Here is a 60,948-nt window from a genome sequence, read left to right on the forward strand (position 1 = left end):
CATTGTCTTGGCTGTGTGCTTGGGGTCATTGCCCTGTTGGAAGGTGAACCTTCACCTCAGTCTGAGGTCCCGAGTGCTCTGGAGCAGATTTTCATCAATGATCTCTCTGTACTTTGCTCCATTCATCTTTCCCTCGATCCTGACTAGTCTTCCAGTCCCTGCTGCTGAAAAACATCCCTAAAGCATGATGCTGCAACCACCATGCTTCACCGTAGGGATAGTATTGGCCGGGTGAGGTCTGAGAGTCCCTTAGGTGCCTTTTGTCAAACTTCAAGTAGGCTGTCATGTGCCTTTTACTGAGGAGTGGCTTCCGTCTGGCCACTCTCCTGTAAAGGTCTGATTGGTGAAGTCCTGCAGAGATGGTTGTCCTTCTAGACGAACTCTGGAGCTCTAACAGAGTGACCACTGGGATCTTGGTCACCTCCCTAACCAAGGTCCTTCTCCCCCGATTGCTCAGTTTGGTCGGGCGACCAGCTCAAGGAAGAGTCTTGGTGGTTCCACACTTCTTCCATTTAAGAATGATGGAGGCCACTGTGTTCTTGGGGACCTTCAATGCTGCAGACATTTTTGGTACCCTCCCCCAGCTCTGTGCCTCAACACAATCACGTCTCGGAGCTCTATGGACAACTCCTTCAACCTCTTGGCTTAGTATTTGCTCTGACATGCAATGTCAACTGTGGGACCTTATATAGACAGGTGTGTGCCTTTCCAAATCATGCCCAATCAATTGAATTTAGCACAGGTGGACTCCAATCAAGTTGTAGAAACATCTCAAGGATGATCAATGGGCTTCCGAGTGGCACAGCTGTCTAAGGCACTGCATCTCAGTGCTAGAGACGTCACTACAGACCCTGGTTTGATTCCAGGCTGTATCACAACCGGCCGTGATTGGAGGCCCATAGGGCAGCGCACCATTGGCCCAGTGTCGTTAGGGTTTGGCCGGGGTAGGCCTACATTGTAAATAAGAATTTGTTCTTAACTGACTTGCCTAATTTAAAGGTTTAAGGTTTAAAATAAAATGGAAATAGGATGCACCTGAGCTCAATTCTCATAACAAAGGGTCGGAATACTGTTTTTCAATTTTAATACATTTGAAAACATTTCTAAAAACCTGTTTTCACTTCATCATTATGGGGTATTGTGTGTAGATTGATGAGGGTAAAAAAGAATTGTATCCATTTTAGAATAAAGCTGTAACGTAACAAAAAGTGAACTGGTCTGAATACTTTCCGAATGCATTGTAAATGATAGAGCCAAAAGAAGGAAGCTTGTACAGAATCCAAATATTCCAAAACATGCAACCTGTTTGCAACAAGGCACTTAAGTAATCCTGCAAAAAAATGTGACAAAGAAATTAACTTTGTCCTGAATACAAAGCATTATGTTTGGGTCAAATCCAACACAACACATCGCTGAGTACCACTCTTTATATTTTCAAGCATGGTGGTGGCTGCATCATGTTATGGGTATGCTTGTCATTGGCAATGACTAGGGAGTTCTTTTTAGGATGAAAAGAGACGTAATACAGCTATAAGCACAGGCAAAATCCTAGAGGAAAACCTGGTTCAGTCTGCTTTCCAACAAACACTGGGAGATTAATTCACCTTTCAGCAGGACAATAACCTAAACACAAGGCCAAATGTACACTGGAGTCGCTTACCAAGATGAGATTCAATGTTGCTGAGTGGCATAGTTACAGTTTTGACTTAAATCGGCTTGACAATCTATGGCAAGACTTGATAATGCCTGTCTAGCAATGATCAACAATCAACTTGACAGAGCTTGAAGAATTTAAAAAATGATAATGAGAAAATATTGTACAATCCAGGTGTGCAAATCCCAAAAAGACTTACCCAAAAAGACACAGCTTTATTCGCTGCCATAGGTGTTTCGACAAGGTATTGACTCAGGGGTGTGAATTATTATGTAAATGAGATAGTTTTGTATTTCATTTTCATTAAATGTGAAAACATTTTCACTTTGTCATTATGGGGTATTGTGTGTAGATGTTTAAACCATTTTGAACTCATGCTGTAAGACAACAAAAAAATGGAAGAAGTCATGGTATGAATATTTTCTGAAGGCACTGAATCATGTTACAAATCAGACACAATTTTAAAATGACTGCTTAACCAGAAATGACAGTCTTGCTACAATAATGAATTCCCCCAAGTCAAATAAGTAAACATGTAAAGTATGGGTGCTACCTACAATGCAAACCACTATAGGCATTGGTTGAATAAAAACTGTGGGGAATAGTTTGTTTCAAACAAGGTTTCTTTTAAAGCAGTTGAATCAGTGGTACAAATGCTGTTCATACCTGGAGCATACTCCACATACCTGGTTCACACTGGGATGAGATGATCAAGATCTACCATCTACGGCTGTGTCAGGAGCCCAGATGGAATTTCCACTGATAGAGATTTACAGTTATCTAGGATCTATGGGACAGGTGAAGAACATGGGGGTTTTTCCTCCTCTATGTTGGATCCACTTTTTGTCTTGCTCCTGTGTTGTTGTTGTTCTTGCAAGAACAAGGCTGCATTGTTGGTGCCACTTTATTTATATTACCATATCCACCACACAATTGTTGTTCATAGGAAGAAGAACATTTGCAACAGTTACTTGACAATTGTAAAATTCACAAAAGAAGTAATCAACTAAAAAGTACATGTAATCAGGGATGTAGTGGAGGGTACACGCACGTAAACGCAGTTTATGCATCTTTTCGTATCGCATCGGCAGGACTCCAGCAGTGTAGCTGATTATGCAGTGGATTTCCGCACATTGGCAATGGAGAGTGCTTGGAATCAAGAGGCACTGTTTGATATGTTCCTGCACGGTGTATTGAAGGAGGTCAAGGATGAGCTTTCAGCCCAGGAGCTACCTACTGAGATCGATTCCCTCATTGCTTTGACCATCCATATTGATGGGCGTTTACGGGAACAACGGAGGGAGAGGAAATTGGATTTCGCTCGCATGCCCAGGGATCCCAACTTACCTCCAAGTTATCCCGGAAGCTACCGACGGTCTCATTGCCCTCATTGAACTTTTCTGCTTCCCTTGCTCGCACCCCATTTCATGCCATTTTGCTGTGGGGAGACCAGTCCAAATCTCTCTGGGTTCTCATTGACTCTGGGGCCCACGAGAGCTTTTTGGAAGCTACCCTGGCGCCTGAGCTGAAGATCCCCACTCAGCCCCTCTCCATTCCCATGGATGTTAGAGCACTGGATGGGTGCTCTATAGGCTGAGTCACCCACAACACCACTCCCATCAACCTACGTGTGTCAGCGAACCACAGCGAGGCTATCCAGTTCCTGCTCATCAAGACCGCTCAGATTCCCGTAGTATTGTGATTCTCCTGGCTCCAGCTACACAATCCCCTCATTAACTTTTCTACTGGTGCCATCATGGGCTGGAGCCCGTTCTGCCATGCCCATTGCCTGAAGTCAGCACAACCTGCCTGTGACATCTTTCTGGGGCTCGGATGGTGCCCCTGGCCTCTCCGTCATTCCAGCGGAGTACCAGGACCTCAGCAAGGCCCGGGAAACTTCGCTCCCACCGCACCAACCTTCTGAATGCGGGATTGACCTTCTCCCTAGCACGACTCCGCCCGGGGACGACTGTATTCTCTGTCGGGACCAGAGACCAAGGCGATGGAGACCTATATTGGGGACACCCTTGCTGCAGGATTCATCCGTTCTTCTTCTTCTCCCGCCAGGGCAGGGTTCTTCTTTGTGGAGAAGAAGGACATGACCCTGCGCCCGTGCATCGACTACCGGGGTCTCAACGACATAACAGAAGAACCGCTGTCACTCATCTCCTCTGCCTTCGAGCCGCTCCAGGGGGCCACTGTGTATTCCAAGCAGAATCTACGGAACGCCTACCACCTGGTGCGGATAAGGGAAGGGGACGAGTGGAAGACCGCTTTCAACATGGCCAGTGGTCACTACGAGTATCTGGTCATGCCATTTAGACTTACCAACGCCCCTGCTGTGTTCCAGGCTCTGGTCAATGATGTTCACCGTGACATGTTGAACCGGTTTGTCTCTATCTACCTAGATTACATCCTCATCTTCTCCTGTTCCACCCAAGAACATGTGCTACACATCTGACAGGTTGTCCAACGCCTCCTGGAGAACCAGCTGTTTGTAAAAGCAGAGAAGTGCGAGGTCCATCGTTCCACCATCCCTTTTCTGGGTTTCAACATCACCGCAGGGAGTGTGCAAATGGATCCCGGGAAGGTGGATTGGCCCCAGCCTACTTCTATGGTGCAGCTGCAACACTTCTTGGGGTTCGCCAACTTCTATTGACGCTTTATCCAGAGTTACAGCACCCTAGCTTCCCCCCTGTAGCTTGAGTCCCCAGTAGCTTGTAGCACCTCTTCCAAAATTTCGTTCAGATGGTCTCCAGCTGCTGACCGGGCGTTCCGGGACCTCAAACATCGCTTCACCGCAGCTCCCATCATCCTGACCCTTCCCGTCAGTTCGTGCTGGAGGCTGATGCTTCTGATGTCGGAGTGGGGGCGGTCGTGTCCCAGCGTTCTGACCTGGACCTCAAGCTCGTGTCCCAGCGTTCTCAACCCTGGACCTCGTATCCGGTGTGTGTCCACCCAACTTACAAATTTGGGGACAGGTCGAAAAGCATTTAACATTTATATCTATTTAGCTAGCTAGCTTGCTCTTGCTAGCTAATTTGTCTTGGGATATAAACATTGGGTTATTATTTCACCTGAAATGCACAAGGTCCTCTACTCCGACAATTAATCCACAGATAAAAGGATAAAAGTTTGTTTCTAGTAATCTCTCCTGCTTCAGGCTTCTTCTTCTTTGGACTTTATATGGCAGTTGGAAACCAACTTTAAGGTGCATTACCACTACCAACTGGACTGGAGTGTGGATCTCAGTTCATCTTTTAATTACCCACGTGGGTATATGCTCCTAAAAAACAATCTAACCCTAACTTCTATTCTGGCCCTAACCTAACCCTAACCCCTATTCTGACCCTAGCCCCTATTCTAATCCTAACCCTGGCCCCTATTCTAACTCTGACCCCTGACCCTAACCCTGCTAACTGGGGTTTAGCTAGCTATGCTAGCAGACATTTTCCTATGCTAAGTAGCTTGCCAGCATTTATTTCACCTCAGACTTTCAAGGACATTTATGTAAAAACACTGTATGAAAACAATATTTTATTGCAAACATTTTGAACAACAACCATTGTTAGACATTTAATTAATTTAAGCCAAAGTACGGTTCCAAAAGTAGCCAATGGGCAGAGCTCAATGAAGTAGGCCAGTGTTTTTGAGAGATGGGCCCAGATTGCATAGGGGTCATCCACATAAAAGGGCTCAGTGAGCAAAGTGAAACTGTATCATTTGTGGTATGTCCAACACAGGTGTGGAGGGTCACCTGCTTGCGAGAATCACCAAAGTGAACTGCCTGGATTTCACTGGTGTATTTACACAGGTAGTTCTCTGCAAAGTCAATATGCATGAGGATCTACTCTTTCCGCAGATTCTCTTTTAATTCCCTTAGTTTGGAGTATTGATATCGCATGTTGTACACGTGTTTCCCCAACTTCTCTTTTAATCCTTTGGAGAAGTCCTCCAGTAGAATGTGCAGTGTGACACATACCTTCTCTTTCAATCCTTTGGAGAAGTCCTCCAGTAGAATCTGCAGTGTGACACACACCTTTTCTTTTACTGTCAAATGAACAGTGAACTTCTCCATGTTTCCCTCTTTGTTTTTCCTTCTCTCTCTTCAGCTTTATTTTTCCACTCAAACCACCATGTCTGCTCATCAGCATCACAGTCAGATGTTTTAAGCTCTTTTGCTTGGCAAAAGGAGCACTCTGTGTACATGCACTCTTTATTCAGGTTCTCACAGCACAAATACGCAATAAGGTTCTCAATGTTTCTGCAGCTGATCAGTTTGTGATGCTGTAGTTTGTCCGCCATGAACTGGAGGTTGGCGTGGGTTTTGCAGAGGCATGTGTCCCTATCTTGGATTGATGGCTTGACAACCCAAAAATGACTTATTTTGCAGAATTCATAGTTGTACATTTTAATCTCAGATTTGTCACTCTTAAAATTCTGATAAAGGTCCTCAATTGTGCCATTCAATAAGCGCTTCTGCTTTTTCTTGTTCCTCGTTAGTGTGTCCTTTTTTCCTGCTGTTACTCTACTGTTGACATCACGTTCACAGAATCTAGTGATTTTATTTTCTGTGGCTGTGCTAATTATGTTACACTGCTTTTTCCTGGAGTGTTGAAAACTTGTTGGCCTGTTTTCATTTGCCCTCTGACCAGGCCATACTTTCTCAGGATGTTGCCTCTGAGCATTTTTGAAGCCAATTGTTTGTTCTTGGCCCTGCACAGTTTTTGATACTTTTGCTTTAACTCTGCAATGATGGCATTTTGAAACAAGAAATTCCTTCTTATGTTCTTAGGAGTTCCCTTCATTTGCTGTTTTGTCTTTGTCTTTGGGGAATCTTGTCTCTCCAATTTTATACTTTTTTTGGGGTATTTTTCAGCTTTCCGTAAAGTTTTATCAAGTTTGACATTTGCCATGCAACGATCTCTGTGTGTTTTTGAGCGACCTCTTCCAACCTTTTTCCTTCCATCAAGTATTTGATTTCTCATTCCTGTTGCAGATGATGAGGAAGGGGTATCAGGGCGTGCATCAGTGGCAGGTAAGTTAGGGGCAGGTATGTTGGCCTCATGTTCTGGCTGCAAGTCATCTGGTGACTGAGGTGGTGTGTTGCCTGATGGGTCAGTCTCCATTGCAACATTTCTCTTTAAAGTCTGTCTTCTACTCCGTTGATTGCATTTCCATTGCCATCTCTTGCTTATTTGTTCTTGCTTTGTAAGCTCAGAGATAGATTTCACTTCTTCCTTATATATTTTCTTCCAGTCTTCCTGTCTATTTGCAGATGTTCCTGGTATCGGATCTTTTTTTACATGTTGTTTCTATGTCTGTGACCTCTGTGCTGTTTTATGTGGCATCTTTTAAAAGAAAAGATAAATACTACTTAAGTTTTCAACTTGTGCACACCTTGGAGAATTTTCTAGATTAAATTAATTTAAAACATGATTAAATTTTAAAAAATGAAAAAAGTAATAACAATGGATTTTGCCATTTCCACCACATTCTGTCATTTCCACCAGTTAAGTTTGTGATGGAAATGACTGTCATGGAAATGACGCTTCTACAGTTTTTGGAGAAAAATGACAGACTGCTTAGCATGCTTTGGCTAGTATTACAGCTAGCATATAGTTTACACTAAATACATAAAAAGTAAAATTAATAATAATAATAATTCTACCACAAATTAAAGAAACTATAGCCTGTTAAGAAATGACCGACAATAAAAATATTCTCTACACAAGCAATATTTACCTAGATTTTTCTTCAACTTCTGGACATCACATCTGGAACAACTGCAGCCATGCGCTTCAGTGTCGCAATAAGTTTCCGTGGTAACTAAATTAACATTCTCCAAAACTTTATTAATGAGGAATTTGCCCTCAGTGGTGGAAATGACACCACTACCAAAGGACGGGTATATTTTGTGTAAATAACAATATAAAGGGCATACTCACAATTATTGATATCATTGTACTTAATTGACTCTCTCCATAGTAGATAACATGATATAATGTGTAATTATTAAAGTTTGCTCATAGAAAAACAGTAGGACCTCAAAAAAAGGGGACAAGGGCAAAACAGTGAAATTGAGGTATAAAATGCATCTGAAAAGTATCTCAAATTCTTGATAGAGAGGTGTTAAAAAATCTGGGGGATTGTAGTGTGAATTTAACACATAAAGAATAGAAACATATATTTTTTAAATAAAATCCCCAAAATGTACCCTGAAGACATAGAAGTGCCCGTAGTTGCAGAATCACCCATTAATAACTTGTTTTTCTTCAAATGGTTATAAAATACAACATGTTAGAGTCAACTAAGGGCCTTTTACACTGGTGCACTACTGAAAACTGAATTGTAGTTCAGCTCACATGAGATATTAAGAACATGAACGGGATTTAAAAGATAACACATTACAATTTAAACATCTCCACATGCTATTTTTTCTGGACTTTTCTATCTTTCAGTCCAAATGAAACCTTTTGGGAGGGATGACCTGATGTGCATTTTGTGTCATTTTTAACTACATAAAATTACATTAGCCTTCCCTATAGACCTGAATGAAAATCCATTGTAGATTCAGTGAACAGGTCATCTATTGGGCCAGGGCTGGGTCTCTCACAGGGGACTTTGCATGATAGCATCACTTACCGCTCAACTGTAACCCATTTAAAACTGTGCTTTTGAGATGATCCTGAAAATGTGTAATGGTAACTCCAAAAACATATTTTCAGGTAGTTTTTTCTGATGCCATTCAAAACAAAGCAAGTTGATTCAGTCAAGTCAACCTTTAATGGTAATAAACAGACGACTTAAAGCTTAAACCAAACTGCTGGTCAAACCCACTTCTCATACCGTGTTCATTGAAATATACCATATGAGAAGCAGTGAATACACTTACTTGGTAAAAAAAAGTTTTTGCATTTGGCTGCCCTCTGTTAGAGAGATGCAACATGCAGAAATCGCTTCTCCAATTCATAGTTGCTAAAATTCTAATAGTTTGCCTAGTTTCAGTTTGTGACAAAACAAGCACTCATAGTGTAGAGAATCATTATACCATCTAAACCGCTGTGAAATATATTTTCCATAACCCAAAAGATTGTGTTTGAAGGTGGTGTACAAAACTGAAAGTATAAGATGCAAAAAAACACATTTAAATCAAATCTATTTGTCACATACACCTGGTTAGCAGATGTTAATGCGAGTGTAGCGAAAAGTTGTGCTTCTAGTTCCGACAATGCAGTAATAACCAACGAGTAATCTAACTAACAATTCCAAAACTACTACCTTATACACACAAGTGTAAAGGGATAAAGAATATGTACATAAAGATATATGAATGAGTGATGGTACAGAACAGCATAGGCCAGATACAGTAGATGGTATTGAGTACAATATATACATATGAGATGAGTAATGTAGGGTATGTAAACAAAGTGGCATAGTTTAAAGTGGCTAGTGATACATGTATTACATAAAGATACAGTAGATGATATAGAGTACAGTATATACATATACATATGATATGAATAATGTAGGGTATGTAAACATTATATTAAGTAGTATTGTTTAAAGTGGCTAGTGATATATTTTACATCAATTTCCATCAATTCCCATTATTAAAGTGGCTGGAGTTGAGTCAGTGTGTTGGCAGCAGCCACTCAATGTTAGTGGTGGCTGTTTAACAGTCTGATGGCCTTGAGATAGAAGCTGTTTTTCAGTCTCTCGGTCCCAGCTTTGATTAACCTGTACTGACCTCGCCTTCTGGATGGTAGCGGGGTGAACAGGCAGTGGCTCGGGTGGTTGTTGTCCTTGATGATCTTTATGGCCTTCCTGTGACATAAGAATAGGAAGCATAGAAATAACTTACATTGAACAGGTCTATGTGAATTTGGTCGGGTCGCCCAAAAAGTTACATCTTGTATCTTTAGAGGTTGTGGAATTGGCAGGTTCATCATCATGTGTGACAGGATACAGACCATTTACAGTACGTTCTAAAATCACCTTTTTTGGAAAGTACTTGGCAGATTTATAGTAAAGAGAAAGAGTAACCAAAAAAGTGATCTGCATGTCACATGTTATATCTTTCCTCCCACTAAATTGCCCCAGGACAACTCTAAACGTCAGGATTACACAAGAATATGCAATGCCCTTGGCATTTCCCCCTGACTTTTTCATCTTCCCTGGCAAGAGCAAAGTGTTTTGAATGTGCCTATATAGACAGCTACAGAAATCAGAGCTATACGTGTGCATATTACAAATACACCAGTTAATGATGATGATAATAATCATTTGTTTGTTACTTTCTGTAATAAATATACCCTACTACATGTAGCAAGGATTTTAATTTATATGCACAGTTGGATTGAAATAATCTGGTTGAATAAATTCAATGTTTATATTTATATTTCCATAGAGCGTTAAATACATTCCAATATAGACAAAGGACAAACAAATGTATTTGTATCTATTCATCAAATTAGTATGAAGAGATACAGAACACCATTAAATATGATGCATAAAATGGACAGAGGGTAGTCACTGAATGTATCAACATTATAATCAAACTTACTGCAAAAGAGAAATCCAATGATTCCTTTGTGCATCAATACATTTTATAATAACCACTGTTCACAATATCTTACAAAAAAGGTAAAGATGATACAGAGCTATTGTTTTACGATAAAGCTGATCCATCACAATATCAGTCTTTCCCAAATTAGCGTTCATACGCCATACTATGGACAAAAACAGAAGAATTCTAAACCTGTGTGTTGAAGCTGCTTCTGCCTCAGCACCACAGAGAGCCAGCCATGGCAGGTCATCAAAAAGCAACTAGTTCCCACTCCACCTGTTCAAAACACTATTAATCTGCAGCCTTCCAATAGAAGGCTTGGCTTTGTCCCGGGAGCCAATAGAAATACGAAAGCTGCGGGACCGACCAATCCAAGGCCGCATTCTAATATGTTCTTTCTTTATCAAGGTGCCACTCCACTTCAAGATACTGCTTATTTATGACCCCCGAGGAGAGAGCAGGGAGGAGATATTTGTCTTAAGGAGCAACTGTGAACACTGTTTCTCAGGTTTCACAACACCTGATGTTGATTTTGGAACTGTCACCTTCAGTACTATGGTACAAAGCAGGTGAAGGAAGACAGTGAAGAGGTTTTATGCTGGCACCAGCCCTCTGCTGTCATAGCCAGCTAGAGAGACACCTCTGCAGATACCAGTGACCTGGTGTAATCTAGTCCTCAGATAGGGGACATTGGCATCAGCATCATTTGAACATCAACAGACTGGATTAAGAAATAAGAACACAATCAACAAACCCGTATTCATCCAGTCTTGGTGAGAGAGGTAAACGTGAACCTTTGTGGGCCGCACTGGGTCTTTTCATGACTGGACCTTGTTAGGTGAGTTGGTGAAATCTAAAAGTGGAGGCACTTCTCATGGATTCCAACATACCGGGGTCTTTTCTGTTCAACAACAGCCTGAACCAGTTCTCCTCGGACTTAAAGGCACCTGTGTGTCAGTACTCAGTGCCCAACTCCTACTACAAGCTAAACCCAGGCCTGAACAGCCAGCTGCAGGCAGCAGGCACACCCCACGGCATCAGTGACATCCTCAGCCGTTCCATGATGGGTGCTACAGGCACTACCACCCTGCTCTCTGGATACCCTACCATGGGGGGCTTTGGCACCGTGGCCACCCCGGGGGTCTACTACAACCGTGCAGACTACAACCCCTCACTGGGCGGCTTCACCAAGCCTGGCGCTGAGTGCCCCGTGAAGGGTCGCAGTGGCAGCTGCTGGGTAGAGAGTGAGTACGAGTGGAGAGGAGGGAGGCAGCAGTGCAATAACAGTGAGTAACTCCGCACTATAATCACCTAAACATCACACGACTCACACACCAACTGACTGAGGCATGGCTTATATCACCCATCCATAATACTCAGAGAACTGTATTATTAGCTAGATTCTTGTCATGTTTTTTCTCAAAGCTTAAACAAATGAATATATTTGGTGTAAATTACTTTGTAACTCCTGTTTAATTAAAAAACAAATATCTTAAAACATTTGAATAAATTAATTTCTCATAAGTTTTTAAATCAAGGTTCTATTAGTTAAAGGTGTAAATATATTTTTTTATAAAGTGTATGGCAGTCTATTGTAATCTATAATGTAATTTGATGTGTCATTGTTTAAATACTGGTTATCACTAACCATTCAGTCTTTCAGTAAAGATAGTGTACGTAGAATTTGGCTGACTCATTCACTTCACATACAAATATCTGGAATCTGATGACGTGATATACAAGGATAATTCTGCATAGGTCACAAACATTTTAAGATATGAAAAAAGTTTGTATTGAGAAATGTATCTAATATTACATCGGATCATCTCTGCAATACAAACACACCAAAAATACTATACAATTGGTTGTATATTAATTTTTATTCCTCCAATATGAGTATTTGACTAACTACTACTAATATTTTACAGATATGTAAAAATATCTATGTAATTGACCATCGTTATTTACCTCACTATTTGTATGCAGTCTCCAAGTGACGTAAATTGAAAATAAGTGTAATGCATACTTCATTTCCAGACATTGGGCATCTAGAGGATATTTCAGGCAGGAAGAAGCACACCAGACCTACATTCAGTGGACATCAGATATTTGCCCTCGAGAAAACCTTTGAGCGGACCAAGTACTTGGCCGGGCCAGAGAGAGCTAGACTGGCCTACTCCCTGGGCATGACAGAGTCACAAGTCAAGGTAAAGCAAAAGTCCCCATATAGACAGATCTAAATGCATCCACTGACTATACACTTCATCTGAATTAATTTAGTAAAAAGGATTACAGTATTGTATAACTGAATGTATGCTGGTTAAAATAAGAAATCCCACTAAGTAAAGAAATTATTTAAATCAGGTGTGGTTCCAGAACCGCCGCACCAAGTGGAGGAAGAAGAGTGCCTCAGAGCCCAGCTCCACCCAGGCGATGCGGGGTGAGCAGGGAGGGGAGGCCTCGGAGAACGAGGTGGAGGATGAGGAGTACAACAAGCCTCTGGATCCCGACTCGGACGACGAGAAGATACGACTGCTTCTGCGCAAACACCGCCGGGCTTTCTCTGTACTCCGCCTTGGACCACATCACGTCTGACACATAAACACAAAAGCTGCCACGCACACAGACACACAGACACACAGACACACACATCAGATGTGCATGTTGTAGCAAGGGGTAGCATTAAACACATTTTGTAGTACAGACACACAACTAAATATTCAAGCATGTTCAAAATAAGGCACATTTATAATGCAGTAAGTTTAAGGAGAAAAAAGGTAACGGTTCCCGTGAAGTGATGCCTTGACGTACCATATTTGTAACCATAATGGAAACAGAGGGAAGATGTTACCATTAAATGATGGGTGAAACAGTTTACATTGAAAATAGAATTCATCAATGACTTTCAATGAGGCAAATGGTTAACTGTTATGTAGGAAACCCATCATGACCTATAATCCTCAGCTGCACCATGATGGTTGCATCAAACGTGAAAAGAAATAGTTTCTCATGTGTACATACACATTATAGCAGACCAAAGCTAAATAGATATGTAAACCATGGATAATGCAGTTGACAGTACCTGTTTTATTTGAGTAGAATAAACACTTCAGGTCAAGGACTTTTTGTTTCAGTTCATCAAATTAATTTGCTCGTTGTACTCTTAATATTGAATGTCCATGTCAGTCAACTGCTGTACTATGAACACAGAATATTTCTATTATTAACTCTGATTCATTTAATTGGGAGCCTGACAATGCTGTTTTTGTTTTTTAACACTGGCGTTGAGGGTACACATATCAAGATAAGTCTTGACCTTTTATTTTGACTAATGTGTTAGCTAATGTCATGCAGACATGCAAGCTTTCATGACATTTGAGGGTTTCTGCGCATCCAAATTAAGTTGCATAAGGATAATGTAAATGAATGATGACATTTTTAATTGTACAATAAATTATTGTGAATTATTTATTGAATACAATGGTACAATGATTGTGTCATGCCTTGGTTTTTCAGTAATTGTTTTCATATAAAAGACAACAATCCCCAAACAAACAACTTATACTGTGCTGTATCTGACATCTAAACAGACATTGAAGTCTACATCAGCAATAGAGTAGTTAATACATTAAAAGTGACAGTTTAGACAGATGGTGGGTAGAAAGGCACAATCATTGAGCAGAAGTGAGGGGTCAAAGGCCAATCCCAAGGTGATCTATGTAGTTACCAGGGTGCTGGAATTGGACTGGCTGAACTGTTCTGTGTAGAAGACAAAGCCATCAGACCCATCCACGCCATCACAAAATCAATGCCACTATTCTATTTCATTCACTAATTGAATATCTCTCACCCCTGGCCCCTGCAGCTCAGTGCTGTTTGTCATTAGGACAGATGCTACGGAAGTGTGTGAGGGTGTGCCCAGCACCAGGGAAAATATGCATTGTGCTTGTTGTACTGTTGAAACAATTATGCAATTGTTGATAGTTAAACATCAACAAGATGCTAGTCTCCCTAGGCAGACGGGTTGTCTCCCACAATGTGAACAATGCTCCAGGTCTGGGATTTCTGAGACTAACAAGACGCTAACGTCAAGAGTTAGGTCGCTCTACAGTTCAGGATAGAGATATGTTAACAGCAACAGCATACAGACTACAAACTTAGAGAATATAACCATATGAATATGCTATACCAGATACCTTTCTACTACTAAAAGTTCTATACACAGGAGAGAAAAGGCAGGGAAACCCATCTCTGAGAAGAGCAACATTGATATCAGTCTTGGCATGGTTGGGAAATAAAGCCTGTGCTGTATCACTGAATCTAGGAAACTCCCAGAACACTTCAGTTCTTGTGCAGCTTCGTATGAAAGTGAAAAAAAAAAGATTTCAAAGAGCCCAGTTCTGTGAAACTGCAAAAGCTCTTCATAAATGAGACTTGCATATTCATGGAATCTGCTTTACTTAAATCTTTCAGCATCTAGGCCAGGGCAGGTAATTTCCATTGTTTTTGGTGCGCATTTTACATTTGCTGACTGCAGACTGTACTTTTTCTGCTGATTATTTTGCCTAGCACTTGATAAATCCAAGGCAACGTTATTGGATCAACATTTGTCCTCCAAAATGCAATAATTGTGAGGATCGGATTCAGACCAACTCACAATTTCAGTTGGCTTTTCCTTTCTGGAGTTTTAAAGGGTATTGATCGAAACAACTTGGCCAGTTCTGACCGTCCGAAACAGCCAGCCCATTCCACCTTGAGAGGGCACGTTTAATATCCCATCTACTTCACACAAAGTCCTATCAATACGCAGCTTCACTTTCTCTCTCCAACCAAAGAGGCAAGTCTCAGGCTGGGCTGGATTCTCAAACCATAGAATGGAAATAAATAACATGGCCATAATAAGTTCAAGTTGAGTGTGTAAGGTCCAGATGGACATTTAGCATGAGAATAATCAAATAAAAGTTGACCTATTTCAGCATGACCTCTCCAAAACACCTTGCAGTGATCTGTGTGTGTTCCTCCCTGACAGCAAGTATAACCCATTGTAACCCAGTTGATGGGAACTGTTTAAGGACACTTCACCACGAGCATGGGAAAGTCCAGGCATTCTCGTTTCATGCATTAGGCCTACATTAAAGGAGTGGTACGTCGTCAGTGGTATGTTACAAACCAGCTGCATCCAGTGTTGTCGATAAGCATTGGAGTGAAACCATACATAAGGAGCTGTATTCGAAATCACATGGCAATGCTTGTGTTATGCAGAGCCCTGGTGTGACTGAAAGAGAAAGCCCAATAGTGATCAGAGTTACCTGCCAAAAGGAAAATCCTTGCACAACTCGAAGATAAATTGGAAGTAGAATGCCAACTGAAAAGAAACAAGCTAGTAGCTCTAAAATTGATATTGATTTTGCAAAGGTAGAATCTCATGAAGGGAGAGTTATACAGTAATGTAATTGCAGTGGTCAACATTTATTTACAAAACTGGAAGCATTACAAGAATGTAGTGTTTGTTTGTGTTCGACCAGAAATGACAAACATTAGTCCACTCCATCTAACAATACTACTGGCCTCATGTTGAACTCCAAACCAAGAGCATTCCCCGGAGGGCATTATTAGAATATGTTGACCATACCATGAATCAACTACTACAAATATGTTATTGACAGGTGGGCCTTGCACTTTCCACGCAGACACATCAATCATTAATTGTAAACAAACGTAAGGAAATTTGAGAGGGTACAGATTAAAAGGATCTATACATTTGAACTAATGAATCCTGGTATTATCAGTCTACAATTACTTCACAGCAGATTGAGTGTAAATCAGTCAACACATACTAGAGGAAGATTGATTACAAATGATGCATTTTCCACCTCAAAATATAGGGAGTATAACAGTAATATAAATAAGTCATTAATATGCATTGTGCATTCTGAATAACACATACAACTATAAAATAATATGAAAACCATGATTATATATTAAAAGTCTTTGAATTAGTCTGTAATAAAACAAAATGATGCAAACCAGCCATCCACTTCATAGAAAATACAGAGGATGGACAATGAACAAAGAACTGCTGCAGCACAAATCAACATAGAACACGGAAAATAGATCAAATCAATAAAATTACTTCAACCAAAATAATATAGTGGTTTCAAGCTTAAAATGTTGTGAACTGTGCGTGTGTTTGTGTGAGCATGTGCCTGGGTGTGCATGTGCCTGGGTGTGCATGTGCCTGGGTGTGCATGTGCCTGGGTGTGCATGTGCCTGGGTGTGCATGTGCCTGGGTGTGCATGTGCCTGGGTGTGCATGTGCATACTTGCATGTGATTTTGTGTGTGGCTGTGATATCAGACATCCATTCCAGACACATTCACTTAAAATAATTGTATGGTAAACAAGTTATAGTGATTTGGCAGAAGTTAAACTGATCACAGTAACTGAAACAGTAAAACAATAGATGGGTCGTTCCACGAAATGAGTGCCTTTTGCATCCATTTGATATTTTTAGAATAGATGATGCACAAATATTTCATTTTAAAAGCCAGTTATATTCAATGAAGTGCCCTTTAATATAGACCACACAGATAATTCAATAAATCAGATGAGTAAAGACTCTAAACATCTCTCCATGTACCCTCTGTGACTTCTAGGAAGATTAACCCACTTAACCCCAACACTTCTCCAACTTTTCACCATCATTGTAAAGCCCTAGCTATTTTGTTGCTTTGACAGTCATTTCTGAAGATAATTTATTTAATGTGATTAGTAATTCATTTATGTCTGTTACTCATTTTAAGGCCAACCCTGTTACGTGAACTGAACTCTTCATTTAATATGGTTAAACTACTCATTTTTAAATATATTTTTTCCAAAAGAAAAATGAACATCTAATTTTCATATCAGTGTAAAAGCAGTTGAGCTGGTTCTACTTTTTGTCCATTTTCTGGTGTTTTGTGGTGGAGAACTGAGCCGGTCGAGAACAACACGCCAACTGTTACCCACATATAGACAGTCCACATTTTTTTTTATTACATTTTTTGGGTGAAGCTTGCATTCAATTTCCACTCTGTTGAACACAACAAGCTTATATTCCCCGTCACAAGGGGATTTGCGGCTGATTTACAGTGGCAAGAAAAAGTATGTGAACCTTCTGGAAATACCTGGATGTCTGCATAAATTGGTAATACAATTTGATCTGATCTTCATCTAGGTCACAACAATAGACAAACACAGTCTGCTTAAACAAATAACACACAAACAATGATATGTTTTCATGTCTTTATTGAACACACCGTGTAAACATTCACAGTGCAGGGTATGTGAATCCTCCACACATAGTGTTGTATGTTCCATCCAAACAACTCAACCGTAGTTTAATCTGTCCACAGAATATTTAGCCAGTAGCGCTGTGGAACATCCAGGTGCAGTTTTGGAAACATAAGACGCGCAGCAATGTTTTTTTTGGACAGCCGTGGCTTCTTCCATGGTGTCCTCCCATGAACACCATTCTTGTTTAGTGTTTTACGTGTCGTAGACTTGTCAACAGAGATGTTAGCATGTTCCAAAGATTTCTGTAAGTCTTTAGCTGACACTCTAAGATTCTTCTTAACCTCATTAATCATTCTGCACTGTGCTCTTGCAGTTATCTCTGCAGGACGGCCACTCCTAAGGAGAGTAGCAACAGCGCTGAACTTTCTCCATTTATAGACAATTTGTCTTACCGTGGACTGATGAACATCAAGGCTTTTAGAGATACTTTTGAAACCCTTTCCAGCTTTATGCATGTTAATAACTTGTAATCTTAGGTCTTCTGAGATCTCTTTTGTTCGAGGCATGGGGCAAAGGCAGCTCTAACCAACATTTCCGATCTCGTCTCATTGATTGGACTCCAGGTTAGCGGACTCCATTAGCCTAGGAGTTCACATACTTTTCCCAACCTACACTGTGAATGTTTAAATGATGTAGGCAATGATGTAGGCAACAACGACAACTAAAAGTTCTAATATAATACAGTTTCTCCCCAACCAGATTAATCTCCCTCTTCCTCCTTGACCTTTTTCTTCTTTTTCTTCTTTTTCTTTAAATGATACAGGCAAGGAAAATACATTAATTTGTGTGCTATTAGTTTAAGCACACTATGTTTGTCTATTGTTGTGACCTAGATGAAGATCAGATCAAATTTGATGACCAATTTATGCAGAAATCCAGGTAATTCCAAAGGGTTCACATACTTTTTCTTGCCACTGTAAGATTAAATTGTCAACCCTGTTACTTTATTTGGCACTTAATAGGCGCTTTCTATAGTAATTGTTTTATTAAACCTCTTGAGATGTTTGTGTTTTTTATTACGTTGATCATGTGCTCTTTATGACAGAATGTTAAAATTAGGTGAATGCATCATTAAAAACAAAATAACATTCAGCCAGTTCCCCTGAACAAGATACATCTCTATTAGCACACTCCTCAATTCTCTAAAAAGACTAACAAATATTTGAAACTTTGAGGAGCTACTTTAAAGGACTAGCCCATAGTTTGTGGAATAAAGCACTTGATGGTAATAACGTAGCTGCGTACCACAGGCAATACACATCAGAAATGAAAACAGACTACATAACTGCCAGCTATCATGGTGTCTTAATGTCCTGTAGAGTAGGGACTAACCTTACAGTTGAACCATAATAAGTTTGTCCATTACATGGGCCCACCCCATAATATGTCAATGTACAACCCACCAGAGAGCACACCCAGCAGAGTGGAGTAGCAGGCAGGCAAAGCCCAGTGATAATCAGTATTCAGCAGCATGTAGATGTTATACTTTAGAGTCTGTGGGAATCCAAGTTAGAGGTCCGATGGGGGAGGGAGGGCATTTCCGTTTTTCATACTGACCTGATGGGCTCCCAGCCTGAATCTGGTCCCACTGGTCTTTTACACGATCTTATTGATTTAAGCTGAGTTATAACCATAGTTATGGAAGGAGGTTAGGAAAAGAGACCTCAGCATGGCATTTAAAAAAAAAAGTAGATTGTTCGAGGGATGAGCTGGGATAGTATGTACAGTGCATTCAGAAAGTATTCACACCCCTTTACTTTTTCTACATTTTGTTGTCAGAGCCTGTATTAAAAATAGGTTACATTTAGATTTTGTGTCACTGATGCACACACAATACCCCATAATGTCAAAATAGATTTTTTTAAAGAATTCTTTTGAAATGAATAATAAATGTAAGGTTCAAATGCTTTTAGTCAAATATGTATTCAACCCCTTTGTTATGGCAAGCCTAAATAAAAAAATAAAAAGCAGGCGCTGTCAAATATCCCTTTGAGGATGGCAAAGTTATTAATTAGGCTTTTGATGATGTATTAATACACCCAGTCACTAAAAAGATAGAGGTATCCTTCCTAACTCAGTTGGAGGAGAGAAAGGAAACTACTCAGGATTTTTGTGATTTTGGTTGTGATATGAGAAAACTGACGATGGATCAACAACATTATACTCACTCCACAATACTAATCTTGTATCTATGGGGGTGCCACAGGGTTCAATTCTCGGGACGGCTCTTTTCTCTGTATACATCAATGATGTCCCTCTTGCTGCTGGTGATTCTCTGATCCACCTCTACGCAGACGACACCATTCTGTAACCTCCAAACAAGCTTCAATGCCATATAACACTCCTTCCGTGGCCTCCAACTGCTTTTAAATGCTAGTAAAACTAAATGCATGCTCTTCAACCGATTGCTGCCCGCACACGCCCGCCCGACTAGCATCACTACTCTGGACGGTTCTGACTTAGAATATGTGGACAACTACAAATACCTAGGTGTCTGGTTAGACTGTAAAGTCTCCTTCCAGACTCACATTAAGCATCTCCAATCCAAAATTAAACCTAGAATCGGATTACAATTTCGCAACAAAGCCTCCTTCACTCACGCTGTCAAACATACCCTCGTAAAACTGACTATCCTGCCGATCCTTGACTTCGGCGATGTCATTTACAAAATAGCCTCCAATACTCTACTCAGCAAACTGGATGTAGTCTATCACAGTGCCATCCGTTTTGTCACCAAAGCCCCATATACTACCCACCACTGCGACCTGTATGCTCTCGTTGGCTGGCCCTCGCTACATATTCGTCGCAAAACCCACTGGCTCCAGGTCATCTATAAGTCTTTGCTAGCACCATAGCTGGGTTGTGTTCCGGATGATGCACGACTCTCGTACGGGAGTTGCAGTGTTGAGACAAGACTAACTACCAACTGGATACCACGAAATTGGAGAGAAAAAAAGGGTTAAAAGGTATTTATTTTTTATAAAACACAAGGCCAAATCTACACTGGAGTTGCTTACCAAAATTACTTTGAATGTTCCTGAGTGGCCTAGTTACAGTTTTGACTTAAAACGGCTTGACAATCTATGGCAAGACTTAATAGCGCCTGTCTAGTAATGATCAACAATCAACTTGACAGAGCTTGAAGAATTTTAAGAGGTATAACGGGCAAATATTGTACAATCCAGGTGTGCAAAGCTCTTAGAGACTTACCCAAAAAGATTCACAGCTGTAATCGACCTTTACAAAGTATTGACTCAGGGGTCTGAATACTTACATAAATGAGATGTTTCTGTGTTTCATTTTCAATAAATTTGCTAAAATGTATAAAAGCATGTTTCACTTTGACATTATGGGGTATTGTGTGTAGATGGGTGAGATTTTTAAAAATTGAATCCATTTTTGGAATTAGGCTTTAACACAACAACGTGAAATAAGTCAAGGGGTATGAATACTTTCTGAAGGCACTGTATGTACTGGTGAAATGTATGTTTTTAACAAAAGACAACACAACATGAGAATGCACAGAGAAATGTATATTATGCTACTGCTCTATTCTGAAGAGGGACGCAACCTGGCCAAACATGCTGACGGTGCATTGAAATACTGTAGTAGCTTTTGTTTATTGTGTTTCTGAATATTTGTTTTAAGCATACTTATATTGATAGTAACCAGTTAAAAGTTAGAAAATAAATAGGTAAAATGAAAGACTACTAAAATACAACTGAAAAGCATGCATGCATATTCCATTCAGGGATGTCAGAAGGAATACTTAACCGTAGACCCTTGACACTTGAAAACCGTTTGATCAGCTGAAGTTAGGGTATTTACTTGGCAAGATGCCAGTGTGTGTGTCCTCACATGTCTCTTTAATCCCATTGGGACAGACCGGTGCCCTCCATGACAAGACCAGCAGTCCCATTGTCTTTTCGTTGGCCCTATTCCATCCAGCAAACTGCCACACATACTCTGGTTCCAATGGTCGGGCACTGAAGGTAGGACTCCAGAAAATACCCCCTGCATCTCTGTGTATTTTGGGGTCAGACGATTTAAGATATATGGCCGAGCACAGGACAGAGCAAATTGTCCGTCAAAAAAAATCCATAATGCTGATGATCAAATCTGTGGTGATGTCACCCAAGCCATGGCAATCAATAACTTGGAGTGAGAGGAGAAGAGAACATGAGGAACCTGGTTGGGTGGATACTGACTGACTGCATGTACATCAGAGAGAGGCTGGGTCCCGTGACTGGCTACGAGCTGTTCTGTTTATCCTCTGGTACAGATAGTGGAGTGGGAGTGTGATGGTGATGGCCAGTGGGACTTGTGTTGGATAGATACTGGCATACCTAAAGGGAGAAAAGTTAATACACTCTTTACCATCCACAAGGAAAACATAACATCTATAAATAATTTGTTATTTCAATGTGTAAATGAATTATATAAGATTGGTTAAAGGAGTTACAAAAAAATAAAACATAAAAGTCCAAATTGGGTGAAATCCTACTGGATTCATAGATGGAACCAGGAGAGGCATGGCAGACCAGATCATCACATATGATTTGGAATGCTGTCCATCTCATTGAAAAGCTAATTGACAGGCCTAAGTTCTTCCGATGCATAAAGCAAAGCCAGTTCAGAAAGGGAACCTGAGTGCATCTAATTAGATGCTAGTAACAATCCCGCTTACCTTATTTGGCGGTCCATTTAAACTGACAGGTTCTGTTCAAACATCCTACTGCCGCTTGCTGCTACTGCTAGTATGCGTTTGTTCCCACCACCAAACCAGCTTCCACCTGTTAGGTTCTGTTTTTCTGCTGGGGGATTGGTATAGCCATCCACGCTCACTGCTTGTAGGTCATTTTATATATTGATGCTTTGCTTGGGCTGTGAGCTACCCTGAAGGAGCAGAGCCTATATCGCCAAGACTTGCATTATTAATTCTTTAATAAATGGTTAAACATATTTTTATGTGGTGTTTCCTTTCTGAAATGGCTTTCATCACCTTTAGATCCTCCTGAAGAGGAATCCTCATAGAGGAGAAAACCATCCTATGAAAAAGCCATATAACAGGCAGCAAAACAAAATCACAGGCGTAAAAATGGCAATACACTGCTCTGCACGATGCATGTCTCTCTGGCCGGCGATCTGTCTGGTAATGAATGAACAGAGGTCCCACATTGGGCTTGGTGTAGCTACACACAGTGACAGAAGAGAACATTCTATAGACATAGATCAACAGAAGTGACATTAAACTACATTATGCACAAAGGAGACAGTTTGTCCACAGAGCCACTTCATCTTAGTTCATCCCCACAGCACTCCACTGGACCAGCCTGGCCTTTGGCTCTCTGGGGAATAAGGCCCAGGAACTGGAAATGATTTTGGCCTGTAATCGCTCTTTCAGAGTGACCCCTGGTTATGGTCCTGTATACCTACACAACATATACTACACACTCACTAGCACATATACTCTTACCATTGAGCGGGATCCTTGTCAATGGCCATTCGTCTTCAGTGCAAAGGACAAGAATACAGGCTAGGAAAAAAGGAGAAATACACAATGGTACATACGTTTCCTTCTGTTTATCAAGGGCCATTTTCAAGACCAGACATGTTACATTATATTTAAAAAAACAATACCTTGTGGTCTCCCATGCAGACATTAGGGCCCATTGTGTTGTAAACAACACTGCTCGCTCCATCATCTCTCTAAAATGAAGCACACAGCTGTTTAATAGGCCTGTAGAACATGGATCTATGGTAAATACATCAATTAATCCATGAAGTGTGGATGGCAGAGTGTTGCCAAGTGACTCACCCTGTGGATGATATCTTGGGCAGTGTGAGACATGAGAATGCGGTCACACCAGGAGGGGCAGCGAGTGTTCATGTACTGGGTGGGTTTAGTGTAGTCCTCACAGTATGGGTAACTGACAGACAGACACACAGCATGGCAGTGATAGTGTCAGCAGTAACACTCCTTAGGCATTGTAACAGGGATTGATCGTAATAGTACCAGGCCTGCCAGGGATGAGGCTTACCTGGGTGGAAACAGAATGTCTTCCTCTGTAATGACATCTTGAAAGGCTGAGATCTCCTTGTCATACTTCAGAATCTGAGGGATATAGAAGGATTAACAATTACTGGTGGTCTGAAAACATGGTATCTGCAAACCATAAAGATCTGCATAATGTGAATATTCAATTTCACCTAGAATTCACCATTACTTGAACAAAAATATTTAAAACGCAACATGCAACCATTTCAAATGTTTTACTGAGTTACAGTTCAGATAAGGAAATCAGTCAATTGATCTAAATTCATTAAACCCTAATCTATGGATTTCACATGACTGGGCAGGGGTGCAGCTATGGGTGGCCCTTGGAGGGCATATAGGCCCATCCACTTGGCAGCCAGGCCCACCCACTGGGGAGCCAGGCCCAGCCAATCAGAATGAGTTTTTACTCATAAAATGTTTTTTTTTACAGACAGAAATACTCCTCAGCATGAAGTCTACCATAACAGTTTTCATTAGGTTGAGTTCATTTCAATCCTGGCCACATGCCCACAGCTGGCAGCATCCAAGTGATTGGGTCGGGTGCAGCTGAACCCAACCCAATCATGCCCATGGTCAATTTAGTTTGACATTCGATATCCATATCAGGCTAGTTAGGGACCATCAGTACATTACACAATATACATGGGACAATATATTTTTTATGTCAATAGCTCCAAATTTCAACGGCTTAAAAACCTAAAACCAACTATAAATTGTCAAAGTTCATATACAAATATTGAAAGCATTTAATGAGACAACTAAAAGATGTGCAACATGAAAATATTGTCCCTTTTACATTGTGTAATTTATTGATTGTTCCCAACTAGCCCTAGAGATAGGCTACCGAATGTCAAACCAACTTTGCCACCGTTGCACACCAGCCGGCTGAAGCTAATTGGTGAAAGAAGTTGGCAAGCACTAGCTAGCCTAGGTGACTTCAAGACAAGACCTGGTTAGACTGTTTCAAGTTATCTAGAAGGGTGAGTGACTAACTGTGTACTGTTTTGACAGAGTGAATGTACACACTCTTGCCATGTGCAACCACACACACACATACACACGAGACACCCAAATTAAACCACCATCACAAGACGTGTGGCTTCAGTCATGGCTGCTGCATTTCTTAATGACAAGCCAAAAAATTAGGCCAAATCAGGAAGTTCAGCCCCCATTTAATGAAGTATTTTCTGTGGTTGTTTTGGGTTTAGAACTGGTAGGGACGGGAAAGGGAAATAGGCTCCCTAGTCAGTTGGATACAGAATGCATTCAACCGAAATGTGTCTTCCGCATTCAGCCCAACCCGTCCGAATCAGAGAAGTGGGTGGGTGGGGGTGGGGGGGTGCTGCCTTAAACGACATCCACGTCATTGGCGCCAAGGCATTAATGATTGCTGTCAAGGCAGCGAGTTGTAGCCCATGAGATTAATATGGGTGTGGTTGATGTGTACAGTAGATAATGTTCTCACCGCTCTGCCGTTGTCCTCTGTGAACACTGCCTGGTGCAGGTAGGCAAACATCTTGGTCTCAATATGGAGAAGAACCTTGAGATGGAGGACCAGGGGATAGAGTAAACCTCCGAATCTGAATAACAACAGGGAAACAGTAGGATGGAAGAAGTTGATGGGTGTGGAGACTCACCTTGTGGTCATTGTCCTTTTGCTCACAGATAATTTTTTCCACCTCATTACTGCTGTCCTTCTTCACTGTCTGCACCACTGCTGAAGTGGACAAGTTCTGGAACACACACACACTTCGGTCAACTAAAACTCAATAGTCATCTAACCATTAGTAAAGATTCTCGTGAAATTGTTAAGGAAGTGGGCCATGTAATAATACCTGGACCAGGCTAAGGGTGTCCAGGCGGAAGTTGAAATCCCCAAACAGGAAGAAGGGGAGTGGGGTGTAGCTGCTGTCTGATATCCTGGAAGGAAACGACAGTGGTATTAATCGAAGTGGGCTCAATGCAAAAGCCTTATATATCTCTCAAGTAGTTGCACTTGAGTTGTTCTCCAAAGCTGAGAATGGACAGGCCTACCTGTTGATGACATATCTCAGGGCCTTCTGGCGGTTGTCTGAGTAAATGGAGGGACTGGTGTTACAGGCAATGAGGTTGGAGGCATCGTGGAAGAGGTGTACGTTGACTAGGTCCAGACCCCTGCCGAGAGCACACACACACACACACACACACACACACACACACACACACACACACACACACACACACACACACACACACACACACACACACACACACACACACACACACACACACACACACACACACACACACACACACACACACACACACACACACACACACAAAGTGAGAAGTGGCAGGCAGATCTATGAAAAAACTAAATTATTGGGAAGATATTTGTTATTGCCTTCTATCAAATCTACACGTGTGTATGTGTGGGAACTGTTCAGTGGTAGTTATGAAGAGCTTACTTATTAGTGAGTGCACTCGACATCCATGCTAGTCCACAAAGAAACACATTTGTCTCCTGTGCCAAGCATTAACTCCTTTTCTGCTGCTGCCACCTGAACACAATTAATGTGCATACAACTGGCAGGCTGTGTTTACTTACAGGGTGACCTTGTAGCACTCTGCCCATGAACTCCTTTTGTCTAAGACCCGGTGGTAGTGACACAGGAGGGCAAATAGTAACTATTGTGCAGAGGAAACCAAGGGTGTTTGCTGAGCTTCAGCTTCAACCACTGCAGTAGCAGTGAGCAATGGGCTGACAGCAGGCTGTGACTGTTCGAGCAGCCTCTCTCTCTGTGGGTCCCTGTCTATTGATGAGCTGTGATAGTAGACAGTAGAGTAGAGTAATGTAGAGTAGAGTAGAGCACGTACTGGTTGTGAATGATCCACCGGGTCCTCATAAAGCCCTTCCTCGACCATTTGAACTGCAAAACACATCACACAACAGAAGCTATAACGATGAATGTTTTGTATGTGAAATGTTCAACAAATAGCACCATTTAACTAACTCATTGGAGGGCCATTCTGGTAATTATTGATTATTCAATACAATTTTTCTCATATCCCTGTCAGATTGGGCAGACTCCCCCTTCAGCCCCTATAGACCCATTTGTCCCAACACATCCCGGCCCACCCTGACCTCTCCCAGCCCACACACACACACTTACATCGGGCCAGAAATTCTTCAGGAATTTTTCTTTCTCCACTGTGGTTACTTCATCCAGGGAGCCTACATACTTGTTCTGTCCAGACACTGTTTTGAAATCCTTAACTGTGAGGGGGAGAGAGGCGTGGAAAGGTAAAATAGTGAGAAAACATGCAAACACTAATCAATAAAGTGACGTTCAGCTTATAACAGCACCGTATGTGATCAGAGAACCTATAATGAGGCCATTAGGCAGTGTTTGGTCACTGTGCACTGATCTGACTGGCGACACAGAACATGGCAGGCCTGGGATGTTAATGGCTCTTCCATAAGCCTTTTCTGAAGAGCTTTTTCCATGCCTAACGTGACTGGACTATGCAACAAGAAAATAATACATCCCACTTTCAATTCAGATTCACTGATATGTCTGGGCCAAAAGAGGTGTCCATCCCCCGGCGACATTCAAAAGATGATCAGACACATTGTATAAAAATACAGACAGGAATCTCCAGACTGACATACAAAATTGATCTTGCTTCCTCCTAAACTCTTTTGTGCCAAACTCTAATTATATTATAATCATGATATATTACAAAGGGCCAAGTTTGCACACCAGGACTGATGCAGATGTTCTGAAATTATCGCCATGTGCAGGGCCTGAATGGAAGTGATCCATCATAAGGTGATAACAAAATGTCATTAATCTTTTGTTATTCAAAGTCAATAATGATGTCATACAGATATGATTGTAATGTCCTTACCATTAAAATCATATTGGTAGATGTTTTTCAATGACTTATGGATGAAGTACATGCTTCCCAAGGCCTGTAAGGACAAATAATAAAATACAAGCTCATTTAAACAATCGCTGAGAATGGCAGTTTGCTGTATTGATGATAGTATAGTTTGATTTAAAGTTGCAATTTTATTATGTACATTAGCTAGTACAGTACAGGTTGACAGATTTTTTTCTTCCTGTTAGTGAATATAGAATGTCTGATTTTCCAATATTGCATCCTTCAAGAAATACCTTGTACAGTTCTCACTTATAGTTTGAATCCCTGCCAAATAGTTATTTCAAGTTTCAACGTTATCATTTCTTGCGAAACAGCTTCATTCACTTCGACATGCACAGGAGACATGCTAGACCATGTTGGTCTGACGCAGCACTCAGGCTTCAGTGGTAAAATACAGTCATAATGACTTAAAGAAACAACCCAATGTCTGAGTCATCCAACATGATCTGATTCTGATTCCATTATTATCATGAACCATCCCAATCTACAGTAGATCTAGTCTCCTGCCACACACACCCGGCCTTCAATCCTCCCCTTTTTTCAAGCAATTATATTATGCTCAACTCACTCTTCTCCACAGAAACATACAGTCTTACTGCAATAACATGTACGCAGTACACACTCAAACGGGCACACGCACATATACACACACGCAAGCACACAAACACACTTTAGCACCTAATCATCCCTGACATGGGCTGACAATTTTGATTGTACTAACTGCCTGCTTCAATGATCTGATTAATCAAACCCTGAGATCAATAAAGACAGAAAATTAAAACAATTTAAAAGGTATTAAGCAGTACGGCTGCTGACTGCCGCCTTGGCGGCTGCGACTCGGGGACGGAGAAGAATATGGCGGCACCCAGAGGGTCTCAGACCGCAAGAGAGATCTCTCCCTGAAGAGACCATTCATCTTCACTGCCAGAGCAATCCTCATTTAATGGGATGGAGCTGTCCCTACTCAACTAGCCCGGGTGACCAGCGATTAGGGATAGACCTGTCCATGTTATGTTGGGGGAGGAAGGGGGGTTAGCTGGGGGTTAGAGGAGAGAGAGGGGGTATGGACTAAACGGAGGGTCTCGAAAGTTCGATCTAACACCGACTAATTAAACTGAATCCCTTGGTTATAGCGGTTATTAAATTACATCACATTTTATTTTGCTTTGAGCATTAGATCAGTTTTGAAGAAAACATGGTGGCAGTTTTAAGAATGTTTACCGACCTAAGAAACATTGTATAATGTATTGTATATATAGTGAAGGTATCAGTAGCATTGGATGTTTTGGTTGTTGATATTCTTAAAACCATAAAACTGTTTTATGACTGTAAACGTCTGCTGTACCTTTTCTCAAAAACCTTAATGTCACACACACACACACACAGAAAGGTTCTCGTCCACATACTCTGCCAACCACCTATCTTCATCAATCAGGTTTGTGCACAGTTTAATAAAAAACTATCGACTTACAAGTGATTTTTTATCAAAACACCATTTGTACAGGGAATGCCTGCATGCCTGCCTCCCTCCTCACAGCCCCTTTGAACAGAGACCCCTCCCCCCTATCCCTCAGCCTCTCCTGGCCAGGGAGCTGATGATCCACAGCCAAAGAGAAACAAATTGAAAATCAATGTGGGTGGCACAGGAGAAATGAGAATGAGGCATTGGGGGCTGCAGCCCTCTTAGGGCAGGGGAGGAGGGGCGCAGACACCTCAGCACAGCGGAAACATAGTCCCAGCTGTCCGCCACTCCCCTCAGCCCTTATTTATTGTTTACAAATGGCCTGGGATCAATAGTTTTAATCTAGAGTTAAATTTATTGACTTTGGCCTGTCTCCCCACACCTGGCCATTGACTTTCCCCTCCACTTCACACACTCTTGAGTGTGGACAGATCCATTGACCCCCACTGTCAGGGCTCCAGTGTTAGGGTCTCACCTGGGTGGGGTTAGGGTTAATCACACTCTGCACGTGATAGGGATGGACCCTCCCAAGAATGGATTTATACAACAACTACTGTGTTGACCTGCCAGACCATTAGGAACCAGGCTCTACTATGACAGTTACAATGTGGCTCGGAATTAAAAAACGCTGGCAAACAGTCCTTATTTCAGGTACAGAGGCCATTGGAAAGGAGGCTGAAGATAGAGTTGGTCTGAGAGCTGGCAGTATGACAGGTGTGGAGATTGAGACAGCATCCATGACAGAGACAGCCTCCTACAGCTCTATAATGGCAGTTTAGTGCTGTACTGACGCACAGTCATATACTGTAGTTACATTTAGAGAGAGGTGGGGGTGCAGAGGATAGAGCCAAGACCAAGTGTATAAACCAGCCTTTAAACACATGGCCTCTGTGTGTACTCACACTTTGTAACTTTCAGAATATACAGTTCATCATACTATAACTTTGAGAAACATTCCCACCCACATACTGTCATGTTGCAATGAACTCTACAAAAGGATACAACAGTTAAGTGTGTTGGTTTTTCTATTCCTTTCACAGGTCAAATATACAAGCTCAGCATGTAACCCAAGGTCCTGCCTACACAAAGAGATCAAAACCAGACGGAGATCACAGACGGAGATCAAAACCAGACGGAGATCACAGACGGAGATCACACACAGAGATCAAAACCAGACGGAGATCACACACGGAGATCACACACGGAGATCAAAACCAGGGAAACATCCAACTGGGATTTAGGGAAAACCAGGGAATATATTGAAAGTTCCAGGAATTTTGCAACCCTAGGTCAAACTATACTGAACAGACACTGTATATAAAGGCAACAAGCAGCAATTTCAAAAATGTTACTGAGTTATAGATCATATAAGGACATTTAAATAAATTCATTAGACTCTAATCTATGGATTTCACATAACTGGGAATACTTACAGTGGGGCAAAAAAGTATTTAGTCAGCCACCAATTGTGTAAGTTCTCCCACTTACAAAGATGAGAGAGGCCTGTAATTTTCATCATAGGTACACTTCAACTATGACAGACAAAATTAGGGAAAAAAATCCAGAAAATCACATTGTAGGATTTTTAATGAATTTATTTGCAAATTATGGTGGAAAATAAGTATTTGGTCAATAACAAAACTTTATCTCAATACTTTGTTATATACCCTTTGTTGACAGAGGTCAAACGTTTTCTGTAAGTCTGAAAATCCTACAATGTGATTTTTGGGATTTTTTCCCCCTAATTTTTCTGGATTTTTTTTCTCATTTTGTCTGTCATAGTTGTGTACCTATGATGAAAATTACAGGACTCACTCATCTTTTTAAGTGGGAGAACTTGCACAATTGGTGGCTGACTAAATACTTTTTTGCCCCACTGTATATGCATCTGCTGGTCAAAGATAACTTGTAAAAAAAAGGCAGGGACGTGGATCTGAAAACCAGTCAGTATTTGGTGTGACCACCATTTGCCTCAAGCAGCGCGACACACATCCTTTGCATAGAGTTGATCAGGCTGTTGATTGTGGCCTGTGGAATGTTGTCCCACTCCTCTTCAATGGCTGTGCAAAGTAGGCCAAGTAGGCTACTGTGACTTTTTGGTCATAATGTAGGCCTACCAGAGCGGCCCATCATAAAAAACAATGGAGAAAATGCATCCCATAACATTTGAACATGGAACTAGCTGTTATATCATTCAGCATTCAGTAGTATCCAATTTGTGGTGAATGTAAGCCTACATTCCCATTACACTTTAAAAAAAAACATACAGGGCTTGATATTAAAGTGTTTATCCACTTGTCCTTCAGACAAGGAGATGACTGAAAATGTTATTGTGTTGTTTGATGCAAGAAACCACTTTACCAAATAAAATACCATTACTACAGAGAATCAGACAAATTATGCTGCCATCTGCCCATTGGCTACAACACTGCCCCTTTAAGACAAAAAAAAGCAATTTATCTGACTTTTCAAAGATGTCTAGAAATGTATACGTTTTGTGCTCTTGTAGAACACAATCACTCCCCTATTGCTGACTACAAATGATCTAGAACTGGGCTAATAACTCACTAACAAGCAAAGGATATGAAAAAAATGTGCACACGTGGCTACATGCAGCTCTCGCTTTAATCTCAAAACAAGCTCATCTACTCATGACCGCTCATGCTGAAAACAAAGTCCAGTTCAAAGTAAATGGCACAGATCCATATTTTGCAATGGTCTATTTGCATATAGGTCTACTGCAGCTCTGATTGTTTATGCCGCATTGTCTGTGTAGAGTATGAGCTGAGTAGTGCGTGTCAATGCAATAGAATCCAACTCTGATGTGTTCTGCCTACAACAAAATCTCTTGCAATGTTCATTTTGTTTTGGTATGTTGCATTGAAAGTGGCTAATATTGAGTTGATTCGATCACAATTGCCACAGTAAAGGGAAACGTTAACAGTGTTAACAGGAAAAACTCTAGAACAATGGTCACTAAACTTTCCTGAGTCAAGCTCCCTTGGAGTCAAAATTCAAGCCGAGATTGTAGTAGCCGGGCTGGCAAAACACTGGATCACTGCTACTCTAACATATGTGATGCATGCAAGGCCCTCTCCCGCCCTCTGTTCGGTAAATCCGACCATGACTACATTTTGCTTCTCCACTCCTATAGGCAGAAACTTAAACAGGATGTACCCGTGACGAGGACCATTCAACACTGGTCTGACCAATCGGAATCCACGCTTCAAAATTGTTTTGATCACGCGGACTGGGACATGTTCCGGGTAGCCTCAGAGAATAATATAGATTTATACGCCGATTCAGTGAGTAAGTTTATACGGAAATGCATAGGAGATGCTGTTCCCACTGTGACTATTAAAACATACCCTATCCAAAAACCGTGGATTGATGGCGAACAACCGTATTTAACCATGGAAAGATGACCGGGAATATGGCCGAATACAAACAGTGTAGTTATTCCCACCGCAAGGCAATCAAACAAGTGAAACGTCAGTATAAGGACAAAGTGGAGTCGCAATTCAACGGGTCAGACAAGAGACGTATGTGGCCGGGTCTACAGGCAATCACGGACACCAAAAAGAAAACCACCCACGTCACAGTCACCGACATCTTGCTTCCAGACAAACTGAACACTTTCTTTGCCTGCTATGAGGTTAATACAGTGCCACAGACGAGGCCCTCTAACAAGGACTGCCCCCCCCCCTCCGACGCGAGTAAGACATTTAAACGGCACAGACGGCATCCTTAGCTGTGTCCTTAGAGCATGCGCAAACCTGCTGGCTGGTGTGTTTACGGACATATTCAATCTCTCCCTATCCCAGTCTGCTGTCCCCAAATGCTTCCTGTACCCAAGAAGGCAAAGGTAACTGAACTGAATGACAGCACTGACATCTGTCATCATGAAGTGCTTTGAGAGACTAGCCAAGGATCATATCACAGCCACCTTACCTGTCACCCTAGACCCACTGCAATAAGCATACGGCCCCAATAGGTGCACAGATGATGCAATCGCCATCACACTGCACACTGCCCTATCCCATCTGGACAAGAGGAATACCTATGTAAGAATGCTGTTCATTGACTACAGCTCAGCATTCAACACCATAGTACCCTCCAAGCTCATCATTAAGCTTGATGCTCTGGGTCTCAACCCCGCCCTGTGCGATTGGGTCCTGGACATCCTGACAGGCCTCCCCCAGGTGGTGATGGTAGGAAACAACATCTCCACTTCGCTAATCCTCAACACTGGGGCCCCACAAGGGTGCGTGCTCAGCCCCCTCCTGTACTCTCTGTTCACCCATGACCGCGTGGCCATGCACGCCTCAAACTCGATCATCAGGTATGCAGACGACACAACAGTAATAAGCTTGAACACCAACAACGATGAGACAGCCTATAGGGAGGAAGTGAGGGCACTCAGAGTGTAGTGTCAGGAAAACAACCTCTCACTCAATGTCAACAAAACAAAGGAGATGATCATGGACTTCAGGAAACAGCAGAGGGAGCACCCCCCTATCCACATCAACGGGACAGCCGTGGAGAAGGTGGGAAGTTTCAAGTTCCTTGGCGTACACATCACGGACAAACTGAAATGGTCCACCCACACAGACAGTGTGGTGAAGAAGGCGCAACAGCACCTCTTCAAACTCAGGAGGCTGAAGAATTGTGGCTTGTCACCTAAAACCCTCACAAACTTCTACAGATGCACAATTGAGAGCATCCTGTCAGGCTGTATTACAGCAGGAAGGCCAAAAAGATCATCAAGGACAACAACCACCTGAGCCACTGTCTGTTCACCCCACTACCATCCAGAAGATGAGGTCAGTAGAGTTGCATCAAAGCTGGGAGAAAGAAGCTATTTTTCAGTTTCTATCTCAAGGGCACCAGACTGTTAAACAGCCATCACTAACACGCAGAGGCTGCTACCTACGGTTGAAGTCGGAAGTTTACATACACTTAGGATGGAGGCATTAAAACTCATTTTTCAACCACTCCACAAATTTCTTGTTAGTTAATGAACTATAGTTTTGGCAAGTCGGTTAGGACAAGTCGGTTACTTGCATGACAAGTAATTTTTCCAACAATTGTTTACAGAGATTATTTCACAAGTTGACATACACCTTCAATCTCAGTGCCTCTTTGCTTGACATCATGGGAAAATCATAAGAAATAAAATGTTAGACCTCCGCTAGTCTGGTTCATCCTTGGGAGCAATTACCAAACGCCTGAAGGTACCACGTTCATCTGTACAAACAATAGTACGCAAGTATAAACACCATGGGACCACGCAGCCGTCATACCGCTCAGGAAGGAGATGCGTTCTGTCTCCTAGAGATGAGCTTACTTTGATGCAAAAAGTGCCAATCAATCCCAGAACAACAGCAAAGGACCTTGTGAAGATGCTGGAGGAAACAGGTACAAAAGTATCTATATCCACAGTAAACGAGTCCTATATCAACAAAACCTGAAAGGCTCCAAAACCGCCATAAAAAAGCCAGGCTATGCTTTGCAACTGCACATGGGGACAAAGATCGTACTTTTTGGAGAAATGTCCTATGGTCTGATGAAACAAAAATAGAATTGTTTGGCCTAATGACCATCGTTATGTTTGGAGGAAAAAGGGGAAGGCTTGCAAGCCGAAGAACATCCCAACCGTGAAGCACGGGGTGGCAGCATCATGTTGTGGGGGTGCTTTGCTGCAGGAGGGACTGGTGCACTTCACAAAGGAAGGAAAATTATGAGGAAGGAAAATTATGTGGATATATGTAACATATATAATATATAATAATGTAATATACTAACTGTACTAACTATTACTCTTGTTACAAATATGAAATGGTATTACATTTGGTGAAGAGCACATTCATCACCTGCACATCTATGACTCCAGTATTTTATAATTACTTCGCCACCATGGCCTATTTATTGCCTTTACCTCCCTTATCTTACCTAATTTGCACACAATGTATATGACCTATTTTACTGTATTGCCTGTCTGTTTGTTTATTCCATGTGTAACTCTGTGTTGTTGTATGTGTCGAACTGTATGTGTCGAACTTTACTTTATCTTGGCCAGGTCGCAGTTGTAAATGCGAGCTTGTTCTCAACTAGCCTACCTGGTTAAATAAAGGTGAAAAAAAGAGGACATTATGACTTGTTTAGGACTTGAAACTCAAAGTTAAAGACTTGAGACTTGACGGTCTTGACTTGAGTGCTAAAGACTTGAGACTTACTTGTGACTTGTAAAACAATGACTTGGTCCCACCTCTGCTTTCTGCACATGTCACGGTCAGTGTGAATCGGAGTGACTTGATACAACGCTGGCCAAACAAGATGTAGCTACAAACAAAACGGAGTTAAATGATTCCAGTCTGCCGTGAAGCATTTATCCATGTATATGGGTACGAGTCTAGCTACATTTTCAGATAAAAGTTTCTAATTTTGTCAGTAATGCATTTTTATTGCAAGTTAAAGTGTACTGTTATTTAGCTACCGAATGTTAGCTTACTGGCTCGCGAGTTAACGTTACATGTATGATCTGTGTAGTAATATTATTGAAATCAGAAATCTATTTGCATTGCTAGTTATAGCCCAATGTTAGCTAGCTAACATTGAACCTAGTTTGTTAGCTTTAGCTACCTGCAGATTCATACTACACCTATTTTTCATTTTTATTTTTATTTTAGTTCACCTTTATTTAACCAGGTAGGCTAGTTGAGAACAAGTTCTCATTTGCAACTGCGATCTGGCCAAGATAAAGCATAGCAGTGTGAACAGACAACACAGAGTTACACATGGAGTAAACAATTAACAAGTCAATAACACAGTAGAAAAAAAGAGAGTCTATATACATTGTGTGCAAAAGGCATGAGGAGGTAGGCGCATAATTACAATTTTGCAGATTAACACTGGAGTGATAAATGATCAGATGGTCATGTACAGGTAGAGATATTGGTGTGCAAAAGAGCAGAAAAGTACATCAATAAAAACAGTATGGGGATGAGGTAGGTCAAATTGGGTGGGCTATTTATGACAATGTTTGTATTGGTAGTAGTACGAGTTGGGATTGTGCCGGTTCATTGTTTAGCTAGCTACATGTCTAAACTAAATACTCCACTTCGTCCGGATTATTACACTACCCATCAAATTAGCCAGGTGTGATTATGGCCATCTATTGCATTTTATGAACATGTATTCATGTCTAGACAATAGTGACCCATCCACTTAGCTAGATGTGGCTGGGGGGTGGTTATAGCATTTCCTTCACACGACCCATCAATTTAGACAAGTGTGTCGGGTAATAATCTAATAATTATAAAATATGTATCAAATATTTTGATCTGGACACTTTCTTATTTTGATATTGCTATTATGCAAGTAACCATCTCAGTGTACCGTTTACACCATCTGTATCCTGTGCAATGTGACAAATAAACTTACATTTTATTGACATAGTATGTGTTTACCAGATGGCCTCACATGTAAATCCTAAAGAGATGGGTGGGGCTAAGGCTTAAGAGGGTGTGAACGATGCGGAATGGGTGTAGACAAAGAAGAGCTCTCCTGTAGGTGTACCAAAACATTCAAGGGACATTTTCTAAAAAGTGGGGTTACAAGTTGATCAACTTCCAAAGCAGAATTACTTTCCCATTGTTTCTCAACTGCCGTGTATGGCATACCATTTTCTAGCTCGGCATCTCTACATTTATCCAATGTAAAATTTGAGAAATTAAGCTTTTTGTGCGTATGGAACATTTCCCGGGACCTTTTATTTTTGCTCATGAAACATGAGACCAACACTACATGTTGCATTTACATTTTTGTTTAGTCACCCTAGTTTCAATGGTCAAATAAACTGCGAGAGCCTAAGTCGATGATAAACCTGAGCTTTCCGGTGGGTTAGGGTCCACCACCATTGACTGCCTTCATGTTGTTGAAGCTTGGTCCTCAGATTATACTATTGAGAAAAGCAGATATTTATATATTTAATGACAAGCTTTTTGTAAAATAAATATGGCTACCCTGTCTATGTAATGAAACAACAATGTAAAGCCTCACCCTATGATCATGTTTAAAATACTCATATCATGTTCAACAAGGTGAGTATCAGGTGTGCTTGAAAAGAAATGTCAAATTATTTAAGACCTTTACAGAACGGATGTCCTGAAGATAGCATTTTGCTTTGGCAAGCATAGAATGCATATTGATATTCTAATATGCAATATTCCCTCTGTTTCTCAGTCTAAAAATAAACAACAGGGCATTTATAAAGGGCCTCTGGCCCTCAGTAGAGCAGTAGTATGGAGCAGGGCCCCACCTTGTGGTCACAGAGGTACACTGCTGTCTGAACAATAATTTGACTGTCTTAGGAGATACAAGCTCTTCTGAAGGCTGGCACACATTCCACTGAATATGGATCTAGCATTCATCTACTGATCGTTCACCGCACTGTGTTTTAGGGATCACCCGCTGTAGATGTCTGACAGCCTCATTTTCACACGATTATACATGTAAAACTCAGATCACAAATTATGTTCAGAGGTGCTAAGTAATCTCGGCCAGCAAATGCTATTAGTGTGTCTGAGACCTAAAGACAAAGACACCAATGGTAACTCGTGTAAGGATTTACACAACATGTCATTGCTTTACCTAGGCCTCATGTCCATCAAGCTCCACTGCATTACTATATCGATGTTCATGTCAAACAACTGAAATTGGTGTAACCCTAGACCAAGCATGGTGGTTACAATTCAACTTCAGTCGGTTGATCACTGTAGAACTTACAGTGAAGCTGTCCACGTTCTTGAAGTGGTTGTCCACATAGGTGCAGACCCTGTCAAAGTCCCTCATCTCCTCATTGGACTCAATGTTACTGAAGACCAGAGGAGAGAAGAATAGGCTGAACATATTGCTGCATACAATATCACAGTATCATTACTTTTTAGGGACTTGGTTGTCTGGTGGGAGGTGTGGACAGTAGATGTCTGAGGTTATGATAACATCATATAGTCTTTCACACAGATTTAATAAAAATGTTCACAGTTAAAATCCCTTCTGGCACATCACCTGCCAGATAAATTATGATTGTTATACTGCTGATCAGATAATATAGTCAGAAAACAATAATGAGTCTAGGCAGCATTTATGAATAATTTGGCACATGAACCATGGAGTTTGGCACAGTGATGTGAGTGATATCTTACCAAAAGAAGTTCTCTGCATGGCCCATGTTGACCATGTAGTCCTTCCCTCCAACCTCCTGGAAATGCAGGGCAATGAAGCGTGGTTTGTGACTCTGGACTGTCTGTGAAAAAACAGAGACATCAGACAGGTTGTCAATCTACCACAATCATGTGCCATAATCGTGGTAAGTGTGGGGCTAGCTACTGAATTCTGGTAAGTAAATATTATTTCTTAAGATTACTTTTACAACTTTGGACTTCTACGAGGCATAATGTGTTGGCTAAATAGTAGAAAGTGTCTTTTCCACCTCTTTGGGAATGGAGCCAGTATCTGATGACTGATATTGAAAAGCTTGAGTAGCAAGGACAGTTTATAATGCCCATATCTGGTCAAAGTCCACCATTCAGGAGTGCTCATGGTTTGGTCACAGAATGAGTGAGTGACTTAAGGTGTTTGCATTTGAACAGTAAAACAGCTGACCTACATAGTAACAATAAGGAAGAGTCACAGAGATATTTGTTTTACTTGAGGATCCATTCTATAGTGGACACCTGAGAGGGATCCAAACTCACCCCAAAGAATTCTCGCATCCAGTCACTCTCAATCTCACCCACCTGTTGGTTTAAAAACATACATTTTTTAAATTCACACATGGTTTCTACCACTTAGCCTACAGCCAAATATAATAACTGAACAGTTGAGAGATACAACACAAAGGGCATAAACATAATGGTTTAAATGAGATCCCGGAAGTTATCATGTCAACCCAGGTGTACCAATCAACCTGACCAGGCACCTTTCCTCTCCACTGACCATGTTTAATAATATATTAGCATTTGACAGTGGAGGATATAAAACATGCAGAAAGGTGGATAAACACAACACAGTCTTGTCAAACATTTTGGTGGGAAATACAGTAAGGTTTAGGCAGACACCCACCATGATTGACCAAACAGGTAAGATTACATGTTGAACACTTAACTGATGCAATACACAATGTTAATGCGAGATTAAACTAGCTATTTGTCCTTCCATTTTGTTTCACCTCTTAAATGTGAAGTCCCCATATTTGGTGACCCTATTAGATTTTTAAAAATTCAATTCAGTCTGGTATGAGAACAGTAGCCCCTATCTGCAAAAGCAGGGTTTATGCGGAAAGCTGAGTGTCTTGGTTATTGATATGTGCCTTAATCTTTGATATGATTTACTGCCATATATTGGCATATGAATGTATAAGGGCATGAAGAGCAGATTACCTCATTTCAAGATGGCTGCTACCTACATTCCGGTTAGCGTTGTGAAGCATGAACGAAATAAACAGGAAATAAGTTTATTCACACCGAAAGCCGGGACTCCACAGATCATGAGGATGTCTTATTTGTCTGCTTGTGACCTACTGTTATTGATCACAAGCCCCGAGAGTCTAAATGTTTATTTTACACAACGTTTATATCAAACAGCAAACATCTTACAAGGTAAGCTTCGATTTGGTCTGTGTTTGAGCTATAACTACATGGGGTTATGAAATTAATCCTTAGGTTGGTAGGAACAAATCTAACATATTTCCAATATTATCTGATGATGTATGACTTAATGGCAACATCGAATGTCCACCGAGTGATTATCTTAGTGCATGAAAAATATGTGTCCTGCTTAAGTGGCGTAGCCATCCATTACGCAGGGGATTGGCTACTATGGCACATTGACAGTCTTGTAGCCAATGAGATAAGATTTCCAGGGATATTGACCTGGGTGGGACAAAGCAAGGCCTAGAACCTTATGTGTAACGCTTCGATTACACCGACAGCATCCTTGCGCAAAATAGCACGCAGCATCATCTGGATATGTATGCAACAAAAGTAAAACATTCACCTTCTGCTATCATTCCTGTCAAGCCGTCACACATACAGTTTGACACATATGCACCACTCTACAACTGCAACGCAATGCCGCAAGGCAAACGCAGCATTTCATTGGAAATGAATGTAATTCTGATGTACCAAAATGCAATGATGCTGTCGGTGTGATCGAAGTGTAATGTGAACCATTGCTACCTGACTCAGGGACGAGACGCATCGGGCACGCTACATTACATTGTAAACAGATTTCATAGCTTTAATTTCATAATTTTAGCATAAAAGATGGTTTCTCAAGGGGGGAAAAAAAAGGTCAAAACTAAGAATATCGAACAGGAAGCTAAAAAGAGGCAGTTATGAAAATGTATACTGGAGTTGGACTCGGATCAGGGGAATGATTTGGACGAGGATTTCGACTCGGCCGACGAAGATTGTTTTCTAGAAGGATTGGATCAAAGTTATTTTCATAACTTTAAATAGCTAATTCATTATATTTATTTCATTTAAAAAAAATATGTTGTCTGATTTTTGTGCTTTAGATTTAGTTTATAGGCCTATGTAATAAGTCATTTCAATGTTATATAATTCCAAAGTAGTTACTGTCCATGTTTCATATTAGTTCACTGTTTTTAGTTAAATTATTTTATTTTTGGAGACCATTACACTCTCATGGCCATTGTTTATTTGTGGTTCTCACCTCTGCCTTTGTCGCCAAAGTGTTACTGTTTGCAATGTGTGCGTGTGTGTGCTTACCACCTTCTATGCGAGTAAAATCAGATCAAATTGTATATGTTACATGCGCTGAATACAAAAGGTACATTTTAAATGCTTACAAGCCCTTAACCAACAATAAAGATAAGAAAAACATGTTAAGAAATGATTTACTAAAATAAACTGAAGTAAAAAAAATAAGAAAAATAGAAAAATAACAATTAAGGGGCAACTATAAAATAACAGTAGCGAGGCTATAGACAGGGGGTACCAGTACAGAGCCAATGTTTGGGGGCACCGGTTAGGTGAGGTAATTGAGCTAATGTGTACTGATAGGTAGAGGTAAAGTGACTATGCATGGATAATAAACAGACTGAAGCAGCAGCGTAAAAATGGGGATGGGGGGCCAATGCAAATAGTCCGGGTGGCCATTTGATTAGTTGTTCAGGAGTCCTTAAGGCTTGGGGGTAGAAGTTGTTAAGAAGCCTTTTGGACCTAGACTTGGTTCTCCGGTACCACTTGCCATGAAATAGCAGGGAGAACAGTCTATGACTAGGGTGGCTGGAGTCTTTAGGCAATATTTTGGGCCAACCTCTGACAATGCCTGGTATAGAGGTCCTGGATGGCAGGAAGCTTGGACCCCGTGATGTACTGGGCCGTACGCGCTACCCTCTGTAGTGTCTTGCGGTCGGAGGCCGAGCAGTTGCCATACCAGGTGGTGACGCAACTAGTCAGGATGCTCTTCATGGTGCAGCTGTATAACTTTTTGAGGATCTGAGGACCTATGCCAAATCTCGTGAATGGGGGAATAAGCATTGTCATGGCCTCTTCACGACTTTCTTGGTGTATTTGGACCATGATAGTTTTTGTTGGTGATGTGGACACCAAGGAACTTGAAGCTCTCATCCTGCTCCAATAAAGCCCCGTTGATGAGAATGGGGGCGTGCTCGGTCCTCTTTTTACTGTGGTCAACATCATCTCCTTGTCTTGAGCACATTGAGGGAGAGGTTGATATCCTGGCACCACACTGCCAGGTCTCTGACCTCGCCTATAGGCTGTCTCATCGTTGTCTGTGATCAGGTTGTGTCGTCAGCAAACTTAATGATGGTGTTGGAGTCATGGGTGAACAGGAAGTACAGGAGGGGACTGAACATGCATCCCTGAGGGGCCTCTGTGTTGAGGATCAGCGTGGCAGATGTCGTTACCTAACCTTAGCACCTGGGGGCGACCCGTCAGGAAGTCCAGGATCCAGTTACAGAGGGAGGTGTTTAGTCCCAGGGTCCTTCATTTAGTGATGAGCTTTGAGTCCTGGTAATCCGTCTGGCCCTGCGGCCTTGTGAATGTTGACTTGTTTAAAGGTCTTACTCACATCGGCTACGGAGAGCGGGTTCACACAGTTGTCCGGAGCAGCTGATGCTCTCATGCTTCAGTGTTGTTAGGCTCGAAGCAAGCATAGAAGGCATTTAGCTTGTCTGGTAGGCTCGTGTCACTGAGCAGCTTGCGGCTGTGCTTCCCTTTGTAGTCCATAATAGTTTGCAAGCCATGCCACATCCGACAAGCATCGGAGCCGGTTTAGTACAATTCAATCTTAGTCCTGTATTGATGCTTTGCCTGTTTGATGGTTCCTCGGAGGGCATAGCGGGATTTCTTATAAGCGTCCCGCTCCCTTTAGCTCAGTGCGGATGTTGCCTGTAATCCATTGCTTCTGGTTGGGGTATGTACATACTGTCACTGTGGGGACGACCTCATCGATGCACTTATTAATGAAGTCAGTGACTGATGTGGTGTACTCAATGCCATCGGGAAGAATATCGGAACACATTCTAGTCTGTGCTAGAAAAACAGTCCTGTAGCTTAACACCTGCGTCATCTGACCACTTCCTTATTGAGTGAGTCATTGGTACTTCCTGCTTTTGTTTTTACTTGTAAGCAGGAATCAGGAGGATAGTTATGGTCAGATTTGCCAGCTGTATGTTATCTATGTCATCGTTCGGTATTACAGTTTTTAATGTCCCGTTGGTAGGATAGTCTTGATCGGAGCTCGTCCATTTTGTTATCCAATGACTGCACTTTGGCTAATAGGACTGATGGTAGAGGGGGATTACTCACTCGCCGTCAGATCCTTACAAGGCACCCCGACCTACGTCCCACGATACCTCTGTCTCTTCTTCATGCGAATGACAGGGATTTGGGCCTTGTCGGGTGTCTGAAGTAAATCCTCCACGTCCCGCATGAGGTGAGTAATCGCTGTCCTGATATCTAGAAGCTCTTTTCTGTCATAAGAGACAGTGGCAGAAACATTATGTACAAAATAAGTTACAAATAATGCGAAAAAACACACACAATAGCACAATTGGTGAGGAGCCCAAAAACCAGCAACCATCTCCTCCGGCACCATCATCACTCACTGTACAGATAAAGTTTAGGCTTTTAATTTTTTAATTATTTTTTTTACTCACAGTAATGTCATTTTGTAAATTTTGTCAACTGTAATTCTGTGTGTCTTACAACAATATCCCTTTTTTATTCATCACAGAGTGGAGAATGCAGATGATTTAGATGGTGATGTTTGGGAGCCACCTCTCTCAGCAAGCGCCCCCAACGGTCCAGGTTTATACCCCCCACTCCTATGTCAATCACCCCGTCTGATGGTTCTCCATCCACTTTTCATAGACCTCTTGAAAAAGAAAATGGTGTTTCGTGGCACCATTCATCCTAACAGAATCGGGTTCCCCAAGACCAAGGTAAAAGACATGACAAAGACAGCAGAGCGGGGGACCATACGTTGGATCAGGACTAACAAGCTGCTTTTTGTGAAATGGTAGGAAACTAGGAAAGTAACCATGCTCACCACACAGCATAAGGCATTCAATAACAACCATGTCTCAAGGAGGGTGAAAAAGGAAGAATGGGGGATGTCGACCTATCTGATGCTCCGATAGGCTACTACCAGGTCCTCCACAAGACCAGGAAGAGGTATGACTTTTTTTTATTACTTTGTGGACATTGCAACAGTAAATGCTTCCATTCTCCACAAGCAGATGGCCAAAGCAAAAGGTCAAAACCCTCTCTCCCAGTTGGCCTTCCAAGAGCAGCTGGTATTGGAAATGGCTGAATTGGGGGACCAAAGCAACCATCACAATACCCCCCACTCAAGGTGAGCGCCACTATACAACACACATGCCAAAAGAGAAAAGGAAGAACTGAAAGCATTGCACAAAACACATGTGGGGGTGAAATGACTGATCTTCTGTCCGAAATGGCAGTTTGCTTTTTGTTTCCTGGCAGAGAGGGACTGCTTCAAAGACTATCAAGACATGCACAAGCTAAGTTGAAAGTGAAATATAATTGTCTACACCTGGAATGTAAAACGAACACGAATGCCATTTGTAAATAGTTCAGCTTATTTCTATATTTGCACATTTTTTAGTGAAGGACACGTGTGTAACCAAGTTTGTGTTTGATAAAACATGCTTATATATTTTTTTTATGTCTCTGTTGCTTTTCTATTGTTTTTGTTAACAGTTCATTTGTATGTGGGACCAGTACATTGGATATGCCTAGGCTAAACATTCAGGCACTTTGGAGAGGTTGAAAAAACACTATTGGATATCCCCTGTATGACCCCGACACCACCACAATGTTTGAGAGAGGGTGATGTTGTAGAATTTTGTTTTTATAGTGAACACCCAGAGTGCAAAAACAGTGCAATTAACACATTCAGACACTTTGAAGCAGTTGAAAGGACACTTGAATGTATCCTGCATACACCATAACACCACCACAATGTATGAGTGAGGTTGATATGGTGTTTTTATACTGAACAAATAGCATTTAGGGATTGCGAATATGTAATAGCACTGTCATTATCTAGTTTAGACATTTCCCACTTTGGAAAGGTTTAGGGACACCACTTACTAGAACATCTGCCCATTTCTAGTTGTTAGGTCTATCAATCCCATTTTTTTTCTGATATTGTTCACATGTTGTGGAAGCCATCTGATGCGTTTCCAGCTCTGGGAATCAATAATTCACTTATAGCACTGAGATTACTTTTAAAATAAAATAACTGTAATTTTGTGTGTGCTTGGTCTTGTGTATTCTGAACTATGTAACTCCTATATTCTTATAATTTCCTCAATCACCCAGATCTCATCTTTCCAAATACACCAAGTGTCAAATAGCAGTTATTTTGGGGTGTCTATTTAGGTGGAAATCAACATTTCGCAATTGCATCTAAGAGGTTAATGACTGTTATTCAATGAAACATTTCCAGGGAAACCCTGTGAGCAACTGAGTATCCAGAGTACTGTGGGTGTTTTGGTGTTTCCCCGCAATGCCAGAACAGAATACAGATGGTGTTGTCCTTTCTAGGGCCAGCCTGATCCAGGCCAACCTGCCAGAGTCATAGCAGCACCACACTGGCTTTGCATAGGGCATTTGCATGGCTGAATGACTGCTGCTGCCCACCGTACCCAGGCTATGAGACCTGACAGGAGGGGTGCTCATCCATAATACAGGTGTCTGACTGAAGAAGCCCAACTGCATGTGACCTCATGCTTCATGGGACAGTATTATCTTTGTCCAGCGAAACTCATCCATAAAAACATAATAGTTAGGTCTAACAGATGCTGAGATACAATTTCAAATTGCAAAGCTTTTTATTGAAGGTTTGGTGTCTGAAACAACATTTCATTACAGTGCTGTATTTCCATTTTCTTCCATTTCTTAGGGTAGAACATGTTATACAGACACAGCAAGATGTAACAAGGTAAAAATTCAAAGTCCTGAAAACCCACCCAAAGATCGTATGAAATGACAAACAAAAGGATCCAAGGAACTCTAGTAAATCCCTCTGATCTTGATCTGAAGTCCTTTCGAAGTAACAGAAAGGGTTTGCTACAGAAAGTGAAACTTTCCCTATTCTGATCCAAACACAATATTCATTGACACAATGCTCTTTAAAAGGTAGAGAACGGCAAGATAAATGTATGTCCATATAGGGTTGCACATTTCGGGGAATATTTAGGTGGAAACTTTCTGTGGGAATTAATGGGAATATATGGGAATTAGTATTAAAACCATTTCAAATGTAGATGTTTTTTGCATTGGATATATTTAACATATCATAGGGAGACAGAAACATAAGGTAAAATGTTTATCATAAGTAGACATAATTGCAAATAATGAAACCCTTCCAATAGAAATCAAATGTAAAATATTAATTACAAATGTAACTTTAATTAAATGAGTTGACTCATTCATCGCATCTTCCAAAAACGTTTTCAACATACATCTGTAAAACAATAGTCTAGAAACTAAAGCTTGGTTGCCTTCCTCTCAGGCTTCCGTGTCTTCTCCCTGGACCTCATCAATGTCCACCTCTTGAACATCAGACTCTGAGGCCTTATCTTCACTGTCACTTGTTGATGGCTTGTTGTAAGACTCAAAAAACCTCAAATTTGCCCAGATGGCCACCAATTTTTCAACCCTTGTATTGGTCAGCCTGTTGCGTGCTTTGGTGTGTGTTCCCAAACAAGGACCAGTTACTCTCTGAGGTGGCTGATGTTGGTGGGATTTGGAGGATGATGAAGGCAACAGGGGAAAGAGCCTCAAATCCACAAAGTCCCTTCCACCAGGTGGCTGATGAGATATGTTGGCACGACTGCCATATTGCATCTCCATCCCAAAGCCCTTGCTTGGAAGTGTACCTCGCCAGACTGCCAAGAACCTTGCCCTCATCCAGGCCAAAGTGGTGAGACACGGTAGTGATGGCACCATAGGCCTTGTTGATCTCTGTACCAGACAGGATGCTCTTGCCAGCATACTTGAGGTCCAACATGTACGCTGTGGTGTGTATGGGCTTCAGGCAGAAGTCTTCATACTTTTTGATGTTTTTCAGAATTGCAGTTTTCTCAGGCTGGAGCAACAATGAAGTGAGCAGGGCAGTACAGATTTCTTCTCTTACATCTGCAAGCAGAGTCTGAACATCAGACAGGATGGAATTGTCTCCCTCAATCCATGCAATGGCTACTGCTATAGGTTTCAGGAGTTTCAGGCTGCTTACCACTCTCTCCCAAAATACATCATCCAGGAGGATCCTCTTGATGGGGCTGTCCATATCAGCAGACTGTGATATGGCCATTTCTTGGAGAGACTCCTTTCCCTACAGGAGAATGTCAAACATGATAACACCACCCGTTGCTGGGCAGCTTCAATGTGGCGCTCTTATTCTTCTCACTTTGCTTGGTGAGGTACATTGCTGCTATAACTTGATGACCCTTCACATACCTAACCATTTCCTTGGCTCTCTTGTAGAGTGTATCCATTGTTTTCAGTGCCATGATGTCCTAGAGGAGCAGATTCAATGGGTGTGATGTGAGGGTAGGACTCCTCCACTTTAGACCAAGCAGCCTTCATGTTCACAGCATTGTCTGTCACCAGTGGAAATACCTTCTGTGGTCCAAGGTTATTGATAACTGCCTTCAGCTCATCTGCAATGTAGTGACTGGTGTGTCTATTGTCCCTTGTGTCTGTGCACTTGTAGAATACTGGTTAGGTGTGGAGATGATGAAGTTAATTATTCCTTGCCCACAAACATTCGACCACCCATCAGCGATGATTGCAATACAGTCTGCTTTCTCTATGATTTGCTTGACCTTCACTTGAACTCTGTTGAACTCTGCATCCAGCAAATGAGTATATTAAGCATGTCTGGTTGGAGGGGTGTATGCTGGGTGACAGACATTCAGAAATACACATTGCCTGTGAGCATCAGCGGTGAACCAGTTGCATACACAGCTCGAGCAATAGATTCATCAGCATTTCTCTGACTATGTTACTCCATTGAGTCAAAGTGCTATCGATAAGGTGTCCGATTCATCATTTTTTTTAAACCTCAAATAGAAATAGAGGGAATTTTGTCAGAGGTTGCTTGTTGTGAGTGCGGAGTGAACTTTATGCACTGGGCCAGATGATTCTGCATCTTTGTTGCATTCTTCACATATTATATGATTTGGCACAGTATTTGCAAATGTATACAGCTTTTCCTTCAACATTAGCTGCGGTGAAACGTCTCCCAACATCAGAGTGCCTGTGGCATATTCCTGTAAAAAAAACAGATACAATTCCATGTGCAGATAAATAGTTAAATTAAACAACTCCTTTGTAAGATAAATGTTTAAAAATGAAACATGAATGGAAACAGGTGAATTAACACTCCTCAGTTAGCAGGCTCAAGCAAGCTTAAAACCCACATGGTAGCAAAAACTAACCACCAGAAATGGTTAACAAGTTAGAAATGATTTAAAACACTTTTCTGTAGTTTACTATTTACTGGTTAACAAAAAATAATGTATGTCATAAAATACACTGCTCAAAAAAATAAAGGGAACACTAAAATAACACATCCTAGATCTGAATGAATGAAATATTTTTATTAAATACTTTTTTCTTTACATAGTTGAATGTGCTGACAACAAAATCACACCAAAATGATCAATGGAAATCACATTTATCAACCCATGGAGGTCTGGATTTGGAGTCACACTCAAAATTAAAGTGGAAAACCACACTACAGGCTGATCCAAATTTGATGTAATGTCCTTAAAACAAGTCTAAATGAGGCTCAGTAGTGTGTGTGGCTTCCACGTGCCTGTATGACCTCCCTACAACACCTGGGCATGCTCCTGATGAGGTGGCGGATGGTCTCCTGAGGGATATCCTCCCAGACCTGGACTAAAGCATCCGCCAACTCCTGGACAGTCTGTGTAGCAACGTGGCGTTGGTGGATGGAGCGAGACATGGTGTCCCAGATGTGCTCAATTGGATTCAGGTCTGGGGAACAGGCGGGCCAATCCATAGCATCAATGCCTTCCTCTTGCAGGAACTGCTGACACACTCCAGCCACATGAGGTCTAGCACATGGAGGGCTGTGCGGCCCCTCAAAGAAATGCCACCCCACACAATGACTGACCCACCGCCAAAATGGTCATGCTGGAGGATGTTGCAGGCAGCAGAACGTTCTCCACGGCATCTCCAGACTATGTCACTATGTCATGTGCTCAGTGTGAACCTGCTTTCATCTCTGAAGAGCACAGGGCGCCAGTGGCAAATTTGCCAATCTTGGTGTTCTCTGGCAAATGCCAAACGTCCTGCACGGTGTTGGGCTGTAAGCACAACCCTCACCTGTGGACGTCAGGCCCTCATACCACCTTCATGGAGTCTGTTTCTGACCGTTTGAGCAGACATGCACATTTGTGGCCTGCTGGAGGTCCTTTTGCAGGGCTCTGGCAGTGCTCCTCCTGTTCCTCCTTGCACAAAGGCAGAGGTAGCGGTCCTGCTGCTAGGTTGTTGCCCCCTACAGCCTCCTCCACATCTCCTGATGTACTGGCCTGTCTCCTGGTAGCACCTCCATGCTCTGGACACTACGCTGACAGACACAGCAAACCTTCTTGCCACAGCTCGCATTGATGTGCCATCCTGAATGAGCTGCACTACCTGAGCCACTTGTGTGGGTTGTAGACTCCGTCTCATGCTACCACTAGAGTGAAAGCACCGCCAGCATTCAAAAGTGACCAAAACATCAGCCAGGAAGCATAGGAACTGAGAAGTGGTCTGTGGTCACCACCTGCAGAACCACTCCTTTATTGGGGGTGTCTTGCTAATTGCCTATAATTTCCACCTGTTGTCTATTCCATTTGCACAACAGCATGTGAAATTTATTGTCAATCAGTGTTGCTTCCTAAGTGGACAGTTTGATTGATTGTTGTTTAAGTGTTCCCTTTATTTTTTTGAGCAGTGTATATTCACCCCACCCATTATTGTAATCAAAACTTACCAGAAAGCATGTAGTCCTTGGCTCTGACAGTGTAGTAGTGGCCTCAATAGCATCTCAGTGTGCAAGATCTTGAGAATCAACTGTACATGTGATGGAAGAATGCACTGTGCATGCAGAGCAATTCCATTGAATTGGGGATAGTTTAACCAAAATATGCCACAAGACCTAGAAATGCCATGTGTATCCCACAAAAAAAGGTTCACTGTTATAAGCTAACTTATTTTATGAATTTAAGCAAAATTCCCCAAATTCTAGGGCTTAACTTCTCATGGAAAATTTACCGCAAAGTTTCCGACCCTATGTCCATTTAAGATTGACTGTTTTTCTGACCAGGGAAATTATATTATTTCCATTGCTATGACCTTAACTGTATACTGTGCCAACAGGATGTCTGCTGACAGAGGCAACAACACCAGGCGTGTTTAATAGCAAAAACCTGCAATTGATCCTGACCCATCATCCATGTCCTGTACAACCATCAATCTCTGCTCCTTCATTCCCTCTAAAGAAAAGTCAGCCAACATAAAAATTATTCTAAACCTGAGGTGATTTATACTGTTCTCCTCAACAACAAAATGTCCTTTCATTTCATGGCCTGGTGACTTTCATGTGCATTGATTTGATTTAAATGTACACATTAGCCCTAACAAACCTTGATTTCCAGTGCAGACCCCTCACTTTTTTCCTTCATGTAAACAGGCCCTAAAAAGCGAGGCCAGCCAATGGGATCTAACATGTTTTCAACAGTGCCATATACGGCAACCGGAAACATGGTCCTGAGCCAAATTTCCATGAGTGTAAGTTCCTCCCTCCCCCTCAGTCACAATGACAGCCAAGCCCCTTTTTCCCAAACATCACAGCCCCAAACTAAAGACTAACGAACATGGAGTTTATCAGAGCACAACCACCTAAAGTAGGGCTAGAGTGATTCCTCACAAAACCCAGACCCCCAAAAAAAGACTGAGGTTTTCATATAATGCAATCCATAGAATAGTCTTTGAGTAAGGATTGTTGACTTATATTTGACATGTGCATCTAAAAGCATAACTTCAAAATTATTTATCAAAGTTGGCGGGTTGTTTCAGCAAGCCATGACACCCACCATCTCAGATTATTATGAAATCGTTTCTGTAGTTGGAGCTCCCGAGTGGCGCAGCGGTCTAAGGCACTGCATCTCCGTGCTCGAGGCATCACTACAGACACCCTGGTTCGAATCCAGGCTGTATCACAGCGTTGTCTGGTGTGGGCTGCCATTGTAATTCAAATTTTTTTAACCGACTTGCCGAGTTAAAAATATATATTTAACCTTTATTTAAGTAGTTAGAATCTGATAAGATTAGAATTCCTTCAACATGATTTTGTTCAAATATAATTTACTCTCTGAGAAATGAAGCTAATTGATTGCACCAAAATCAGACATTTTAATTAATAGGATTCATATAATATTCAATAAATAAAGAACATCCGATTTGGACCAAAACAAATTATAAAAATTATAAAGACATGAGGAATCCAAAGAAATGGTCAACCACGAATCCCCCACACCAATCCCAACCCAACAATTAGTATACAGTATCAGTTCTCAATGTCTGACAAGAAGTATGGAGCTGCGGCTCTGAGTATTATTTCTTCATCCTATGTAATGTATTTTCCCCCTCCAGTTCAGAGAAATTGAAGTTGTTAGGTGAATGTCCCATCCTACATCCTGATATTACCAAGTTCTGACCACTAGATTTAAAAAAAAATAATCTCTCAATGTTAAAGGGATAGTTAAAGCAAATGACTAAATGACCAAAATGAGTTTCCAGTCTATGGAAAGGTATGACAACAACCCATGCTTTGGTTTTGTTTCCCTGGCCACTGTTTCAAATGCTAACGTTTGAGCATTTGTGGCACAAATCCAATTCAAGTCAATGGTAACTAAATAATTTGGGCGTTTCATATCCAAACCATCTATAAGTAACATTGAGATACACAATCTATTGTTGTATACTTTAGGATGATTTGAACATGATGTGTGAAAATGCTAATATACAGTACCAGTCAAAAGTTTGGACACACTTACTCATTCAAAGTTTTTTTTATTTTATTTTTTTACTATTTTCTACATTGAAATAACATACTGAATCATGTAGCAACCAAAAAGTGTTCAACTCTGGGTCTTCCTTTCCTGTGGCAGTCCTCATGAGAGCCAGTTTCATCATAGCACTTGATGGTTTTTGCAACTACACTTGAAGAAACATTCAGAGTTCTTGACATTTTCCGGATTGACTGACCTTCATTTCTTAAAGTAATGACGGACTGTCGTTTCTCTTTGCTTATTTGAGCTGTTCTTGACATAATATGGACTTAATCTTTTACCAAATAGGGCTATCTTCTGTATACCACCCCTACCTTGTCACAACACAACTGATTGGCTCAAACACATTAAGAAGGAAATAAATTCAACAAATTAACAAGGCACACCTGTTAATTGAAATGCATTCCAGATGACTACAGAATGAAGCTGGTTGATAGAATGCCAAGCGTGTGCAAAGATGTCATGAAGGCAAAGGGTGGCTACTTTGAAGAATCTCAAATACAAAATATATTTAGATTTGTTTAACACTTTTTTGGTTACTACATTATTCCATATGTATTATTTCATCATTTTAAAATGTCTTCACTATTATTCTACAATGTAGAAAATAGTAAAAATAAAGAAAAAACCTGGAATGAGTAGGTGTCCAAACTTTTGACTCATACTGTAGGTACCATTGACTTACATTGGATTTCTGCTACAAATGCCAAAAAGTTAGCATTTAAAACAGTGGCCACCAAAAACCAAAGCATGGCTTGCTGTCATACTTGGTCAATAGACTGCTTACAGGGTAAGGAAACCATTGTCATTTTGTAATTTGGGTGCAAAATATTTTTTAAATGGGGGGGGGCTTCAAAGTTTTCAACTAATAGCAGTTACTGCACAATCTAGTGGTCAGAAACGGGTAATATCAGGATGTAGGATGGGACATACAGCCAACAACTTCAATTACTAATTTCTCTGAACAGGGGGGACGCATCACCAAAATCACTGAGAATACATTACATACAACATTACTTGAGCTGCAGCTCCCTACTACTTGTCAGACACAGATAACTGATACTATATACTTGTTGTTGGGGTGGGATTGGTGTAGGGGGTCCATGGGTGGCTTTTCACCATTCCTCTGGATTCCACATGTCTAAAACTCACTGTTAGAAGTTTGGTACAAGTACTATGTCAGGTACTATAATTATTGAATATTATATGAATCCTATTAATTTAAAATGGCCCATTTGGATGCAATCAATTAGCTTCATTTGTCAGAGATCAAATTATATTTCAACAAAATAATGTTGCAGGAATGCTCATTTTATCTGTTTCTAATAGAAACTATTTCAGAACAATCTGAGATGGTGGGTGTCAAATCCTCTTTCTTGTGCTTTTTGAAGTGGAAAGACCTTGGCATATTTATGACATTTTCGCCTTACCCAGGCCTCCTTTAAGACTCCATAGTGTTCCATCTGTTGGTGTTACAAAGCAAACATTGGTGTCATATGAAAATGTACCACTTGCTCTGTAATATGATACTGCTTTCAGATAGGATTTATGGTATTTCACTTGTAAAACAAATTGGGCAATGTTTATATGACCTCCTTACAAACAGGCCCATTATTACCATACTTTATAACTCCCATGAGCATGCCGGCAACAAATGGTATTAGTGGAGTGCAGATGTGGGTGGACGTCTATTTTAATAAATCTATTGAGAATATACACCATCAAAAATAAATCCATTCATTTCTTTAGGAAATTCCCTAGAAACATTATAAGACTAATAAAATGTATTTTCAAAAGAATAGAATGGCACATTTTGAGTTGATGTTACTGATGATGTTACTGGTCTGTGCAGACTATATGGCTGCAGCATGGACTCAATAGTTATTTTGTTAATTAAACAGGCTACCCCGATCACAGTCAACAAACTCATATTTCATACTAGGTTAAGAATATAATGAAATAACTCAAATACAAATTATATTTTTACCACACAACTTGCATCATGGCAACCGCTGTCATAAAAAAAATATATATTTTGAAAATAGAGCCCAAGGCATGACCATGCTTTTTTTGATCCACATTTCATATCTTTCTTACCTTCACTCTGCTTTGTTAGAGAGCAGGTGTAGGGTCTAACATTGAGAGTATCTTCATAATGATACTGACAGAAAATAATAGCAATCTATATTGAAGCACTGAAGTCTCGTTCATATTTCACAACCTCCGCAGGCTTGTGGAGTTTCCTAAACGCGACCCAGCAAAATAATAGACCTACACTAGATTTAGGCTTCATTATTACATGCTAAATGTTTCTGATCAGTGATAGATGAGCAAACAAATAGATGAGCTACACCACTTCCACTTATTTGCCCCGCCATAGAATTAACCAAATATACTGACAGAGATTCAGCGAAACAAAATCCCATTGATTAAGACACGTCACAGGGTTTTGGTCAGGAGTAGGCCTCGGCTACTAAGTGACTGGAGTGAAGAGCAAAATAATACACTTGTTGAACTACATAACATGCTGGCAACATTTTCTGACCAATGCTAATAAATGAGCCAATGAGCTTGTGGAAGGCCAAAATGTAATAAATATGCTAACTTTGATAAATGATTTCACAATTATACTTTTAGATACAATTGTGTCAACAATTCTTCCTCCAAAGGACTATTCTACTGTTTACATTTCGTGAAAATCCCCCAAATCCTAGCCATTTTTTTGTCCTGGGTTTCATGAGGAATCACTCTCTACTCATATATTATATTGATTCCTTACTATTATTTCCACACACACAAAGTATCATATCATTAAGGCAACCGTCTCCATGATTTCAAATCACAATAAACACCATGTGACTAATAAGGATGTGGCAGTGGTGTTTCCAGTAGCCTATCACTATCAGTGTGTCAGCTGGGAAGGTATCTGAGATGCTTAAGATCATACAGATAGGTAAATGTCTATATTACAGGTAATTGTGACAACAAGGGTTCCTGGTGCCTACAAGCAGAGTATGTGAATAAAATCTTCAAGCATAGTAGCCTAACTCTAGATCATGACCCAACATCAGATTCAGCATGGCCCCCACTGGCCATTAAATCTAATTTTATTTGTCACATGCGCCAAATACAACAGGTGTAGACCTGACAGTGAAATGCCTACTTACAAGCCAACAATGCAGTTAAGGAAATACACCCCCCCCAAAAAATGTAGACTATATACAGGGGAGGGGGTACCTATACAGAGTCAATGTGCAGGGGCACCGGTGTCGAGGTAATATGTACATGTAGGTAGAGTTATTAAAGTGACTATGCATAGTAGCAGCAGCGTAGAAGGGGAGGGGGGGTGCAAATAGTCTGGGTAGCCATTTCATTATCTGTTCAGGAGTCTTATGGCTTGGGGGTAGAAGCTGTTCAGAAGCCTCTTGGACCTAGACTTGACGCTCCGGTACCGCTTTTCCTGTAGTCCACAATCATCTCATTTGTCTTGATCACGTTGAGGGAGAGGTTGTTGTCCTTGCACCACATGGTCAGGCCTCCTCCCTATAGGCTGTCATTGTCGGTGATCAGGCCTACCATTGTTGTGTCATCAGCTAACTTAATGATAGTGTTGGAGTCGTGCCTGGCCATGCAGTCATGAGTGAACAGGGAGTACAGGAGGGAACTGAGCACACACACTTGAGGGGCCCCCGTGTTGAGGATTGGCGTGGTGGATGTGTTGTTACCTACCCTTACCACCTGGGGGCGGCCCGTTAGGAAGTCCAGGATCCAGTTGCAGAGGGAGGTGTTTAGTCCCAGGGTTCTTAGCTTAGTGATGAGCTTTGAGGACACTATGGTGTTGAACGCTGAGCTGTAGTCAATTAATAGAATTCTCACATAGGTGTTCCTTTTGTCCAGGTGGGAAAGGGCAGTGTGGAGTACAATAGAGAATGCGTCATCTGTGGATCTGTTGGTGCAGTATGCAAATTGGAGTGGGTCTAGGGTTTCTGGTGTTGATGTGAGGAATGAACAGCCTTTCAAAGCATTTCATGGCTACAAATGTAAGTGCTACGGGTCGGTAGTCATTTAGGCAGGTTACCTTAGTGTTAGTGTTCCCACCACTAGTCTCTTGAAATATTTGGCCAGATTTAGTGGGAAATCAGAATTAGTTCAAAGAAAATAAAATGTTGTGCAAACATTCTAGCCTCACAGTGTTTGTCACTGCCTTCCTCAAAATGAAAGGAAATAAGTAAATTCACAATAAATGTTGTCTAGGGAACAGAGGTAATTGCATTAGGCTACTGCACAGTGTGCATAATGTGAGTACACCCAACATACCCAAGTCTGACCAATTCCATGCTGACCATGATCAGTCTACTACATTTCAGTCTATACATGTGTAAAATTCTTATGTATTAACACTGTAGGCCTACTCTGGTACCAGCATTGTTTTTGATATGTTGTTACACTGTAGGCCTACTCTGGTACCAGCATTGTTTTTGATATGCTGTTACACTGTAGGCCTACTCTGGTACCAGCATTGTTTTTGATATGTTGTTACACTGTAGGCCTACTCTGGTACCAGCATTGTTTTTGATATGTTGTTACACTGTAGGCCTACTCTGGTACCAGCATTGTTTTTGATATGTTGTTACACTGTAGGCCTACTCTGGTACCAGCATTGTTTTTGATATGTTGTTACACTGTAGGCCTACTCTGGTACCAGCATTGTTTTTGATATGTTGTTACACTGTAGGCCTACTCTGGTACCAGCATTGTTTTTGATATGTTGTTACACTGTAGGCCTACTCTGGTACCAGCATTGTTTTTGATATGTTGTTACACTGTAGGCCTACTCTGGTACCAGCATTGTTTTTGATATGTTGTTACACTGTAGGCCTACTCTGGTACCAGCATTGTTTTTGATATGTTGTTACACTGTAGGCCTACTCTGGTACCAGCATTGTTTTTGATATGTTGTTACACTGTAGGCCTACTCTGGTACCAGCATTGTTTTTGATATGTTGTTACACTGTAGGCCTACTCTGGTACCAGCATTGTTTTTGATATGTTGTTACACTGTAGGCCTACTCTGGTACCAGCATTGTTTTTGATATGTTGTTACACTGTAGGCCTACTCTGGTACCAGCATTGTTTTTGATATGTTGTTACACTGTAGGCCTACTCTGGTACCAGCATTGTTTTTGATATGTTGTTACACTGTAGGCCTACTCTGGTACCAGCATTGTTTTTGATATGTTGTTACACTGTAGGCCTACTCTGATACCAGCATTGTTTGATATGTTGTTACACAGTAATAGCAGGTGTTAGGCCCACGTTATTGAAACAATATGCTATAGGCAAACTAATCTAATTGCCAACACTGTAGCCTAGGTTACAAATTATATAGTAACTGAAGCAGAGGGAGCTTGGTGACTGAAAAAGTTATGCACTGCACTTTCGCTGCAATAACTTAAACGGAGAAGTGCACTATTTTACAACTTGATGGTAGATGGTACCAAAACCTGAAAATAGTCTATGGGCCAGGGGCAAAGTCAATCCATGGTTCAGTTCCTTAAACATCCATTACAAAGTTCAGCTAACTTTTGCCACCGCTAAAAATAAATGGAAGATAGATAGTCCTCTGTAGCTCAGTTGGTAGAGCATGGATAGGGGAATATGAGACAGTGGAACCCAAGAAAGTGGGTTCCACACCAGGACCACCCATATGAAAAGGGGAGGGGGGGTTGCTTTGGATAAAAGCATCTGCTAAATGTCATGTTGTAATGTCCAAAACAACTGAAATCAACTCCATATTTGGTTTGATGTTTCTTAAGTCCCATGCAGACTTTCTCAATTTCAAATCATTTCTGAGTAACAATGAAGTACCCTCCTGTGATTGTTTTCCATTAAAATGGTCAAACATTTGACTTGAACTATACTGAGCTCTACTGTGCTGTAATGTACTACACTGAGCTCTACTGTGCTGTAATGTACTATACTGAGCTCTACTGTGCTGTAATGTACTATACTGAGCTCTACTGTGCTGTAATGTACTATACTGAGCTCTACTGTGCTGTAATGTACTATACTGAGCTCTACTGTGCTGTAATGTACTATACTGAGCTCTACTGTGCTGTAATGTACTATACTGAGCTCTACTGTGCTGTAATGTACTATACTGAGCTCTACTGTGCTGTAATGTACTATACTGAGCTCTACTGTGCTGTAATGTACTATACTGAGCTCTACTGTGCTGTAATGTACTATACTGAGCTCTACTGTGCTGTAATGTACTATTGAAAGATTAGTGGAATCTGTGTGGGTTGCTGGACAGGTAGGATGACTGACAGTGAAGGTGAACAGGTGGTCACGTGTCAGGTGACAGAGGAATGTATGAGACTGAGGCAGGAATTCCTTTAACCATAAAGTGGTATATTTACTGAGTAGTCTGTGCTGCATCACAAAGGAAACAAATAACATGTATACAATCAAATTCATAATCAAAGATCAAATCATATCAGTCATTATTAACACAAGTTAAGGAATTCAACAGTCCAGTTCATGGGCCTTTTCTACAACTATACTGAGCTTTACTGTGCTGTGATGTAATGTACTATACGGAGCTCTACTGTGCTGTACTTTGATGTCCAAACTAGTGAAACATGGACGTCTTTGATTGGTTCATATTTGGTCCAATTCAGACCAACCAAATTTGGTCGTTTGGTGGCAGAGCTCATTAAAATAATAGCCTGTGTGTGGAATAATACCCAAATATGCAAAGAAGGATATTGCATATTTCATACCTATTTAGGATACATCACCATGAAGAGAATGAAATTTATATCCATAATTATGCATTTCGGTGTAGTACAGATCAGGGACCCATGAAGCACATTCTGTTACCGCTGTTACTTGGTATAAATCCACTTCCCTTACTGTAGTTTAATAACCAAAATATTATTTTTTCCAAACTCAAGGTGTCATGTCATAGCTAGCACCTTATTCTTTCTGCAGACATCTTTGAATCTTAATTCAAAGCAGATATTTAAGGTTTTCGATAATCTGGTAATTTAACAAACGAAGGGAGATTTGACCAAAAAACTTTGCAAATCCAAATTTATTTCAGTAAATGTGTCTTGTAAAATGTTCAGTGAAAATGGTTCAAAGTAGTTATTGTGCATTGAGCTGTATGGTTTGTTAAACTTTAAAATCATTGGTTTTTGTTTGGCATACATTTTAAGTGAAAAATCGGAGTCTCATTCCGTTACCATGGAATTGCCCAGTTGTGACAAGCCTGCACACATTTCAATGGTGTCTGCAGTGCTCAGTGGATGTTTGAGAAAATTCTCTGTTTTCAGTTATATGAAATGGTGCCAATATTGTACTTTATGATCATATTTGACAGTTATAAGAAAGGTGAAATCTTATAGTAAGTTGTTTATCATTTTATTGTTACTGTATTTACAACGTATTTGTCATTTCAAGCCCTATTGCCCTACTTTTGTTGAATAGGGGAATCATGATTTTTCATAATATATACTATGTACTTGAGCTTGTGTCTTCAAAAGTGAGTACACCTCAGCAATGTGTAAACTATTTTTTACCAGAAAGGTGAGTTCCTGACTAGACCTTTCTAAAAAAAAAAGTATGCAACATCGCCAGTTATTATTTATGGCCATGAAAAATAGTTACATCTATTTAGGCAGAAATCTAAATATTGCCCTATCAAAAACAGAACGATAGACTAGTTTTGCAGGGTGAGTCAAACATCAAGTTCTAAAAAAAAATGTTTTTTATTAAAAAGTTAACTTCTCCTTTAAATGTGACGTTGTTGCACGCCATCAATTTCCTGTTTGATTTCAACTGTCTTGGACCCGTTGTTGCTTAATGGTTCTCTCGGCGGATCTGATGTGAGAACACTCACGCAACCTCAATAATCATGTCGCAAAAAAACTCGGTAAATACGGAATGAGGATAACTAGGCAGAGGACTTTCAGTTGTATTGGCCGAACGAAGTAAATAACAAAACAATTATGTCGTCAGAAGCCGCAATAACAGTGTCCCAAGGCGCAGCTACAGCGCGTGAAGTGACTTCAAAGTTATGATCCACATATCGATTTAAAATGAACCATTTAGGCTACATAAATAATGGCTTTCATGATGAAAATGAATAGTCAAATGAAGCCTGATGTTGAAAAATAACTCATTTTATAAGGCCTATTAATGAACCATTTAAATAGTGGATTGGATCGCATGCCCGATGACAGACTGTGGGATTTGAATTCGTCTTCATTCGAATCTATGGAATGTTGTTACAGGCAGTAGAATTTGTCTTGTACGGTTCTAGTGTTCTCCGGCAGATCTAACTGCTTACATAGTAATATCGCTGTTCCACTGAAAAAAATAAAATAATCGCCATTCAAAGTGACTTAAACAGTATATAGTCAAGTAAACATGTGTTTAATACTTACATTGTCGAATAATGATCCAACATTTGCAGTGACAAGTAGGACGTCAGTGTACATTTCCATGATAACGATCGAATTCCAGAAATAGTCCGCGGGAAGAACTCCGTTAGACGCGATGGCAAAATCCTCTGCGTGTGTTACAAACAGCTTACTGATACGGTGCTGTATTGTATATGTCGCTGAAGAAGTCGGTCGTATAATTCATCTTGATCATTTGTTTCTGCTGTTTTTAACTTGCCCGCTTTTGGTTGATGGCGGGAGTAGTCTTTCGTCTTAACTCCTGCTCAAAGATAGACTTATCTTCCATGTCTGCTGAGAACTAGCAGGACAGGATTTCTATCTTCGTTGTAATTGGATTTATACCTGCTGCCTGCGCCAGAACAGTTCCTTCTGCCCCGCGACCAGATCAAGCAGTTGTTATCAATGTTGTGTCATGAACTTCGGAGCTCCGCCCACGGCACCCAGTTATTAAAGACACATTCCAACTATTTCTGAAAAACAATATCCCAGGTGTAAATACAGTAATGTACACCCACTATGGTAAAACAATGTGTTTTGAGCAAGTGTTTCTTTAGGCACAAGTGCCAACTTCATGGAGTAGTAGGCCATTCAAGGAGTTGTTGGTCTGATGGGGCCCTCTTTGAGTCTCATGTCATCCGTCTCCCGCTTGCTTGCATGAACTGATGGGTTAGATGACATATATCACAACGATGTGCACGCTTCAAATGGGGCAGAAGTTCGTGAGTTGTAATTCTGGATGGCCAAATAGATACCAACAATGACAAGAAACTGCCATGTGGGGAATCGTAAGTGACTCGTTTC

General features: G+C 41.0%; 2 protein-coding genes across 3 annotated transcripts; one reads left to right on the forward strand and one right to left on the reverse strand.

Moving 5' to 3' along the window:
- Nucleotides 1-10,649: 10,649 nt before the first annotated feature.
- nkx6.3 (NK6 homeobox 3) lies at nt 10,650-13,692 on the forward strand. Of its 2 annotated transcripts, none has more exons than XM_035736055.2 (3): nt 10,650-11,509; nt 12,261-12,430; nt 12,600-13,692. In XM_035736055.2, the coding sequence occupies exons 1-3, from the start codon at nt 11,098-11,100 to the stop codon at nt 12,816-12,818; spliced, it is 801 nt and encodes a 266-aa protein (XP_035591948.1). In that variant the 5' UTR covers nt 10,650-11,097; the 3' UTR covers nt 12,819-13,692. The 2 variants fall into 2 exon arrangements, with proteins under 2 accessions (XP_035591948.1, XP_035591947.1); XM_035736054.2 differs by having other exon boundaries at nt 10,651-11,509; nt 12,588-13,692.
- Nucleotides 13,693-15,671: 1,979 nt separating this feature from the next.
- On the reverse strand, nt 15,672-60,539 carry LOC118358339 (inositol polyphosphate-5-phosphatase A-like). Its single transcript, XM_035736056.2, has 16 exons — nt 60,130-60,539; nt 38,763-38,804; nt 38,211-38,311; nt 37,792-37,879; nt 27,507-27,570; nt 26,768-26,871; nt 26,472-26,524; nt 25,650-25,769; nt 25,451-25,535; nt 25,253-25,348; nt 25,081-25,155; nt 23,599-23,672; nt 23,376-23,487; nt 23,198-23,266; nt 23,034-23,093; nt 15,672-21,903 (listed from the first exon to the last, which is right to left on the reverse strand). Exons 1-15 carry the CDS (start codon nt 60,187-60,189, stop codon nt 23,052-23,054), a joined length of 1,185 nt encoding a protein of 394 aa, XP_035591949.1. The 5' UTR covers nt 60,190-60,539; the 3' UTR covers nt 15,672-21,903; nt 23,034-23,051.
- Nucleotides 60,540-60,948: the final 409 nt, after the last annotated feature.

Source organism: Oncorhynchus keta, chromosome 25 (assembly GCF_023373465.1).
Source record: "Oncorhynchus keta strain PuntledgeMale-10-30-2019 chromosome 25, Oket_V2, whole genome shotgun sequence".
Lineage (NCBI taxonomy): Eukaryota > Metazoa > Chordata > Actinopteri > Salmoniformes > Salmonidae > Oncorhynchus > Oncorhynchus keta.

Excerpts from the sequence above, each read along its gene's own strand:
- LOC118358339 (XM_035736056.2), bottom strand. The coding sequence starts at position 60,189 with ATGGAAATGTACACTGACGTCCTACTTGTCACTGCAAATGTTGGATCA. Across the intron at positions 25,156-25,252 it reads AAAAGGACAATGACCACAAG|GTTCTTCTCCATATTGAGAC; the intron begins GTGAGTCTCCAC and ends CTCCATCTCAAG. Across the intron at positions 23,094-23,197 it reads TCTGCATGGGAGACCACAAG|CCTGTATTCTTGTCCTTTGC; the intron begins GTATTGTTTTTT and ends CTTTTTTCCTAG.
- nkx6.3 (XM_035736054.2), top strand. The coding sequence starts at position 11,098 with ATGGATTCCAACATACCGGGGTCTTTTCTGTTCAACAACAGCCTGAAC. Across the intron at positions 11,510-12,260 it reads GAGGCAGCAGTGCAATAACA|ACATTGGGCATCTAGAGGAT; the intron begins GTGAGTAACTCC and ends CTTCATTTCCAG. Across the intron at positions 12,431-12,587 it reads TGACAGAGTCACAAGTCAAG|GTGTGGTTCCAGAACCGCCG; the intron begins GTAAAGCAAAAG and ends TATTTAAATCAG.